Consider the following 72,089-nt stretch of genomic DNA (forward strand, 5'->3'; position numbering starts at 1 on the left):
TAAGTGAACCAACATATAATCTTTACCCAACACTACCACAAGAACTAAGTAGAATACGAAACCTTAGTCAAAACCAAAACACAGCAGAAATAAATAGACAAATTATACATCCTCGACGAAATAGAAATTTTCAAACTCCCCGAGTACATTTTGATATACCTCAATCCCCAACACAAACCACTCCAGAAAACACCACTGGTATCACACCAGAAACTCCTACACCTTTTTCACAACGAAGCACTTCAAGTCTACCTTCAGACTACTTAGGTTCAACACCAACATCTGAACAGATACGTGAAAATCCCTTTAACCCCCCAAACCTAACATCACGACTGCCATATTGGACTACAAATTCATTCACACAAGGTGAACCAAATTTAGTCAATGACCCCATAGATATTTCTACGGATACAACAACATCCTCATCACTACCAGAAACATTATCACTACCATCAACACCATCAATAAGTCAATTTTCACCACTACCCTTTAACTTAAATTTTCCAAATAATCTCGACGCCAGATATCGAGAACAATCATCAATAAATATTCCTTTAAGATTAGATTGGAACACATTCACAGCACCTCCACCACTATTTGGACAACATCAAGAAAGTAACCGCCTTCATAACTGGGCACTTAATAGATTACAATATCGCCAAGATATTCACAACGATATCCGTGATCACAATATTCAAATACTCCAACAAAACAGTTTACAATTAAAGTTTGAAATCACAGTTAAGTTAAATAACATTACCCAACATCCCTACCCATTAAATCCACCTAACATAACAGCTCAATCACTACCACCACCGTTTATAACTACTGAAGTAATATATAAATACGACAGATACACCAAAAACACAATTGGTTACATTACATTTTATAATCCATACTCAGGATTATCATACACATGTATATTCTAAAATTATTAATTTTTCTCCAAACCCTTTTTCTAATAACCTCAAATCAAAACATAAACCCTTCCCCTCGTACAGGACCACAAGATTTATTAGTAACACATTACGATTGCGAAGAAAATGAACAAAAAACACTACATAAATATGCAATCAATCAAGTCTCACAATGTGAAACAGAACCACAAGCTATAGAAACCACAGATATAATAGCAACACTCTATTCAAAAGCCCGAGCAACAACAGTTACAGGTTATAAATTCACAGCAACATTTTCCGAAAAGAAAGTACATTGTTCACAAGTCTCGAACGGAAACAAAAACCGACTTGACCATGAATCATTCTATCAAAGTAATATAGAACGTCTTTTACATCTCAATCCCGACGATTGTAAAAATGAATTACTTAGACTAAACATCACAAAAAATAAAAATTCCCAAAGAAAATTAGTTAATTTTCAAGTTTTTTCCGACTCTGTACACCAATCACAACTTGAAAGACACCAAGGACATATAAAACTAGACGAAAAATACCCGTATAACGGCGCACACGGACGATTAACCTATGACCTACATGATAAACATTGGATACCACACATTGGTATAAATAACCCATCAAACTGCAAAGCAGACACGAAAAATAAAGGATACCAAGAAATAATGTTTTTCGATTGGAAAATACAACTCGAAAAAATACAACTCACACGAGATTTATCTGATAATACAATGATCTATCAAGGAATCCGACTACCTTGTAAAAATGATCAAGGATATTGCGACCCTACAACAAGAACACAAGCAACAATTGTTTGGTTCCCCGAAGATACATGTACAACATTTCAAGTAGCAAAAATACACGCTCGTATGATAAAATTTCACGAAAAATATTTCATACAATCAATTCCTTATGAACAAGTCCATCCATCACGAAAACTAAGTTCTAATTTTAGAAACATTGACAATATAGAAAATAAATTGACACGTTTTCAAATATATCAAGAAACAGAACTTGCATGTAAATACAGGAATCCACTTCACAGAACACAATACTCTGAAATATTAGTTGAATACGAAAAAGGATTCGACATGACCACTGGAAAAGTAAAAATCGACCCATATGCCACAGGTCATCCTCCAAACGAAGGAACATCCTATATACCAGTTAATTTTCAAAAAAGCAACGGACAACCTGGTGGACATCTCAAACCTTATGACACCAGAAGTACACGCTTACAAGAATTATCACTAATGAATACTACATATTTCGGTAATATCCACTATGATATTCATTTGGATATGAAACTAGACTATACAATTAGCCGCATTTTTCAAGAAATGTCACTCTCCGAATTAGAAACACTACATCAACTATGCGAATTAGAACGAACACAAATATTACAATCACTTGCACTAGCAGTATTAAAAATACCCTACGCAGGATACTTATTATCAGGAAATAGATCAAATTTTTTAGACTACGAAGGAAACATTTTATGGTTTTATACTTGTACTAAAAAAGTATCACCACTATACGTTTTTGAAGATAAACGATGTTATAAAAGAATCCCTATCTTTTATAAGAATAAAGTACATTTCGTGGATACACTTTCACGAAGAACATATTTCTGGGATACCGCAGTCCCATGTGGATCAGAAAATAGCCACAATGTAGTACAACTAAACCCTGATGAAAACAAATATTATCTTCTCACTCCATATCCCACATTAATGCAATCACTCAAAAAATTTTCACCAGAAAGCATTCGCGCTATTGCTCGAAACCCAAATATAGACTTACAATCAATAGGAATCTATTCAAAATCAGATATTCAACATCACATTAGAACACAACAATTCCAAGAATTATTAACACAAATGGACACTATACAAAGACAATCAATAGACCAAAACTTACGCAAACTTGCAGAAACCGCAGGATTTGCCGATATCTACACGCAAGACTATAGCGGATATTTTAAAGACATTAAAGATTATATATATCTAAACGGCGAAAAATACCGTCCCCAAGATATATCACCAATTAACATTTTTAGCTTTGTTACACTCAAAAATGAGATCCTAGATTTTCTAGGATGGCCCTACTACATCTTAGAAAAATTGACTATTTTATACGCAATGTTTAACTTTATTGGATTTCTTTTCTCACTCTTAAAAGGAATCTACAATACATGTGCTATACACACACAAGTAAACAGACAAGCAAGCGTAGCACGCATACTCTTTGCAGGATTTTTTGGAATTTTTTCCACATCTATAAACAAAATTCTTCTAGACGCACAAATAAAAGAATATAACACAAAAATAACAACACGACAAAATACATACGACGAAGAACATAACAATGTCGACACACAGCCAACGGCACCACAATTACCACCCCTACCAAATAACCATCCACTATCCCTAGTCCCACGAAATTTTAGAAATTTAGCAATCACACATAATCCAAATTTTAGACTCACCACATCACAAAGTCCCGTCCAACATATAATGACACATCAATCACATGATGATAATACTTATGAACAAATTATTGAACAACCCCATACCACCGCTTTTCAATCTCAAAATAATAATTTTTTTAGCCCACGATGAGCCGCCAACTTGGATCACTCCATCGATCAAATTCCCATCCAACCAACCTTACCTCTTCAATCCCAATAATACCACTTTTTGCTTTTCCGCCACCCGATTTTCCATCTAGCAATGTAACATCAGGCATGAATTCCGACACTAACTCACACATTTCAGTTTTATACTCCATTTCACAGCTAAATAACCCGAATATTGAAACCCCCGATGAATTTGCCGACTCAGAACCATCTCCATCCAATAATTTTCATAACCCTTCTCATTTTTCTCAACCTCCTTTTCAACCCATATTGTCAAATAACCCTGACCCCATCACTCCTACACCCTCTTATGCTTCCCAAGTTACCCCAACCTACTCCTCATACCATTCTGACCAATCATCTCCAGACACCCCCCGAATCTCCCCAGAGCTAGACAATTTTATTACCCTCCAACAACAACCCTACCACCTTAACACCCCGACCATAAACCAAATCTCCTCCACTACAAATTCATCCAATCCCCCTATACCCTCTTCAAATTATACTGAATCATTAGCACCATCATCCACATCAACTGAATCCTCACTCAACACTAATAGAGCTTACCGCACTTTTAAAAGAAAGTTCCCCAACCATCCTTTCCCAGCAAAACCAGGAACAGCCCGTGAATACATCAACCACCCCCAGCATACTAACACTAGAGAATTTTTAGCTATCACTTTACCCTCATTTCCACAATACACCTTAAACACCCCTCATGACGCTAACGAAACACGCAACTTTGTAGACGAATACGTTTTAATGCCCACTCTCTCTTGGACCTCATACTATCATTTCACTAACCCTCTTTGCTTACCTTTAACCAACACTTCCATCGATATAGACCGAAACAAAGACATGCTATATCGACTAACTACACCACTCACCGCTAGACAATTTACTTACGTAGGATATAAAAAATCACTAAAAATACACACTGCACCTAGAGCTAATGAATATACACTAGAATACTACGATCACAACATCATCAGAGCTAACCAAGATCAATTCTTAGACGACGATCGCTTCGCTAACCCACAAATCACCGAGAAATTTTTCATCAAGACACCATATGTATTTACACTAAACATCTTTGACCGAAAGTTTGATCACATTATTTCAGAAGCACTAACAAGCACACAAGCATACGAAAGTTTTAAAGAACGCTTTCAAATCTTTTCACTAACCTTTCATTTCCTTGCACCACACGAAAGAGATTTACACTGCTCACACGATATTATGTTGCGAACTAAACAAACACATACATACAGTTACTATCGTTTCATCCAAAATCACTTTGACCTCCACACACCCTCTAGACAACCACACCATCGCTTTCAATTCATCAATTCAAAATACACGTCACCGTATTTCCTAAATTTCACATATTGTATTAAAGATACTAACCTCCATGGTATTCTCCGTAATTATGACCCCATAACCCAAATGTACATTTTCTGCCCCATCACCAAGACCTTCAACGCCGAAGAATCCCGACCCTTCCTTATCCCGCACGAGTTCCTACAACCTATAGAAATCCCAATTTTAGAATTCATCCACAATACTAAATTTAACCACAAATTATATAACTTAATCCAAAACACACCTTATGAGTTTGCAGTAGGCACTGAAGAACTAACCACTATTAAGGCACTTCAATTGCTTTGGCCACTGCTTCAAACTAAAAATATCATCCGCATCTTAGCTAAACTACTAACAACTTCAGAACTAATTCACGATATCTTCCCCCACGGTTTTTTCCCCGACGACTAACAGGTAAGTATGAATTAAATGAATATTACTAACTAATTAAAATATTAAAAAACTCACCATTCTTTATTCATGTTTTCTTTAGATTTTTAGCCTTCATCTTCGATCATCTGAAAAATTCACAAAAGAAAAATAAAAAATAGCAAACTTCTTCAAAACTGTTTAAGACCCTTTTAACTTTTGCACCAACAATTAAATAAATATAATACCAATGTAGTAAACTAATTTATAAAATTTTCCCCCAAAGCAGTAAATCTACATATGATGAAAATTTGTATCTTAAAATCCCCCCATTACTAGCAGTAAATTTCCAAATTCTATGCAGTAAATTAATAAAATGCAATTGCAGTACTAACCTTTTGATATTTTCATTCATTCGCACAGAAATTCTATCCACACTCGCACAGCTCGCCCACGAAGAATTGTTTAAAATAATGAATTTCAGTTTCAAGTTTTCACACTCAACAACTCTAACATATAATAACAAGTTTCAAACTTTCCTTTAACCCGGTTGGAAAGGAATCATATACTAAACAAAACTAACCAACGCAGCTTACTAAATACCACAAATCATAGAATAACAGCATGACTAAGAAAAGGAAACCAACGGTACCCAAACCGGATTAACCCAGTTTAAAACTGGATAATTTATTCTTTTGAAGACTATTACAAAGTCTTAGAAAGAAATAATAAAACACAAAAAAGTCGAAAGACAAACCCATACCACAAACAATTTGCTTTTTGGAAAAAGTACATAACCAACAAGACATAAGTAAAACCACAACAAACCCAACATAAAACGTTGTCACATAACAGGACCCCTCACAAAAACCGCATGAAATCATACTCCCACACCTGGCCTAACCCACCAGGAAAGGACGTCCTGAGCATGCTCTATAGCCGGCCTAACCCACCGCGCTACATCCACGCTTTGTGACCACACCTTTATTTTTAATAAGAGCTACTCAAGGGTGAGTAACTCTTCAAAATAACCGAACTAAAACAAAAAGCTTTTGTGAAAACAACTAACTAAAATCATTATTAAAAAATACTAAATTAATAAAAGATTTATAAAATGTAAAATTACATGATGCAATATATAGATCAGAATACAACACCAAGGACGAACATCAAAAGACAAGACGACCTCACTACACTCGAGAGAGAATGACCAACTACAATCGATATGCCGCTCACAATCACAACTCAAAGGATTTAGAGTACGACTTGACTTCGCAGAAAAGGACTTCATTGAACTAGACCAATGACCACCTCGATGTTCAAGTATACGTACAGATCCGAGTAACCAGGCATCCCCTCCACGCACAATCTCCACGCCATTCCCAAGCTAGATCAGACACAAAAGAAGTTCTCCACGAAGAACAGAAAAACCTGACATAGCCAACCATTCTGAAATCAGATTTGAGTTTGTTGCGAAGACTTAGTCGTTGTCACAAGAAGAACACAACGTCTTATGTCTCTAACTCCAGCTTCCTGGAACTTCCTTAACAAAAAGGAAACAAAAGAAATATGATGTTCGCCAAACACTAACGTCCATCATCCATCCTTCGAATTGCAGAAGAACTATTATAAAAAAAACTCTGTAAAACCCGGATGGGTGGAACCTGATCTAAACTACATTTTATGATTGGATAAATTAAATGTTTTACCAATGTAAAGTATTTAATATTAACCAATCATGATCCATCTAACTAACAACCCACTTATTTGTAAGTGCTGAAGTTACTTGTAATTTCAGCACCAGAGAGATTTGAATTTAACTTAGAAATTAGTTGGACTCTCCCGAGCACTTCAGCAGCCGCAATAAACCAGTATACCCTAGATCTATTGAGCCTAGCAGAGACTAGTTAAACAACCTGAGACTAGATAGTATAAGAGTAAGATTAGGATCGGTATTAGACTAAGAAGTTGCACGAATCTATCCGGCCGAAAATAAGATAGCGTGACGAGCAGACGGTGTACCCTATCCGAAATTACTCTATGAGTTATACACCCCAGTCATAACTCAAAATTCCTGGTTACAAGAGTACTCTGGTAAGGGTAAAAACCGAAGTCTCCTTTTGATCCTATAAGTCGAGTGCCATTTTTCCATCACCAGCCATCACCATATTCACATTGAAGAGCAATTTTGCTTGAACTCAGTGGTCATTGTTGCGTCACAAAAACTCAGCACACACATAAAATAGAAGCCAAATTCTTCAAAATCATTTATGAGTTTTTCTTGAAAAAAAAACAAGATCTAAATAATTCACTTCGTTCATAAACTTTTTAAAAACTAGATAGTTCAAAACAAAACAGATTCAATCATTGAATTCTAACGGCTAACGTATAAAAAGAACAGATGTATCATCGCTTCAAAAATCAATGACCAAATATTTCATTTGAGTATTATATATGTAAAATTTACAGACTAAATATGTAAATCTCAATAAGATCAAGACGAATATACAAAAACTGTATTAGATTATGCATTAAATTATCTAGTTGTCAGAACTTCAACTCCGACATCTATGTCATTACGAAACAATACGCAGCATATGCAGTTAAAACGCTACTGCTCTGGATTAAACCGTAATGCGTGACAAAATTTGAAACTATTTCGCGAGTGATCATCAAAAAATAAGAATGAGACATGGAAAAAGTTTCGCACACAAGCAAAATCAACTTTCTTTTATCAACCGTTGCATATTTGCGATGAAAACTAATAAGTTTATATTCTCCATTATGAAAACATTTTTATTTCGACTTCCATATAGAAATGGTCAAAGGTCTCAACGCAATTTGAACCACTCGAGGTTTCTCATTTCCATTTTGATTTTAAAATGATTAGAGGTTTTATTTAATAGCTTGTACACGAACTTGTTGCCATAGCCCCGAGAAAAAGAAATCAAGTTCAATTCAATCGAGCATTCATATTAATTTCAGTTCGAATTGTAGATAATAGACAGAACATACGAGGAGTACAATTGTGAGCTAAGGCACTAGTTTTGGTGGCGCCGGAAGTAATAATGAAGTTTGAGCTGATGTTCTATTATGGTTCTGTTGCAGGGAAATTGTCGAGTGGTTCCCATTAATTTCAGAGAGTCTAACTGGAACGACTTGTGACGCCAGAGAAAACGAGGCTGCAGACAGAAGACTGGTTCCATTTAGGTTCGTGATTGGGTTATTCTCACTGGACCCGCCTCCGGTTGACTTCCGTGGACGAGTGACTTTCCTCGACCGCACATTCTCCTCTCCGTTTAAATTCAGTTCTGTGTGGTTTTTGTGGTTGGAGCTTCGCTCGTGCTGTTGTAAATGACACATTTGGACGAACTTCTTGTCACAATACTAAAATGAAAATGATTTTAATTCATTTCACGGGACAAACAAAACTAAATATGGATTTTTTGGCATAGCGTTCTCTTTAAACCTGACTTTAAAGCACGATGTCGTTAGTTATTGCTGTACTTCCTGATTTGAATACTCGCTTTTGATAGAAAAATAATAGGTTCATCGGTAATTCCGACTCCGAAGCATATATGACGACGCCAACTTACCCTGCATTGGTAGGGTCTCTCGCCAGTGTGCTTAGCTCTCATGTGCTGCTTCAAATGACACAGTTGCTTGAAACGACTATCGCACTCATTACACGGGTACGGCTTCTCCCCTGTGTGAACCCTCATATGCTGGTCCAGCTGTGAGTTCTGAGGGAACCCCTTGCCACAATGTGAACAAGCATACTTGCCACTCAACCTGGGCGCGCGTGGAATTTTATTCGAGGGTCTTCCCGGTTTGCGAGGCAGCAGATCACTCTCGGCTATTGTGCTACTTATAGTCGATACTGCTAGGGCATCCTCGCTCTTTATTACAGCGCCTGATGCCATATTTGAAATGGAAGACACGTTCATGCTGTTATTGGTACTGTTGTTGTTCGTATTGCTTAGCTTTTGGATCTGTGTCGGAACCAAAGATTGCGAATTGTTTACCTGGTTAATATGAATTGCATTGTTTTCATTACTGTCTGGCATCACTCCGGTTCCATTGTTAAAAGTGTTTATATTCGGCAGTCTGAGCGAATGAGGCAGCGGCGATGGGGAGGCTGTGGAATCGGCTCTCGGAGATGGCGCATTTACATCGAGCCTTCCGCCGTCCACTCTTAGGAAGCTGAGGTGACCAGGGGGAGGCTGCTGCACCCCGGCCGCCAGTTGATTATAATAGGATACTATCGAATACGTGAGCGCCACTTTGTCCTCTAGCGTCCTGATAACAATCATTATAAGATTTATAAATTGTTAACAACCCCACATCTCCAGATGAGTAGGCAATTCGGGGTTCGTCATAGGTAGTGGACATTAGATACTAGTTATCATAGAGGTTGCCCTTTTCGCTAGATCCCAGGGTTCCAGTGCTCTAAGAAGTTCTTTACACAATTGCACAACTTCCTCCATTTTTAACACAGCCAACTAACAGTTGGAAAATAGTACTGAACGTAGTAAGTAGACAGAAAAAGCACTGACTTTGTTGAAAAAATTTCGAACTCCAAAGAAAAAAATAGATACCCTTTAAGCTACTTGAATTTCTGGAAAAATTCGTGACTGGCGTTTTTCTGATAACATTAACCCAACTTGAGAAAACTGTATCAATAGGTAAAGTTTTTATTCCACTGTAAGTCTAAAAATTTACTTCCATTGCTGAAACTACAAATCGTTCAGGTTTTCTTCTCACCATTTCCACGTTCGTATTTGGAGAGTACTATTTACGTAAGTTTCAGCAGATGAATTTCAATTGAACTCAAAGTTGCATATATATCTAAGTGCATTGATAAATACAATAACATGTATGAATGCACATCTGTAGTTATTAGAGCATTTTAGACTTTTTCCTGAAAAAAAAAATCACCAAGACCTATATAAGAGTCTTCACTACGTTCATTACTCTTAATAAAACATCAGAATATAATTTTTCAAATAAAACTTAGGTCAAAATTAATGTCAAGCCGAATATTACTAGATAAAAAAAATCAACAAAGTTCAAGACTTATGTCCTTATGACAAGTTTTGCAGAAAAACTAGAAATGTTTGATGTCACGATTGCCTTAGTTCTTCTAAAACTACTGCTAAATTATGTTCGGATATCCGGCTCCGGTCTGTTCAAACATATGGTTAGAATTTATAATTCTTTTTTTTAACGAAAAAACATGTTAATTGGTGAAGAGATGGATGCTTACTTGTCAACTAGGGAGTCAATATTTTTAGGCGGCAGATAGAATTTGAGAAATCTGTCAAAGTTCACTTCCTCCCCACTCTGAAGCATCAGGCACATTTCCCGAGTGGGTCCACTCTTTAACACTATAGTTCCACTAGAAGATGCAGGAGGTACTCTTGTTGGCTGTTCTTCTTTGTTACAGCCCACAGCTGCGTTCGCTGAAATATTCACCCTTGTTAATCGGGCTTAAAACTTCTTACTTAACTTGGGAGCTGACATATTTTTGGGTTTAAATATTAATTTCGGATGCTTTAGTACAATAGCCGTATCAGTAGCGGGTTGGAATGGGATGTCTCCCTTATGTAATGTTGTTCCTGTTATTTTTTGTTGTGGATCCCGTCACAGTTTGGGAGGGCATACATAAATGCCCAGTGCGGCGAACATAGTCCAGGATTTAGGTCGGCTTTTCCTGTAGGACATTGTATGTACCTTATGTAATATTTTAGGACATCAATTTTTTGTCGTTTTTGTTCGACCATTCTAAAAACGTTTCTTGGCAAAAAATGGTCTTCATTTTGTTTTAGGAAGCATTTTGTTTTAGTGAAGCATAGCCAACAGACAGTTGGAAAAGAGTCAAGGAACGCAAGCAAGCAGAAAAAAGAACTGACTTGTTAAAAATATCAATTTTAAAATTTCAAAGAACAAACTAGATGTCTTTAAAGCTCTTTGCATTTTTGTAACAATTTATGATTTTGTTTCAGCTGGGGAATTGGAATAACAAAACCCACTTCCAAAACTACTTCGGTATTGATTAGATACCAGTCAACACATTGCATGATTTGACCATCGGTCGATCATTAGTAGTTGGTGTTAAATTTATAACAAACGTTTTAATTCAGACTTCAGTTTTATAATTTCTTCTTACACTGTACATAACTAACTAGTATATTATGGCGCAGTCAAATGAATCGAATGTGCGTGAAACCCCCTCATTCTGGCTAATCATACCTTGGAGCCACCACATTCTTGGACCCAGTGGAGCGAGCAAATTCAATTGGCGATAATTGCTACAGAGAATCTGGATATCGATAGTCTTAACGGAACAGGAAGTGAGTTGGACACAGATAGAGTAGAGAAGCGAGGAACAAAAACGCTATGAACCTATACGAAGACGCCGATAAAAAGCGGATCAAAGAAAAGAAAAAGTTCAATGGTATGAGACTAGCAGAGGCCGACAACAAGCTACGCTCAAATTTATTGCAAGCACTCGGCAGCGAGTTTAAAAGTGTCATCGCCCAAAAACCCTCGGGTGAAAATTTTAGCCATATCATCTACTGAATTTTGGAATCTGCTAGACGTTGCCTTTAATAAACCTCCTAATACAACTTTCGAGAAGTACAAATTGCTAAACCGCAAACAAAAAGGTTGGGAGTCATTTGAACAATTTTGGGGCACACTGACAGACCTAGCTAGTACATGTAACATCGAGGAGACCAACGAAGCGGAATGGATTAGGGACGTCTACATTTGCAACATGAAGAATACCGAAACCCAACGGAAATTCCTCTCAGCTACAATCAGCCCCTCAGAAGCTCTAAATCAGGCTCTAATCGACTAAAAAGGCTATTTTAACCATCAGAAATTGACGAATATGGCAAGATCTTCGACCAATGGACCGACTACTAAATATTTTTATTTATAGAATCAGAAAAAGGAAGAACCGAGCCTTAATATAGAAAAGAGAAACGCATTTATGAAGAACACTTGAATGTATGTCCAGCGAAGGACATCACGTGTAAAAAGTGTAACAGAGGAAATTTCAGCAAACTTTGTAAATCCCACAAAAAACGACCATCTGCAAATGTTGAAAGCGAGAATCATGTAAATACCGAGAATTGTACATACTTTCCACCGGAGAAATCATGGAGCGACAATCAAGAAATGTGTGGAGTGATAAACGCTTCGAATGAGAACGGACAGATTGACGATGACAATTTTTCGGTGCTGAGCGTTAGAAAGATATACGATGAAAACGGACTCGAAACCAAGAAACTCATGAACATCGTATTGGGATGGGAGATGATTATGAATGTGAATATTCCTGTAGATTCGGCTAGCCATGTTAGTTTTATAAAACAAAAGGTCCTTCACGAACTTAAATAAAAAAAATGAAAATTTGGTTAATTTTTCCAACCTGAAAAATTACCCAGTGGAGAAGAGGATCAGGAATCTATACTGGTTTCATAGACGACACGATCAAAATCCTGGGGAAAATTATCATTAGGAGCCAATCCAATGGGTGAATTTGCGAAGAAACGCCGTTTTTCATCACAGGAGGAGATGAACGCAGTAAACTGGGGAGCGACAACCTACCGAAATTAGGGATCGGAGTTAAACAGAAGAAGTGCTACCCGCCAACAATATGTTCAGTCAGCCAACCATCAAGGGAGAAGGAAGTTGAACTAACTTTCTTTTTCATCCGAACAAATTTTTAACAACTTTAAAGAATTATTCATGAGAATTGAGAAAATTCCGAATGACCGCAAGGTAACACATTTTCATTCTCCATTTGAACCAGTTCAGGCAAAAAGAAAAGTGTTTCCGGGCGTAAACGAAGAGCTAAGAAGAATGCAGACCGAAGAAAAATGCGATGAGGACTGTTTTATTAGGCAAATTGTTATAACAAGAAAGAAAGATGACTCGATTAAGTTGGCACTAGACTCTAAATTACTGAGCAATCAGATTTTTAAAAATAAATATCAGATGCCGAACATTCATGAATTAAAAGACAATGTTGCTATCCTACTTTCGGAAACTCCCACTGAGCAGGTCTGATTTAGTAACTTAGACTTGAAAAACGCATACATTCAACTCAAACTGTGTGAAAGTACAAGCAAGCAGTGTAACTTCAGCATTGTGGGCGGTGAAACAACGATCGATTTTTAACCTGCTTCTACGGTTCGATCGACATGCCTAATGAATTTCAACGAGTCATGGACTCAATTTAAAAGATTATACCGTGTACAAATTGCTACACAGACACACTGGTTGCTTCGAAAGGATCTTTAGATGAACATAGAGTAATTGCAAACAGAATTGTGAATCTTAGAAGAGAATAATATGGCGGTGAAACGGTGAAACTGTGCATTCTTTCACAAAGAAAAAAAACGTTAGATTTTAAAATCTCTGGAGATGGAGTGCGACTAATGGTCGGCAAAGCCGACGCTATCAAAAACCTTCCAATCCCCAAAAATATCTCGGAATATTAGCATATTATAGCGCTTAAACTCAAACACGTCCAATTCTCATACGATCATGCAAACCTTTTGAAGAGATACAAATCGGATCTTATATTACTCCACTCCCCTATAATTCCTACAGATCATGACGAAAGACGAGAAGATCATCTGGGAAAACTCCTACAGATCATGACGAAAGACGACAAGATCATCTGGGAATATTTACTTGGAACGGATCATACGACAAAGCTTCCACGCTATCGTTTGCGAACGAGGAAATAAACTTGGACTTCGCAAGACTGTTGCACGTTTTTTGGGGAACGAAAAAATACATCTTCTGCATCGATCGTTTCACAAAATTTCCTTCTGCGAATGTAATCAACAACACCACCTCACTGCTTTATTTCCTTTTTAAACAATTACTGCCATCTTCATGGATTTTCAAGAAAGATTAGAGTCGACCATGGGTCCTGTTTTTTTATCTTACGATGTTAAATCCTTCTGTGAAAATTCAACATCGAAATCATCTATTGTACAGTCGGAGATCATAGATCTAACGAACTTGTAGAAAGACTTGTATATACAGTAAAATCTAAATTATTGGCCATGTCATTCGAATTACCAAAACCTTCCTTCAACTCTTCGATCGAAAAAATCATTTGGAACCTCTGAATTACAAAACAAGCTTCGATAAATTGCACTCCCTTCGAGAAAAAACTTAAGAACTGCAAGCATCAGATGGAAAAACCTGATTTCCTTTGACATATGTTTACATAAAGGAAAGTCTATCTTATCGGACCAACGGTCAAGGAATTGGGAATTACACGAAGACGGCTACATGGACGTTGACATGGAAACCCAGACCGACTCAGAGGACAATCTACCCTTTAACCCTAACCCACTCGGCGATTCCTCGACTGACCTGTCAAGACCCGGTCAAATCGGCAGATCCACGAAGAAATTTGGCTCTGGAAGTAATAAGTAATAATTATAGAAAGTCGGCTAACAGAAAAAACGGGGATCCCGATTTTAACCTTGTGAAGGATAACATCGTCGAATACTCAGACCTACAATTTTGCTTCATAATGGTCACATCTTGCGTCAATTCGATTTACCGTTCAAAGGAAAATTGCTCCCCAGTCCTAAGAAAATCGTATGGAAACCTTCACCCATTGTGCATAATCCAACACTTCCTTCGCGTGTGGCAGGAAAAAGGAAACTCACCACCCATAAAGACCATTGGGAGAGAACACAGCTCAGGCAGTGTACTTCAAAAGCGGACACCGACACGAACCCACGATCCGACTACTGAACTGGTAGTGATACATGAGTCTGCGCATAACACCTCAGGTTCTTCTTCCTATCTAAATCTAAACTCATGGGATGGGATAATCGAGGACTATTTCGATGACGTATCAAATAACCACATGCCTTTTCGTCAGGAAGCCCGGTCAGGACCTAACCATGAAATAAGTATTACAGGTGGCGAATCTACACACCGGATGCCCTCACACTCAGTTAGACCCGCGGAACATCCTCTAGGCGGGGACCTTCTAGAAACTTCGCTCAGAGCTGGCTCGGAAAATAATCCGATCCAACTGGACAGTACTCCGAAGATCCCTCCCGGGTGGAATACCAACCAAGACCGTTTACACCTCATAGAAATGTGGGCCCATCGACAACGTTCTGGAAAAGGAGGACGCAGTCACGGAAGTGATATCGTTAGACGACAAACCACATAACCCTCCGATAGTAAATTTCATAGACAACCTGCAGATTTTTTAACGCCGCTAGTGGACCTCCCTGCGAGACATACTCTGGTTGCTGAAACCACCCTATCTTGGTCTTAGCAAAAATCTACCCCATCAGGACGAGCTAGTCAGACTCCGATTCATACTATCCACGCAAGTTCACCTAGCGGATCCACACCTACACCCCAAGTTCCGCCGGACCTCCCAATTAAAGATATTGAGGATATTAGCGAAATCTCTTCAACGATTGACTCTGAACTCAAAAAACGTTTAGATGAAATTGGGCTTTTCCTGTAGGACATTGTATGTACCTTATGTAATATTTTAGGACATCAATTTTTTGTCGTTTTTGTTCGACCATTCTAAAAACGTTTCTTGGCAAAAAATGGTCTTCATTTTGTTTTAGGAAGCATTTTGTTTTAGTGAAGCATAGCCAACAGACAGTTGGAAAAGAGTCAAGGAACGCAAGCAAGCAGAAAAAAGAACTGACTTGTTAAAAATATCAATTTTAAAATTTCAAAGAACAAACTAGATGTCTTTAAAGCTCTTTGCATTTTTGTAACAATTTATGATTTTGTTTCAGCTGGGGAATTGGAATAACAAAACCCACTTCCAAAACTACTTCGGTATTGATTAGATACCAGTCAACACATTGCATGATTTGACCATCGGTCGATCATTAGTAGTTGGTGTTAAATTTATAACAAACGTTTTAATTCAGACTTCAGTTTTATAATTTCTTCTTACACTGTACATAACTAACTAGTATATTATGGCGCAGTCAAATGAATCGAATGTGCGTGAAACCCCCTCATTCTGGCTAATCATACCTTGGAGCCACCACATTCTTGGACCCAGTGGAGCGAGCAAATTCAATTGGCGATAATTGCTACAGAGAATCTGGATATCGATAGTCTTAACGGAACAGGAAGTGAGTTGGACACAGATAGAGTAGAGAAGCGAGGAACAAAAACGCTATGAACCTATACGAAGACGCCGATAAAAAGCGGATCAAAGAAAAGAAAAAGTTCAATGGTATGAGACTAGCAGAGGCCGACAACAAGCTACGCTCAAATTTATTGCAAGCACTCGGCAGCGAGTTTAAAAGTGTCATCGCCCAAAAACCCTCGGGTGAAAATTTTAGCCATATCATCTACTGAATTTTGGAATCTGCTAGACGTTGCCTTTAATAAACCTCCTAATACAACTTTCGAGAAGTACAAATTGCTAAACCGCAAACAAAAAGGTTGGGAGTCATTTGAACAATTTTGGGGCACACTGACAGACCTAGCTAGTACATGTAACATCGAGGAGACCAACGAAGCGGAATGGATTAGGGACGTCTACATTTGCAACATGAAGAATACCGAAACCCAACGGAAATTCCTCTCAGCTACAATCAGCCCCTCAGAAGCTCTAAATCAGGCTCTAATCGACTAAAAAGGCTATTTTAACCATCAGAAATTGACGAATATGGCAAGATCTTCGACCAATGGACCGACTACTAAATATTTTTATTTATAGAATCAGAAAAAGGAAGAACCGAGCCTTAATATAGAAAAGAGAAACGCATTTATGAAGAACACTTGAATGTATGTCCAGCGAAGGACATCACGTGTAAAAAGTGTAACAGAGGAAATTTCAGCAAACTTTGTAAATCCCACAAAAAACGACCATCTGCAAATGTTGAAAGCGAGAATCATGTAAATACCGAGAATTGTACATACTTTCCACCGGAGAAATCATGGAGCGACAATCAAGAAATGTGTGGAGTGATAAACGCTTCGAATGAGAACGGACAGATTGACGATGACAATTTTTCGGTGCTGAGCGTTAGAAAGATATACGATGAAAACGGACTCGAAACCAAGAAACTCATGAACATCGTATTGGGATGGGAGATGATTATGAATGTGAATATTCCTGTAGATTCGGCGAGCCATGTTAGTTTTATAAAACAAAAGGTCCTTCACGAACTTAAATAAAAAAAATGAAAATTTGGTTAATTTTTCCAACCTGAAAAATTACCCAGTGGAGAAGAGGATCAGGAATCTATACTGGTTTCATAGACGACACGATCAAAATCCTGGGGAAAATTATCATTAGGAGCCAATCCAATGGGTGAATTTGCGAAGAAACGCCGTTTTTCATCACAGGAGGAGATGAACGCAGTAAACTGGGGAGCGACAACCTACCGAAATTAGGGATCGGAGTTAAACAGAAGAAGTGCTACCCGCCAACAATATGTTCAGTCAGCCAACCATCAAGGGAGAAGGAAGTTGAACTAACTTTCTTTTTCATCCGAACAAATTTTTAACAACTTTAAAGAATTATTCATGAGAATTGAGAAAATTCCGAATGACCGCAAGGTAACACATTTTCATTCTCCATTTGAACCAGTTCAGGCAAAAAGAAAAGTGTTTCCGGGCGTAAACGAAGAGCTAAGAAGAATGCAGACCGAAGAAAAATGCGATGAGGACTGTTTTATTAGGCAAATTGTTATAACAAGAAAGAAAGATGACTCGATTAAGTTGGCACTAGACTCTAAATTACTGAGCAATCAGATTTTTAAAAATAAATATCAGATGCCGAACATTCATGAATTAAAAGACAATGTTGCTATCCTACTTTCGGAAACTCCCACTGAGCAGGTCTGATTTAGTAACTTAGACTTGAAAAACGCATACATTCAACTCAAACTGTGTGAAAGTACAAGCAAGCAGTGTAACTTCAGCATTGTGGGCGGTGAAACAACGATCGATTTTTAACCTGCTTCTACGGTTCGATCGACATGCCTAATGAATTTCAACGAGTCATGGACTCAATTTAAAAGATTATACCGTGTACAAATTGCTACACAGACACACTGGTTGCTTCGAAAGGATCTTTAGATGAACATAGAGTAATTGCAAACAGAATTGTGAATCTTAGAAGAGAATAATATGGCGGTGAAACGGTGAAACTGTGCATTCTTTCACAAAGAAAAAAAAACGTTAGATTTTAAAATCTCTGGAGATGGAGTGCGACCAATGGTCGGCAAAGCCGACGCTATCAAAAACCTTCCAATCCCCAAAAATATCTCGGAATATTAGCATATTATAGCGCTTAAACTCAAACACGTCCAATTCTCATACGATCATGCAAACCTTTTGAAGAGATACAAATCGGATCTTATATTACTCCACTCCCCTATAATTCCTACAGATCATGACGAAAGACGAGAAGATCATCTGGGAAAACTCCTACAGATCATGACGAAAGACGACAAGATCATCTGGGAATATTTACTTGGAACGGATCATACGACAAAGCTTCCACGCTATCGTTTGCGAACGAGGAAATAAACTTGGACTTCGCAAGACTGTTGCACGTTTTTTGGGGAACGAAAAAATACATCTTCTGCATCGATCGTTTCACAAAATTTCCTTCTGCGAATGTAATCAACAACACCACCTCACTGCTTTATTTCCTTTTTAAACAATTACTGCCATCTTCATGGATTTTTAAGAAAGATTAGAGTCGACCATGGGTCCTGTTTTTTTATCTTACGATGTTAAATCCTTCTGTGAAAATTCAACATCGAAATCATCTATTGTACAGTCGGAGATCATAGATCTAACGAACTTGTAGAAAGACTTGTATATACAGTAAAATCTAAATTATTGGCCATGTCATTCGAATTACCAAAACCTTCCTTCAACTCTTCGATCGAAAAAATCATTTGGAACCTCTGAATTACAAAACAAGCTTCGATAAATTGCACTCCCTTCGAGAAAAAACTTAAGAACTGCAAGCATCAGATGGAAAAACCTGATTTCCTTTGACATATGTTTACATAAAGGAAAGTCTATCTTATCGGACCAACGGTCAAGGAATTGGGAATTACACGAAGATGGCTACATGGACGTTGACATGGAAACCCAGACCGACTCAGAGGACAATCTACCCTTTAACCCTAACCCACTCGGCGATTCCTCGACTGACCTGTCAAGACCCGGTCAAATCGGCAGATCCACGAAGAAATTTGGCTCTGGAAGTAATAAGTAATAATTATAGAAAGTCGGCTAACAGAAAAAACGGGGATCCCGATTTTAACCTTGTGAAGGATAACATCGTCGAATACTCAGACCTACAATTTTGCTTCATAATGGTCACATCTTGCGTCAATTCGATTTACCGTTCAAAGGAAAATTGCTCCCCAGTCCTAAGAAAATCGTATGGAAACCTTCACCCATTGTGCATAATCCAACACTTCCTTCGCGTGTGGCAGGAAAAAGGAAACTCACCACCCATAAAGACCATTGGGAGAGAACACAGCTCAGGCAGTGTACTTCAAAAGCGGACACCGACACGAACCCACGATCCGACTACTGAACTGGTAGTGATACATGAGTCTGCGCATAACACCTCAGGTTCTTCTTCCTATCTAAATCTAAACTCATGGGATGGGATAATCGAGGACTATTTCGATGACGTATCAAATAATCACATGCCTTTTCGTCAGGAAGCCCGGTCAGGACCTAACCATGAAATAAGTATTACAGGTGGCGAATCTACACACCGGATGCCCTCACACTCAGTTAGACCCGCGGAACATCCTCTAGGCGGGGACCTTCCAGAAACTTCGCTCAGAGCTGGCTCGGAAAATAATCCGATCCAACTGGACAGTACTCCGAAGATCCCTCCCGGGTGGAATACCAACCAAGACCGTTTACACCTCATAGAAATGTGGGCCCATCGACAACGTTCTGGAAAAGGAGGACGCAGTCACGGAAGTGATATCGTTAGACGACAAACCACATAACCCTCCGATAGTAAATTTCATAGACAACCTGCAGATTTTTTAACGCCGCTAGTGGACCTCCCTGCGAGACATACTCTGGTTGCTGAAACCACCCTATCTTGGTCTTAGCAAAAATCTACCCCATCAGGACGAGCTAGTCAGACTCCGATTCATACTATCCACGCAAGTTCACCTAGCGGATCCACACCTACACCCCAAGTTCCGCCGGACCTCCCAATTAAAGATATTGAGGATATTAGCGAAATCTCTTCAACGATTGACTCTGAACTCAAAAAACGTTTAGATGAAATTGATTTGAATTTTATTTGAAAACTTTCAGTAGTTTATCTATAAAATATTCATTTTACAGTACTTATTATTGATCCATTTTCATTATTGTGTATATATTTTCTTTGTAAATGTTAGATGTACAGCCGTAGAATTGATTTTTTATTTTTTTAAAAAGACTTCATCTGTGTAAAATCTGTTAATTCACCCATTTTGTACATTTGTACCTTCCAAAATTTCAATTGTTGATTTCATCATTTCTTTCTGTCATGTTATTTGTTTCAGGCGCAGTTTTTCAATTTTGTTCCTACTTTGAAGGGGGAGATGGGTATATAAAGAATTAGTCTTGGTAATTGTAAAGCTTAAAAATTTTTCCGGTGGGAAAGGTTGTGATTTGTTTTTACAGTTTGTCAATATGACCATCGGTATTGATTAGATACCACTGAACACCTTGCATGATTCGACATCAAAACTTTTGAGACGAACCTCCATTCATTACTTTTCTGCGAGAGAACAAAGAGACGAAATAAATCCTTCAAAAACCGTCAAAACATTTGTTCACCAGAAAGTTTCAGCAAAATATTTTGGAACACAATTACTTGCACCATTACATGAACACAACATCAAACGAATTTCCATTTCAGCGAAATTTTTTTTTGCTGTGTTAACTTAGCCATGAAATTACAAACGATAGTGCGACAACTTTTATCAGGTGGAAATATTTTCAATTAGAAAACAAACGATCATAGCCGGATTCGAAGCCTCGGCCTTTGACGTTCAAGGCAGGTAAATTACCTGTATGCCTTAGATGCATCCTAATAGTGTGGATTTAAAATGTTTATAAACCAAGCTACAAACTGATTTCGTGATTCTGCTAAACAAGTTAAATTGAAAAAAGCATGTTCCGACTTGATAAAGCCTGCTGGAAAAATGTCCATGAACAAGGAAATCGAACAAAATCAATGGCTTTTTAAAAACGTTTTGCAATTTTGGAGGAAAATCTATCAACTACGTTAGAAATTTATATCAGTTGATTAGATATTTCAAGTATAAAATAAGAAAGAATTGACTGGAAAATCAGTCTTTTTCGGTCTGCTTAGACGTTGTTTGGATTAAAATTTTGGCGCATTCAGTCCTTCTGTCACGATAATGGACCGTTTAGACCGTTCAACCCTAAGCTTGCGTAGCGAACCAAGAATTGATTCTGAAACTTGAATTTGCTTGGACATAGGGTTATATATAGGAAAGTAGACTTACAATGAGCACCAAGCTTGGACGAGAGGGTAGGCGGCGAGGCGGGATTATGTGGGTGGTTGAGCGCATTTGTGCGCATGAATTTGGCCAAGTTGATGTGGTCTGATATCACACTCATGAGACACTTCTTTCGCGGTAGTCTGCACTAAAAGGGACTAGTATGACGAATTGGTGAGTATCAGTCATTAAAGGTCAGTGTCTGACGCATGTGGCTGAGGGTCGACTTCAGTCAGTTGAACATGTCTAAAACTTTCATGCTCCATCTAAAAAGCACCAATTCGTGAATAGTGTCTGCCAGTGCTAGGCAAATATGACGCCAGCGCTTTAAGAAGACATGGCATTGAGACGACAAATGAGTAAAACAGTTCAAATGAAATGTTCGAATTTAAACGGTTTATAATTCTTAATCAAAAACGGTTGTTGTCTTAACAGCTGTCGTCTTATTTGCCGGACCGTGTCTGCCATATATAGTGTCTTTCAGGTAGCTACATGTAGCGTTATCAGCAAAGCGAGCAGCTTTCATCATCGGTAGTTTTTATTTGGTAGCTTGTTTTCTAGAGGATTATTTTATAATAAAGACAAGTATTTCACTCATTAATAGAATGCACTAGTTCAGAAAAGTGCCTGGTTGAAGCGTTCGTACCTACCATTCTCGATAAAGTGGAAGGGAATTATGACCTTCGGTTTCCTTCCACCTGATTCCAGATATATCAGCTTATAAGACTCGAACAGCTTATAAGACTCGCAACTCGTGAAAACAATACACTTGTTTGATAAACAATAATTTCTTTACGTTATATGAACTGCTTAAAAATTTTACACTGACTTGTCGTATTTTATATTGATTCCATTATTTCTATTAAAAAGGCAGCTTTTGGGTTCCGACTAAGTTCCAGGGGTGAGAAAGAACTATGGCGAATGCACTCTGTGACTTTTGGGCAGAAAAAAAAGCTCGTAGCTCATCGAGTGTGCTTTCTTACTAATTCATTGAGTGATGTTTCGGATTTCAATGTATATACGAATGAAAGGTTTTTTTTCAGGTTCCAAAAATACTGATCTTAATTTTCTGATAATAAAACACATCGTTACCGAAGAGCGGATAAAATTGACCCTTAATTTCGACAGAAACTATATTCAGTTCGACAGAAACTAACAATAAATGAAAGGTTAATTGCTGTTCAAGAACGTAACTTAAAGAATTATCATTTTAATTTGAAAAACAAAAGAAAGAAGATATATTTCTCATGTGATTTATTTGTGTGTAACAAATAACTCTGAGAGGAGAGCAAACGAACCCATTTGGGTTCTACACGGTTTCCGTTTACACAAAATTGACATGAACAAAATTAACACTCAAATTAACAATCAGTATCAAAAACTTATAACAAAAGGACAAGAGTGCAGGGAACAATCGTTGCCCTTCTTTCGATTTTATGTTTTTAAATGACAAGCTGGATAAGAAGTTCATCGGGTATCATGTCCCTATTGCACAGCGAACGAAAACTCGTGTTCTTCCGACCATTTCTGATCGGACCACTAAAATGAAGTGAAGGAATTATGGCAATAGGGTGTTTTTTTCCTACCAATTTTGATTAACTCAGAAAAAAAATTCGTAAGGTGGCAACTGTGGTATCATACTCAAGTCCCATTCGTTGGTATTGAGATTTAAAAAATCAAAATTTTCAGGAAAAAAAACAATACTTGTGTTATTTTAGCTATTATCGCAACTTTTTGCTTGTTTTCACCTAATTAAATAGTGCTTATTTAGGATCTTTTGCTAAGATCAGTGTGCTCGGAGTGCTTCTTGTGCGCAACATCTGTATTGAAATACGGCATTGAATGATATCAACGTACACAAGCGTAGCTCTGTGATACATAAAGCTGCTTTTTCTGTTGAATTGAAAAGCTAGTCTTCAGTTTCTGGCAGAGACCGAAAAATAGTTCCGGTTTTTGATGTTCTTTAGCTCCTCTGTGCAAAACAAAGTTCAGTTAACATTTGGACTCAGACAAAATGAAACAAAGATGAATTGAAAAATACATTAGCAGTTTTGAGCCCCCCGACACGCAATTCGACTGTGTGTGCGTGTCGTACCTCAGCAGCGATCAGGGGGGTCTATCGACAGCGGCGAATTTGAGTGTATTTTAGGGTTCGATGTGCGCTGTTGTTGGGCTTGGTTTCGATTCGAAACACTCGTACTTCTGCCGCCCATTTCGGATACTCTGTTAGCCCGTGTAAGGTGTCTTCTTCGTAAACCTAAGTTGCAATGCCGGCAAAATGGAGAGTCTGATTTACTGTTTCTGAAATTGGTGTATTGTAAGAAAGGGGCGCGGTTTAGTCTTCACCTGAATCAACTGATTTCCTCTCCTTAACTGATCTATTCATTGGGGCTCAATGGGTAGCCGTTTGTTATGAGCCTGTGTTGGTGATTGACTTCGACTTTTTCCACATACTGATTTCTGATTCTTGTGTCTGTTCACGTTAACGTCTTGTTATATGTTAACCGAGGCATTTTATTCCAGTATATGGAGCCCTGCAGCCCTCCAGTCTGTTCTAAAGCACTGTTTCCCTTTTGCCTTCAGTCTATGAAGGCCTTTCGTTTGAGCCAGGATGCGGAGAGGGTGATTGGCACTAAATCATCGACATTTTTCCAAGAGATTTCGTGATCTGTCGTCTCCTGCTTGTTTCAAGTTGTCTCCCGTCCATGCCGTTGTAGGCTATGTCTTTAAGGAGGCCGGTTTTCCAAGCTCTGTCAAAATCAGGTTTTGTCCTCCGTTTCTACGCTTATCCGTTTCATAGTTTTGAATATACGAGGAATTCTTATATGTAATGTTTTTTCGATATATACTATCATACCTACAGGTTCCCTTTGTGAACTGCGATGTACTATTGTGCAAAAGAAATTATGTTAACCAGGTTACCAATTACCACAAGATAATCCAGTTGATATTTTGTAGCAAAATTACGATAGATGGAAACTTTGAGAAACATTAGAGCAGTACTTGTATTAAACTTGATAACTATAATTCACGATTTATTCATTTCATTTTCAGTCAATTGTACATGGTACTCAGATAGTTTTTGTAGATACAATATTCTGCCAGAAAAAAGACGTTTTTCAAAAATACAAATTATAAGCTCATCCTGCTATATACTTTGCTTTAAAATAAACTATAAATACTGTTCGGAGTATAGCAGAGCGATTCAGCTATCTAAATTGAAACTGCCACCTTTTTTAATATATCACCGATGTTTTACTTTGAAAGGACCGAGGCAAGGAAAAAACTATCCTTCGAGAAAAACGTTGATCCGACCACAAAGTGTTTGTTTTTACTTTTTTTCCAAGTAAAATAAGGAACCAAAAAAAACGTCAGCTTGGCTTGAGTGATATGTCATGAAATCTTTTAACATCTAAAAAAATAATATTTTTTTTTGCAGTGTCGAGAAAAACAGTAAATAAATTTTAAACCAATCTATAGCAGATGAAGCTAGCGAGTAGAGCAAACTGACGTAAAATAGGCTATGAAAAACAAAAGTTCTGGTCGTGACAATTTTAGTTTGTATTTTTAATTTATTTCACATATATATTGTCTGTTACAGCTGTTACTTATGCTTCTAAGCTTGCTTAACATTTTCTCTTCACACCACGCACACATACGAAACTTAACCAAGAAGTGAAGCGCATCTTTAAACATCATGCGATACCACACAGACAGAGCATTGTAAGCTAGGGAACAGAAAATAAAAAGGAAGCCATAATGTCGATTAAAAAACTTGAATAAAAAATGTTGAAAAAAACATCTACAAAAATCATGTCACGAGACATTTCCCATTTGAGGAGCACAGATAGGCCGAAAAACGCAATCTTCAGCGCTAAAAAAGCGACAACTGAGCCAATAATACTGTGGTAGACGCCAGTTCAGTCGAAAACAAATTTGTTGTCATTCAAAATTTCGAGCCTTAAAATTTGAAAGCAGATTTTTTTAAGACCTCAAGTAGCCCCCTTAATCTTGGGCGCTAGCATTAAATAAAGATTCAGAAAATTCTACCGACCGGAAACTAATCTGAGAATACAAAACCAAGCCGAAATTGAAAATTGTGGGCATGAAAAACTTTGAGCTAAAGTTTTGAAAATCGAAGTTTATACACCCCCAACTCTCGGAAAATACAAAAACGTGAATCTCTATTCCTTCAAAAAAAAACTAAGTTCTAAACTATTGAGCCGATATAATAGATGCCGAAACCATTTGAGCCGAAAGAAGCTTTCAAACTAACAAACAAAAGGGAATGAGGGAAATTATATAAAATCAGGGATGAATAATTTACAAATTACAAGGAATAATGCAAAAGGACTTTTAATTATACTAAAAATAGTTGAAACCGCCAGCAATATTATGCTGTCGCAACTAAGCCGGCAAAAAGTAATCAAGAAAAACAAAAGTCTGATATTTTGCCTTGCAAACAGACAGGGCTAGGCTGGATTCGAACTCAGGACCTTTGTCGTCCCAGGCACACACTTTGGTCAGGCCGCGTAAGCCAGAGAAAGAGGACTTGAGTTTATAAGGGAACCAAGCCAATATATTTAAAGCCGAACACTTAAACAGCCGAAAATTACTTAAAAACTGAACTGAAAGTCCAAAAAACCTCAAACTGTTCCAGAAACCATGAAGCCAAAAATCATCATTAAATAAATTTTCTACACAGAGTAAAGATTGGCAATTCTACAGAGAGGCAAAGCTTGGCATCTTTGCGATGAAAAAGAGACAAAGCATGACAAAAAAACGACAAAAATTAGAAAAAGCCATTAGTCGAAAAAAATTTAAAAAAAGCATCATAACTTTGATATCTTTGTCTTGATTTTGTCTTGACTAAAGTTGATTGTAAAAGATATGACAAAGAAGCATGTTATTGTCAGATCAGAATCAAAATAAAACTTACAAAGCCGTCCATTCTTCAGCATATACTCGTTGCTCCAGAAAAAAAAATAAAAAACTTCCAAATCGCTCCTGGAATCATCTAGATGAGACTTGTTTCGCTCATCAAACGACACAAAATGAAGTCAATAAGCCGACTTAGTACAAGCCAAAACCTTTTAAGCCAAACAAAGAGAAAACTGATAGCGATAAAAAAAAACTGGCACACTGAAATCATATTTAGAACACTTACAACCAACATTATGGTGCTTCGAATTTATGACAACTCATGAAAAACGGCATTTAATGGAAAAAAAATTGCATCCTTTGAGTGTACTCTGACAGAACCCAAGGACTACACAGGGTTGGTAAATTCAAATTTTGTATGGTTAGTCAAGTTTTTTTTAAATTTACTCCAGTACTCTGACAATCCCCAACTTCAGGTTTGGGAATTCCACAAATTTTGAAAATTTAGGTTTTCTAAAAAGAATATTTTGAACAAAATCATAAAAACGTCATATCTCAGAAACTAAAAGGATTTGAGAGTTGCGATTTGGAGGCAAGATTCGCAACCCCTGAGAGTACCCTGACAGCACCCAACTACAGGGTTGAGAATTTCATATTTTGTAAAATTTTTTGAACTTATGTTTTCTAGAAATTTTTGAAAAATCTCGAAAATTGCCGTAACTCGTAAGCAAAAAAGATTTGGTTACTCATATATGGAGGCCAAAATTGCAACACCTGGGGAAGCCCTGAAAGCATCCTAATATTGGGTTGTTAATTTCAAGCTTGGTAAAATAGATGCTGAATTCAAACCGGAAAATCGATTAAAAAAATCTTAACCATTGCAATATACGATATAGCTTGAACGTGAAAAATTCTTTTGTTAAACATGCAAAAATAATACGTTGAAAAACTTAAACATGGCGAGATAGTGAAGCCCGCATTTAAATATATAATAGATTCAATTTAAGTTTTCTGTAAACGTCATATCTCGAAAATTACAAGGATTTGTGCCGTCATATTTGGAGGCAAAACTTGCAATTCCAGGAAGTACAATGAAATGGCCTCAAAAAGAGATGTAAACTTCAAATTCATAAAAAAAATTATAACTAAAATCTTTGAACAATTTTAAGACGAGACATATCAAAAAACACATCTCGGAAACTAAGAGCATTTGAGCAATCGCATTTGGACGCAAGATTTGCAACTTGCAGCACGTGAGAGCATCTTTGCAGTACAAAACTACGAGATTTGAAAGTTTTCTGCAAAATTAAAAGGAAATAATAAAACACGTCTTATCTCGAAAACTACAAGGATTTGAGCAGTCAAATTTGGAGGCAAGATTCGCGACCCTTGAGACCCTAAGAGTGCTATGACGGCTCTCACTACTTCATATCTCGAAAACTACAAGGACTTGAGCAGTCATATTTAGGGGCAAAACTTGCAACTCCCGGGAGTACCCTGACAGAGCCTCACTATAGAGATGGAAACTTCAAAATTTTGTGAAAATTTTTATATCTAACTACTATGAAAAACTTTGAAAATAATCTAAAGAACGTCATATCTCGAAAACTACAAGGATTTGAGCAGTGATATTCAGAAGGAAGATTCGCAACCCCTGAGATTACTCTCACACTTTCCAACTACAGGATGGAGATTTTCAAATTTTTTTGAGTTTTTCCAAATGAAAGTTTTTTGAAAATTTTTGAAAAAAAATCATAAAAAACGTCATATCTCGAAAAAGGATTTGAAAGGTGATAACTGGAGACAAGATTCGCAATCCCTGAGAGTACCCTGACAGCATCCAACTACTGGGATGAGAAAATCAAAATTTTGAGAAATTTTTCAAATTCAAGTCTTCTAGAAACTTTTGAAAAATCTCGAAAATATCGTTAACTAAAAGGTTTTGGTTTTTCATATATGGCGACCAAATTCGCAAACCCCTGGGGAATCTTTATAGCATCCCACCATTGAGTTGCTAATTTCAAAATTGATGAAATAATCCTTGACATCAAACTGAAAAAAAATCTTGACCATTGCAATGTACGATATAGCTTAAACGTGAAAAAATTCTTTGGTTGAAGATGCAACATAATACGTTGAAAAAGCTTAAAGATGGCGAGACAGTGAAGCCCGCATTTAAATATATAATTAGCGTGTACCGCACCACCGGTGCTTCGAATTTTCAACAACTCAAAAACTATTTTTTGAGTGTACTCTAACAGCACCCATTTACAGGGTTCGTAATAAAAAATTTTGCAATGTTTTTGATTCAAGTTTTTTATACAAATTTTGAAGAACCATAAAACTTTGTGAAGTTTTATAAAAGTTCTTCGAAAAATTTAAAATGAACTAAGAAACGTCACATCTGGGAAACTGAAAGCAATTGAGCAGTCGCATTTGGACGCAAGATTTGCAACTCCTGAGAGTACCCTTACAGTACCCAACTACAACGTTTCGAAGAAAAATGGCACATTTCGAAAACTACTAAAGTTTGAGCAACCTTTTTTGATGGCAAAATTCGCAATCTTTGAAAGTACACAACTTTTCACTATAACGAATTATTTTGTAATTTGAGTTTTCTGAAAATGTCCAAAAATGTCACAAAAATCGTCTTATCTCTTAAACAAAAAAACAAAAATGATTTGGGCATTCTTAATTGGAGGCCGAATTTGCATCCCCTGAGATTACTCTGACAGCCCCCCCCAATTACAGGTTAGGAATTTCAAACTTTGAAAAAAAATTAATTCAATTTTCATGAAATTTTTTTGAAAAAATCACAAAAAAATTCATATCTGGAAAACTGCAAGATTTTGCGCATGCCTTTTCAGAGGAAAAATTCGCAACCCCCTGAGAGTATCCTCACAGATTCCACCAACAGGATTGATATCTTCAAAGTTTTGGAACTTTTTAATATTTAATTTTTTTGAAAATTTCGGATCATAAAAACGTCATATCTCGAAAACTACAAGGATTAAAGTAGTCATATTGGGACGCAAAATTCGCAACTACTGAGAGTACCCTGACAGAGCCTCACTACAAAGATGGTAATTTCGAGTTTTGTTAAATTTGTAATATCTAAGTTTTCTGAAAAATTTTGAAAAAAATCCAAAAAAAGTCGTATCTCGAAAACTACACGGATTTGAGCAGCCATATTCAAAGGCAAGATTAGCAACCCCTGAGAATACCCTCACAATATCCAACAGCAGGATTGAGATCTTCAACGTTTTGGAATTTTTTAAAATCTATGTTTTTGAAAATTTTTTGAAAAAATCATAAAAAAACGTCATATCTCGAAAACTACAAGGATTTGAGAAGTGAGAATTGGAAGCAAGATTCGCAACCCCCGAGAGTACCCTGACAGTGCCCAACTACAGGGCGAGAATTTCAAAAATTGATAAATTTTTTAAAATTGAGTTTTCTATAAATTTTTTGAAAAACCTCAAAATTGCCTATCTCGTAAACTGAAAGGATTTGGTTATTCATATATAGGGGCCAGAACCGCAAAACCTGGGAAAACTCTGACAATATCCTACTATTGGGTTGCTAATTTCGAACTTGATGGAATACACACTGAATTTAAACTGGAAAATCGAAAAAAAACTTAACCATTGCAATATACGATATAACTTAAACGTGAAAAAAATTCATTTAATAAACATGCAAAAAAAAATACGTTGAAAAAGCTTAAACATGGCGAGATAGTGAAGCCCCCATTTAAATATATAATAGATAGATAATAGATGAAAGTTAAAAAATTAGGCGACGGGTAGACAGACATTCAAATTAATTAAAAAGGCAGGTATACAGACAGACAGACTTAATTTGGCCTCGAAAAAAAATACTGAAAAATTATTGACCTTGCGAAAAACTTAATGAAAAATTTTCTTAAGCATTGCAATATATGATATAGCTTAAATATGAAAAAATTCTTACGTTAAACATGCAAAATTATTATGCTTAAACATGGGAGATAGCTGTCACTCGAATTTAAATATAGTATAGATAGATATATAGATATATAAGTGCTCAAAATATGTCTGATTAATAACGTAAGAACACATTTATAGATGACCACTAATTTATGTAGGATAATTATGTAACACAAAAAGATTAGAATCCTAGTTATCACATTTATCAGTGGTTACTTTTTTATTAGTCAGTGTTTAATTTTGAAATTTTAAGGAAATGAGCATGTCACAGCACAAATGATGCAGCATGAATAGCTCATTGATTTTGTAAAACAAACCTGGAAGTCTATATTTTGATTTGATAACGCTTGCTTTTCGCAGGGGTAAAAAATCTTTTCGATTTTTTCAAATATTTTTTTAAATGTATGACCTAAAAACCGAGCAAATCATTGTAAACTAGCGAGTAACGCACTCCGGTGCTTCAAATATTTGATAACTCAAAAAAAACCGCATATATTGGAAACAAGATCAGCATCCTTTGAGAGTACTCTGACAGCACCCAATTGCAGGGTTGGTAATTTCAATATTTTTATATTCAAGGCATTCTTTATTCAAACTTCGAAAACCCATAAAATTTTGTGAAGTTATTTATATCTAAGTTCTTTGAAACATTTTAAAAATACATAAAAAAATGTCACGTCTCGGAAACTAAAAGCAATTGAGCAGTCGCATTCGGACACAAGATTTGCAGCGTCTGACAGTAATCTCTCAGTACCCAACTACAGCGTTGGAAATTTCAAATTTTGAGAACCTTGAAATTTAAGTTTCTAATTTTTTTGGAAACAATAAAAAGCGTCTTATCTTGAAAACTACTAGGAACTGAGAATTACAACCAGGAAGTACAATTCGCAACCCCTGAGTGTACTAAAGGATAGGAATTTTAAATTTCGAACAAAAAATTCAAATTTAAATGGTCTGAAAAACTTTTGAAAAAAATTACCAAAATTATCATAAAAAATTACCGTCATGTCTGAAAACTACACAGATTTGAGCAGTCATAATTGTAGGCAAGATTCATACCCCGTGAGAAAACTCTGACATCCCTCAACTACAGGGTTGGGAATTTTACAATTTTGCAAAATAATTTTAAATTTAAGTTTTCTTGAAAAACTTTGAAAAAATCATAGAAAAATTATCTCGGAAACTTAAAAGATCTGAGCATTCATAATTTCAGGCAAGATTTATGAACCTTGAAAGTACCCTAACAGCATTTCGCACTATAGAATTGAGAATTTTAACTTTTGGCAAGTTTTTATACCTAAGGTCATTGAAAATTCCTAAAAAACGTCATATCTCGGTTTTGAGCAGTCATATTTAGGGGCAAAACTTGCAACTCCCGGGAGTACCCTGACAGAGCCTCACTATAGAGATGGAAACTTCAAAATTTTGTGAAAATTTTTATATCTAACTTCTATGAAAAACTTTGAAAATAATCTAAAGAACGTCATATCTCGAAAACTACAAGGATTTGAGCAGTGATATTCAGAAGGAAGATTCGCAACCCCTGAGATTACTCTCACACTTTCCAACTACAGGATGGAGATTTTCAAATTTTTTTGAGTTTTTCCAAATGAAAGTTTTTTGAAAATTTTTGAAAAAAAATCATAAAAAACGTCATATCTCGAAAAAGGATTTGAAAGGTGATAACTGGAGACAAGATTCGCAATCCCTGAGAGTACCCTGACAGCATCCAACTACTGGGATGAGAAAATCAAAATTTTGAGAAATTTTTCAAATTCAAGTCTTCTAGAAACTTTTGAAAAATCTCGAAAATATCGTTAACTAAAAGGTTTTGGTTTTTCATATATGGCGACCAAATTCGCAAACCCCTGGGGAATCTTTATAGCATCCCACCATTGAGTTGCTAATTTCAAAATTGATGAAATAATCCTTGACATCAAACTGAAAAAAAATCTTGACCATTGCAATGTACGATATAGCTTAAACGTGAAAAAATTCTTTGGTTGAAGATGCAACATAATACGTTGAAAAAGCTTAAAGATGGCGAGACAGTGAAGCCCGCATTTAAATATATAATTAGCGTGTACCGCACCACCGGTGCTTCGAATTTTCAACAACTCAAAAACTATTTTTTGAGTGTACTCTAACAGCACCCATTTACAGGGTTCGTAATAAAAAATTTTGCAATGTTTTTGATTCAAGTTTTTTATACAAATTTTGAAGAACCATAAAACTTTGTGAAGTTTTATAAAAGTTCTTCGAAAAATTTAAAATGAACTAAGAAACGTCACATCTGGGAAACTGAAAGCAATTGAGCAGTCGCATTTGGACGCAAGATTTGCAACTCCTGAGAGTACCCTTACAGTACCCAACTACAACGTTTCGAAGAAAAATGGCACATTTCGAAAACTACTAAAGTTTGAGCAACCTTTTTTGATGGCAAAATTCGCAATCTTTGAAAGTACACAACTTTTCACTATAACGAATTATTTTGTAATTTGAGTTTTCTGAAAATGTCCAAAAATGTCACAAAAATCGTCTTATCTCTTAAACAAAAAAACAAAAATGATTTGGGCATTCTTAATTGGAGGCCGAATTTGCATCCCCTGAGATTACTCTGACAGCCCCCCCAATTACAGGTTAGGAATTTCAAACTTTGAAAAAAAATTAATTCAATTTTCATGAAATTTTTTTGTAAAAATCACAAAAAAATTCATATCTGGAAAACTGCAAGATTTTGCGCATGCCTTTTCAGAGGAAAAATTCGCAACCCCCTGAGAGTATCCTCACAGATTCCACCAACAGGATTGATATCTTCAAAGTTTTGGAACTTTTTAATATTTAATTTTTTTGAAAATTTCGGATCATAAAAACGTCATATCTCGAAAACTACAAGGATTAAAGTAGTCATATTGGGACGCAAAATTCGCAACTACTGAGAGTACCCTGACAGAGCCTCACTACAAAGATGGTAATTTCGAGTTTTGTTAAATTTGTAATATCTAAGTTTTCTGAAAAATTTTGAAAAAAATCCAAAAAAAGTCGTATCTCGAAAACTACACGGATTTGAGCAGCCATATTCAAAGGCAAGATTAGCAACCCCTGAGAATACCCTCACAATATCCAACAGCAGGATTGAGATCTTCAACGTTTTGGATTTTTTTAAAATCTATGTTTTTGAAAATTTTTTGAAAAAATCATAAAAAAACGTCATATCTCGAAAACTACAAGGATTTGAGAAGTGAGAATTGGAAGCAAGATTCGCAACCCCCGAGAGTACCCTGACAGTGCCCAACTACAGGGCGAGAATTTCAAAAATTGATAAATTTTTTAAAATTGAGTTTTCTATAAATTTTTTGAAAAACCTCAAAATTGCCTATCTCGTAAACTGAAAGGATTTGGTTATTCATATATAGGGGCCAGAACCGCAAAACCTGGGAAAACTCTGACAATATCCTACTATTGGGTTGCTAATTTCGAACTTGATGGAATACACACTGAATTTAAACTGGAAAATCGAAAAAAAAACTTAACCATTGCAATATACGATATAACTTAAACGTGAAAAAAATTCATTTAATAAACATGCAAAAAAAATACGTTGAAAAAGCTTAAACATGGCGAGATAGTGAAGCCCCCATTTAAATATATAATAGATAGATAATAGATGAAAGTTAAAAAATTAGGCGACGGGTAGACAGACATTCAAATTAATTAAAAAGGCAGGTATACAGACAGACAGACTTAATTTGGCCTCGAAAAAAAATACTGAAAAATTATTGACCTTGCGAAAAACTTAATGAAAAATTTTCTTAAGCATTGCAATATATGATATAGCTTAAATATGAAAAAATTCTTACGTTAAACATGCAAAATTATTATGCTTAAACATGGGAGATAGCTGTCACTCGAATTTAAATATAGTATAGATAGATATATAGATATATAAGTGCTCAAAATATGTCTGATTAATAACGTAAGAACACATTTATAGATGACCACTAATTTATGTAGGATAATTATGTAACACAAAAAGATTAGAATCCTAGTTATCACATTTATCAGTGGTTACTTTTTTATTAGTCAGTGTTTAATTTTGAAATTTTAAGGAAATGAGCATGTCACAGCACAAATGATGCAGCATGAATAGCTCATTGATTTTGTAAAACAAACCTGGAAGTCTATATTTTGATTTGATAACGCTTGCTTTTCGCAGGGGTAAAAAATCTTTTCGATTTTTTCAAATATTTTTTTAAATGTATGACCTAAAAACCGAGCAAATCATTGTAAACTAGCGAGTAACGCACTCCGGTGCTTCAAATATTTGATAACTCAAAAAAAACCGCATATATTGGAAACAAGATCAGCATCCTTTGAGAGTACTCTGACAGCACCCAATTGCAGGGTTGGTAATTTCAATATTTTTATATTCAAGGCATTCTTTATTCAAACTTCGAAAACCCATAAAATTTTGTGAAGTTATTTATATCTAAGTTCTTTGAAACATTTTAAAAATACATAAAAAAATGTCACGTCTCGGAAACTAAAAGCAATTGAGCAGTCGCATTCGGACACAAGATTTGCAGCGTCTGACAGTAATCTCTCAGTACCCAACTACAGCGTTGGAAATTTCAAATTTTGAGAACCTTGAAATTTAAGTTTCTAATTTTTTTGGAAACAATAAAAAGCGTCTTATCTTGAAAACTACTAGGAACTGAGAATTACAACCAGGAAGTACAATTCGCAACCCCTGAGTGTACTAAAGGATAGGAATTTTAAATTTCGAACAAAAAATTCAAATTTAAATGGTCTGAAAAACTTTTGAAAAAAATTACCAAAATTATCATAAAAAATTACCGTCATGTCTGAAAACTACACAGATTTGAGCAGTCATAATTGTAGGCAAGATTCATACCCCGTGAGAAAACTCTGACATCCCTCAACTACAGGGTTGGGAATTTTACAATTTTGCAAAATAATTTTAAATTTAAGTTTTCTTGAAAAACTTTGAAAAAATCATAGAAAAATTATCTCGGAAACTTAAAAGATCTGAGCATTCATAATTTCAGGCAAGATTTATGAACCTTGAAAGTACCCTAACAGCATTTCGCACTATAGAATTGAGAATTTTAACTTTTGGCAAGTTTTTATACCTAAGGTCATTGAAAATTCCTAAAAAACGTCATATCTCGGTTTTGAGCATTCATATTTTGAGGCAAGAGTTGCAACCCCTGAAAATATCCTGACAGCACCCAACTAGAGGGTTAAGAATTTCAATGTTAGTGAATGTATTTTACTTTTACTAAAAGGATTTGGGTGTTTAAAATTGCAGGCCAAATTCGCAACCCCTGGAGAAACCTGACAGCAATCAACAATTGGGCTGCTCATTTCTGGAAAATCGACATAAAAAATTCTAAACCATTGCAATAGACGATATAGCTTCGACTTAAACATACGAAAGTAATAGGTTGAAAAAGCTTAAGCATGGCGAGATAGAGAAGCCCGCATTCAAATATATAATAGATAGATAGATATATTAGCAGACAGAAAATGAGACGGAAGGAAGACATTCAAAACACTGCAAAAATTTTATAAGTTTTGAGAAAAATATTATCGTCATTTTGAGAAAAAAATACCCAGGAACACCAACAAGCCGCCATTTTTTGAAAGACGCAATGTTAGCTGAAAACAAAGACAGTAAGACAATAAAAATAAGTCGAAAAACGATAGTCGGACAAATCAAATTTTAAAAAAGACGCACCGCATCGAAAAAGACTGGGACTCGAACATAAGACCTTATTTTTCGAAGGCGCGTGCTTTGCGTCTGAACAAGTTAGAGGAGCCTGAATGATGATGTTAAACGTCCATAATAAAGCAGGGTCAATTTCTTATAGATCTTTAAAAAACTGTTCTGCCAAGGACCGAACACCAGTCCTTAACTTCTGAAGTCGCCTGCTTTACCTCTAGACCGAGCGGAATGGGCCCTAACAGGTAACCAGGATCTACAATAAAGCAAGGTAAACACATTCATACATAGTTACACGGTGGAAAAACACAGGGTCCGACAGGGACTCACACGGGAAACCTGTCGACTGTAAGAAGTTTATCTGGTGAAAAAATCTATTTCTCGAACACAAGTCACTTGCTCTCGCAAGTTGAATAATTACAGAACGAGTTTTTGTTATACATAAAATTGCTTATAGCAGAAAACATGATGCCGTGACAAAGAAAAACAATTTCATGCTTCGGAAAATAAGCGGAAAAAAAATAAGGAGACACGATAATCCGGCAACTCAAAGTTTTGCCCAAAAACCTCAACTCAAAATCAAATAAAAACAAGGAACAGCCGGGCTCAATAACATGAGCCATAAAAAATATGAGCTGCTGAAACTAGTAATGTGCTCCGTGAATTGGGAAAAAAGTATTGTACTTGGTCGCAATATCCTTCCTATTCGCAAGGGTAAAAATACTAAAAGTGTCCGAATAAAGTTCTTCTCATGTTCCGATCAAAAATCTGACAAGAAAGGTTTATCGGATTTTGTTTCGATTTTTCCCTAAGAATTCGGAACATTTTGTAATATTTGCAGAGCAACCCGATACTCTTTGAAGCCTAGATTAGATTAAAAGGTCATTACGCAAAAGTTTTTAAATTGAAAACAGATGAAAAAATCATTAATAATAACCAGCAACAATCAACTCAACGATCAACTTATAAATCACATCAAGCAAAGCCGCTTGAAAAACTAAACGAAACAACTTGTTTTTTTTGCTAACCATGGTCTTAGACTAAGTAAAAACCACTTACTTTTAAAACTACAATGAACAGCTTAATAAACTTATGCTGCGCAAATATCTACAAAAACCACAATTGTGTTTGTAAACAGAATCAAGAGTCTAACAAGGAAATTTTAGATTCCTTGTTTGGACCATTCTTGGAGGATTTTTTGAGCAATGAATGCGTTCAAAATTCAATTGCATCCAGTTGGATAACATGCAAGAACTTAGACGATGGCGGCATCATTTCACACAGTTGCTTGTCAGTTCCTTCAACTCCATTTAATGAAACGGAAAAACCTTCGAAGCCTATTCCCACCAGAAAGCCAAATTTTGACCGATTGCAGAAAAGAAATAGTGTATTCACTTCGCCAGTTTCCGATCCGATTTTCACATTCAGCCATCTCTTATGTCCAAATAGTTATATCAGACAATACAGAAACCAGAAAATGGCACAGAAACTACCAACCAGAAATTCCGATGAAGATTCCGTGCCAACTTCGTATCAAAAACACAAGCTTTCTAAAATTTTTTCTGGAGAGCAAATATCTTCGAGAAATAAAAAAGAAAGTATTTCACACGGAAATGTTGCTGCGCCGAGCAAAACATTTTTCGAGCAATCAGTTAAAATTGGAGAACATGAGAATTTTGAAAAAGGTAAGTTATTTCTTGTTGAATTTCTAAGAATGACTCAAATAAAATGGCTGCTTCTTTTCAAACGCTGATACTCGAAAAATTGTTTCCTACAAAACTCCGCAATCTTGTTTACTATACACAAGCCCCCCCCCCCTCAAGTTACAAAATTCACATATTCTTAACCGTTGAAATTGTTCTTCATAGGAGAAACAAATTTCTATTAGGTTCAATAGGGGGGATAGTTACACATGTTCAACAGTTGGAAAAGATAAAATGAACGCAAGTGAACAAAAAATATTGACTTTGACTTGTTTTTAGAAAAAAATATCTACTTTGGAGTTTCACAGAAATATAGATGGCCCTAAAAAATTTAAAATTTCTTGAACAATTTATGATTGACCTATTTTTTTTTAAATTAACCCGAATTTGCCGGTAAATTTGATATTTAAATTGCTCTTCGAAATAGAAGTCGTTCACGTTCATCGGAATTTTTACCTTCCTTTTAACAAGAAAACGAACTGAACTTAAAAAAGAAATCATGGTCAATTTGCGAGAAAGTAGATTTTATCCTTAGCAAAACAAAACCGAAATCAACAAGACCTATATAAGAGTCACTTACTTGGAACTACATTCATCGACTCTTAACAAGATCCCAAGTCCGTATAACTTCCTAAATAATATTTCCTGTCTTATTGTGTTCTACAGCTAAGCTTAATCTTGTTCCTAAAAAGTTCCAAAATAATGCTTTTACCCCAAACTAAACTCAGTCGTTTGACTCGACAAACTAAATCGATTACATATTCGTTTTAATCAACAATTTACAAACACCATATTTTAAAAAAAAAAATTTTCATTAACCCCTGGCCCAGCTCCGGCCTTTCAACCTTGGACCTTTTATTCCGTGGTGGAGATGTCATCACTTTGCCGCAACATATCACTTGCTGAAGATACCGCGCGTAAAAAAAAGAGAAGGTTTCCTTGTTGAGTTCAAAATTAGTTGAACTTCTTTTTATATCAACCAAATTGATTTTCCAAGCTCTTCCAAATCACTGTAAAGACCTTATCTCATCTTGACCAAATTTTCATGCACTTCCCTCTCAAAAATAGTAGCCCAAGGCGATTTTAGAAAAATTTTACGGTTGGTCAGCCAAAATGAATGTCTTTGAAGAGTACCAAAGCACCCCCCCCCCTAAATCTGCTTCTGTTGGAGCGCCATTTTCCTTCAATTTAATCTGTTGTTGAAGAAAACTTAGAAAAAAATAAATTGAAATCTTGTTGTTTAAAACAGGGCCCAAAGCTTTAAACTGTAACAATTAACATAAAAACAACCACCCAAAATATTAGATCGAAAATAGCAGACATAGCAGCCGTAAAGGTGATTGCTAGAAGTAGGAAAATGAATCAGCAAATCAAATTTCATTTTATAGATTTTGGACTAAATGTATAAACTGATTTTTAACAACAGCCAACAGAAAGTTGGAAAATAGTCATCAACGCAAGGAAAGACAAAATACTGATTTAGTTTTTGGATAAAACTTCAATTTTCTATTCTCAATGTAACAAATATATGCTCTTAACGCTTTTTGAATTTCTAGAACATTTTGTAACTGACCTTTTTCGATAAACTCAGCCCAATTTGAGAAAACAGGATCAATAGGTAATTATTTTATTCCGCAGGAAATCTGAAAAATAAATTCCACTTACGAAACCAGAAGTCAATCACTTTTTTCGTTAAATTTACACTTGCTGTGGGATAGTGGAGTTTACCTTCCTTTCAACAGCGGAAATGATGTGCGCTTAAAAATAAATCAAAACTCGTTCCACAAATTTAAAGACTTTTTCCTAAAAAAATAACAATGACTAAAAAAAGTATTAGCTACGATCCTGACTCTTAAAAACTGACTAAACTTTTATAAAAGTTAGCGTTCGATTCGACTTGGATCGCGAAATAATAAGCAAAAACGCAACAAAAAACAGCTGTTGAAAATTGAATGAAAATCTTATCGCAAAACATTTAAGTTACTTGACAAATTGAACAATGTGGGAACGTTATCTCCACCTGGCAAAAAATGTGTATTCGCATGATCTATTCATGCCAAAAAAACAATAAGATCTACTAAAATGAATAAGCTAGTTTCAACAAAAACCATGCCAAGACAAACGAATGTGAAATTAGCATCGAAAAAATTAAGACCCGGTGAAAAAGCCAAAAATACCAGACCAGAAGCCCAAGTAAAAAAAATCAGGGGGAACTAAAAGATGAGTGGACAATGAACAATTACCGAGCAGTTGTATAACATTATGAACAATAGAAAAATCTCGCCGGAAAAAACTTGAAACGTTTCTAGAAACAACAAGCAATTGAAAATGAAAAACTTCAACACAGAGGCGAAGTTGCACTTCGCATACACAAGCAAAAATATGACCGATAATGCTACTGGGAAAAACTGAGTGAGTAAAACTTTGAGTCTACAAAATTTCTTACGTGACGCACGCCAATTATGAGACATTAGCAGTACCATTCAATATATAAAAAAAAGAAGTTTACCAACTAAGATTCCTCAATTTATAGAGCAATCTATCGAGCAGTAATAACATGACAAAATAAGATGGAATAAAAGTAAAAAATGATTTTTTTTAAATTTGAGATTTTTTGTGAAAATCATTCCCCAACAGGCCATATAACTAAAGTGACAAATTTCGCTCCTTGTAACCATTCAATTATGGCAAATAAGCTTCCTCCAACCAACTTCGAACGATTTTTTTGAAGGATTAAATTTCCGCTTTCGCGATTATAGCGCGAAAAATATGGCGCGTTAATTGTCCCAAATTGGCACTTTTTCAACCCCCATAACTTTACAATCACATGTGAAATATCTTATCTTTCCAAATTTAAGCTCAGGACAACAATACTTATTGTATGATACAACAAAAAACGTCAAAAATGGCTAGTCTTTTGGAAGTGTTCATTTTGATCAATAACCATTTGTTAAGTATAGCAAAGCTAAAGATTTTAACACTTTCCGACTTTTATTATTTTTCCGACTTTCGTAACGGAATATTTGTGCTCGGGGTGGTTTTTTTTTCTTCACACAAAGTTCGACTTTTTAAATTTTTGTGTGAAGAAAAAAATCACCCCGAGCACAAATATTCCGTTACTTTCGTTACGGAAGTCGTAAAAATAATAGTCTGTGTTAAAATCCTTTGTTGTACTTAAAAAATCATTTACTGTGCTTAACAAATGGTTATTGATCAAAATGAACACATTTTATCGCAAAAACATTTGCGTCGCAACAATATTTGGGTTGGCGACGTAGGTTGGAACAAAGATAGTTCATACTATAACACACGCATTGCTTGTGTAGAAACAATTACAAAACAATTGAAAATATAATGATTATTCTTGCTTGAAGAAAAAATGCATAAAAACTCGAATAAAACAAAAAAGTAGAAATAAGAAAGAGACGCTGCTAGGAACAAACAAATAAATTTGAAAGTCTGAAGCAGAAAACAAACACCGGTTTAATTCCGAAAAAAGAAACGTCAGTAACAAAAAAGTCACTTTTTTAAGAATGTAGAAGGTTGATTTAAACTTTTCCAATTTTTCATATTAAAATCAATCACCCCCACATAAAACCAAACAGACTCATAATCTCTAGGTCGCAGATCGAATCCTAGACGTAACCATATTTTTACTAATTTAAGGCTTATTTGGACTTTTAAACTTTAAAATTTATAGAGTTGGTTTTGGTCGTATTCTCCCTTAAGTTTGCGAAGCAAGCTTGGCCTCTGCATTTATTATTACTGCGCAGAAGTTGCAATCAGTTTAAATTTGTTTTGTGGTATATAGCCCATAAGAAGAAAATATTTAGAGACTCATAATCTCTAGGTCGCAGATCGAATCCTAGACGTAACCATATTTTTACTAATTTGAGGCTTATTTGGACTTCTAAATTTTAAAATTTATAGAGTTGGTTTTGATCGTATTGTTGTTGTTGTTGTGGCTTTCCAGAAGAATACTGGTGGGAATTTCTTCCACAGAGTTTATAATATTGTCCAGTTATTTTTGCACGTTGTGCAGTCGCAGCATATCTGCCAAACGCAGAGGTTGAGGGTACTGTATTTTTCACTGTTGAATTTCCACATAAGAGTAGAATTTCCACATTCTCCCTAAAGTTTGCGAAGCGAAACTTGGCCTCTGTGTTTATTAATACTGCGCAGAAGTTGCAATCAGTTTAAATTTGTTTTGTAGTATATAGCCCATAAGAAGAAAGTATTTAGCAATCTTCTTTTACTTCTAAAAACTTAAGCAATATACATTTTTGGGAATATTGTTGACTAGGATATAATCGGAGGGATATCGACCCGTTGATACCAATAATTAACTTCTAGTTTGATAGAAATACAGCAGATCGATGACTTTTGGAAAAACCAATGAATGATAAATGGTGCCATATATTAGAAACAGAACTTCACCTCGCTGTAATGAATATTCTAAATCAATTGTTTCATTTAGGTTCAGATGTCAAATATTCACGAGAACTATTCAGGCCGAAAACAAATCAGTATCAGAAAACAGCTTTAACTGGTAACACTAACGAACTAAACAGTAATTTGCAGAACCCTTTTACTTCCTATAATGCTTTCGCCCCATACTCGATAAAGCGTGGAAAAAGTGCAAATGATCCTCAAGTACAAACAAAACCGAGTATTTCATATTGTAGTGTTTCGCCTTTTCAAGCACCAGCCATTTTACGACAGCAAGAACAAACGCCGGTCAAATGCCAAACAGACATGAACCAGAGCCTAAATATGTATCAAAATGAATGCGTTCCAATTATTCAAAGAAGAACTAATTATCAACGTGCAGTAAAACATTATATAGTAAGGCCACAAACTGCTTCTAGGTTTTTATGACGAAATTTTGGGGAAAACTAACTTTATTAAAACTATTGCATAAAAATAAAACGATGGACAAAATACCTGTTTTCAAATATGCAAGAAAAAAGCATACATCATCACAAACAGAGGTTCACTTTATTCCGACGAGACTTTTCCATTACATACTGGGCGACACTGAATACGACAATGAAAACGCAATTAAATTCAAAACTTTGAGCCATTCGGCGAAAATAGCGATGCAGCAAGAGTCAGAAAGTAAAGGGCAGAAGAAAAAAGGCTTCCGGATTCCCTGATTTAGCTTTTAAACTACTAAGGACCAAAAATTCCAAATCGTGAGGTGTTGGCGGATTGGTTGTCCTGTCGTTCCTTATTTTAGAAAGGACGCGCCTATGTTTGAGCCCATGGGAACAAAACATGTTGCAGCAGGAAAGTAACATTTAAATCAAAGGGGGTTGAATGCGAGTTGCCGAAACTGGTATCACCTAAAATGCGGAAAAATATCCGTTGATGCATACGCATCAATAACCGAGATAATCTGTAATTGTGAAAGCTGCTGCCGCGCTGAAAACAAGAATGCCGCGCTCCACAAGTAAAATTGTTCATCAGGTATGTGGATGAAATTGTTAGAGCAGTTATACCTAGCAGTTATAGTTAGCCTAACTGTTGTAATAAACTTATTAAATAGATTTCAGTTAAAATATGAATACAAGGGGCAGCCGTGGTGGCCCCAATAGTCAATGTTGAGTTGTTGAAAAGTTTGATCACGACGATATTTTCTGGATTACTTATCACTGGACGCTGGGTGGAACTACACTCTGGACGGCTCCCGACTTGCTATATTCACCATCCCAATTCCCAATCAGCTGAGTTCATTCCAATTTTATTTATTTATTTTTCTTAGTCTCTATACCTTATGATCAAAATAGTAGGTGCAAGTTCTCTTTACCATTCCATCAATAAACTTGAACAATCGGAACAAGATAAGCTTGCTGATCCTGTTCACTCTTTCCCTGGACTGAATCTTGACCCTAGCACGTCAAATTACTGCCTCGATTATCTTACATCAACCCCTCTCAGGAACTGCAAAGTTGTTCTCTGGCACGATTTATTAAACAACACAACAACATCGCACCCGAAAAAAGGCAACATACCACAAACAATTGAAGAACTGATTGCGACCCTTAAGACTATTCCAAACCTCTTTTGCGTCGTTACCTGTCAACGCAAAGGTGCTCCCTACATATTCGACTATCTTCTAAATTCATTAGACTGTTACGTCATCGACGTGACCAAGCATATTATCAGTGCTTCCGAAAGAATTGACGAATCGTTAATTGCCGAATACCGAAAACTGCACCAGGCTGCTGACATAGAGTCGAGGACTCTAGCTACTGTGCTGCACTATTTTCTCGACTTCAATAGAATCTTCAAAACACGTGGCACGAAGCGTCGAACGGCTGCCGAGAAGCGCGAAGCTAAACGGCGAAAATTCTAAACAGGTACGCAAATCTGAGTCCTAAGCCTTAAAATCCCAACAGGCGTGCTCATCGAGTCTCTGGCTCTGAGCCCCTTTTAAGTTTTTAAGATGTCTAAACATAACACCCGAAATCGGGTCAAGTCAGTCTCTGATTCTTGTAGTGCGTGCTGCGAGAAAATCCTTAAAAATGAAAGCTCTTTCGACTGCTTCTGCTGTGGCTGTCGAATGCACCTGAATGAAGACTGCACTGGTCTAAGTGAAGCCGCTGTCAATGGAGTACCAGCCTTAGGAAAAAATGCTCTATTGATATGCAACAAATGCGTTGAAGAAAAACGATAAGATAATTTGACCCAAGCTGCCCATGAAACTACAACCTCAAAAGAACTTCGAGAAACTCAAATGAAAACCCTGGAAAACGAACTGACTGACCTCAAAAAAACAGTGACCGAAATAAAAACGCTGCTAAGCACAAAACAACCTGATTCAGATTATCCAACCCAACCTAGCTCAATTGCCAGTCGCCAAAAACCGCCACCGAAACCCGCCGAGGAACTCGATGGCATTCGCATACGAGGAATCCCTGAATCAACGGAGAAGGAAGCAAGATTGCGCCAAGAACACGATCTCGCCGAAGTTCAAAAAGTATTGACCCATATGGATGTCAATGCCTCAATTGGCGATGTCATATGCCTGGGTCGATATGACGAGAACAAGATAAGTACAATCCTATTAAAAGTGCCCAATGCATACCAACGACGAATGATATTGCTATCTGCGAGGAAACTGAAAAAATCCCCTCAACCAATTTTCCTCAGCCGACAACTGACGAAGGAAGAAGCTGATCAAGAAAACCTTGCCCTCGTCAGAAGAAGGCAACTTATCAGCGACAAATCTGTAGACAGAAAGGACATAAGAGTCCACGATGCAACTCTGTACATTCGAAAAGGTGGAAAGTGGATAAAAGAGAAGCTTCCAGATCCCGAAGCACCCAATTGACTAGCAGCGACGATGAATATCCTTGTTACAATGTCAGAAGTATTCTTGAGTATCAACGGCGGACAACCTTCTCTAACGCTGTCCAAGTGAAAAACGCCTATCAAGTCATCTGCCTAACTGAAACCTGGTTGACAGAAAGCATCGTCGACGCTGCACTTTTTCTGACAAACTACGTTATCCACCGAAATGACAGACCGAGTGACAAAGGCTTGACAAAACATGGTGGCGTACTCATAGCAGTAAACCGTAACATTCCAAGTAGCCAAATCAATTCCGCGTTTCAAGATTGTGTTATCATCCACATATCACTGAACATGCCAATTTTAATATGCTGCATCTACAGCGCTTCTTCAAACAGTACCTACACATGGGGAATCTCAGATCTAATCGAACTCCTAAAGTTCCTGAGGCGTAAGCAATTTGAACAAAGTGCAATTTGTTCGTATATAGTTGGAGATATAAATTTTAACTGTACTCACTGGCCGTCAATGACTTCAACTTCTCTAGATGAGCAGACAATCCTTGACGAACTCTGTGAGTCAAACTTCCAACAACTAATATAAACCCCTGATGGAAAATCACTAGACATTCTCCTTAGTAACAAACCGCAATTTGTCACCAGCGTAAAACTTGACAACCGTCTGAGTAGTCTATTCAGTTCCGACCATTTGCCACTCCATGCCAAAGTCTCATTTGACTACCGACTTGTTCATAAAAAGACACCAGCCATCAAACAAAAACTAGATTTTGGCATTTTCCCGTACAAAAAAGCAAACTGGGAAGAAGTGAATGAATTCATTCGTCAACACCCCTTCCAACCATTTTGCTTGAGCAACGTTGAACTGATGCTCGATCATTGGTACGAGTGGTTATACGAAATACTACAGGACCTGCTACCTATCACTAGAAAACACAGGTCTGAACTAGCTCCTTGGGTGAGAAGCGATTCCTCCAACCTTATCAAGAAATTAAATACACTCCAACTTAAAAATCAGCGAAAACCCACCCAATCGAACGAAGGCAAAATTGAAAATCTGCAAATTGAACTAACACTGTCCCTTCAACATGACCAGCATCTCCACGAAATAATGCTTTTTGAGAATGGGAAATTTAGCGAAATACAACGATATCTGAAATTGATCACCAAGTCTCGCATGATCCCTTCAGAGATCTTCCTAGATCAAAAAATAGCCAATACAGACGCTCAAAAAGCTGAATTGTTTAACATATATTTTCAATCAGTTTTCACACGAAACGCCAACGTTGGGAAAGCAGAACGACAGGATAACGTTCTTCTGAACAGTATCAATTTCACAATCGACGAAATAGAAGATGCCCTGAACGAGCTGCACGTAAATAAGGCAAATGGACCAGACATGATCGGTAATACTCTTCTGAAAAACCTCTCAAAGTCACTACCAAAATCACTTCACTTACTGTTCAACTTGATTGCAAATAAAGCAATATTTCCAACAAAATGGAAGATCAGCGAAATCGCACCAGTTTTCAAAGACGGGGATAAACAAGACGTATCAAATTACAGACCAATCAGCCTGCTCTCAGCAGTGTCATAACTGCTTGAGAAACTAATATTTGATAAACTGGCCCGAATTGTCTACCCAACCCTAACACCAGACCAACACGGTTTAGACCTAAACGATCGACGATAACAAACCTAATTGAGTATCTACACGAGATATTTAGCTGCCTAGATTCGCCAAACTGCAACTACCTGAACACCTTCTACTTGGTTTTTCAAAAGGCTTTTGACAAAGTCTCGCACGGAATCCTCATGGAGAAATTATCGACTTCTGGAATTGGAGGAAATTGTTTATCTCTGATACACAGCTACCTCTCGAACCGGAAGCAAACAGTGAGGCTGAATGACACAATTTCCGGAGAGCTGGAAGTCTTCAGCGGCGTTCCCCAGGGCTCTATACTCGGACCGCTTCTCTTCCTAGTCTTCATAAATGATCTACCGTCCTGTTTCATGTCCGCAACATTTGGTTATGCAGACGACTACAAAATCGTTGGAGACAACCCTTTAACTCTCAACATAGATGTTAGGAGACTTTGGAGGTGGTGCGAGGAAAACTGCATGTCAATGAACCTGACGAAAAGTAAAGTCCTCTGCATCAAAGGATCAGCTACGATTGCACTCCCCAGTTACAGCTTCAAATCTACTGAAGTAATGAAAGATCTGGGCATCCTGATAACCGACACGCCCTCTTGGACGCAACACGCAAAAAAGAGGGCTGCAAAAGCCTTAAACGCTCTCTTCGTACTCAGAAGGAATCTCTCAAAGGCAAATTTCGCGATCAGAAAAAACGCATATATCTGTTACGTTGTGCCAATTCTGTGCTACAGTTCAGCTATCTGGAAACCATCAAAAGGTGACTTAGGAATCATAAAAAGTGTGCAGCGGAAAGCGATCTCGTGGATTTTCATGACAAGCAATAGCCATATCTCCTATAAAGACAAACTCGTGAAACTTAACATCCTTCCTTTGTCTCTATACCAAGAGCTTCATGTGGGACTGCTGTTTGCAGAAATACTAGCTGGAAAAGTTGACATCGACTGGAGAAGCCATGTAAGCATCACTGACCTTGGAAACCGAAGAGCTCAAATGACACGAAATTTCGTCTGCAAACAAATGCGTCTGAAGAAGTGCGAGTCGGATTTCTGGTTTCGGGCATGTCGTCTTGCTAACCTGTACAACGAATACTTCAAATGTGACATATATTTTGACTCAGAATGCAAAAACAGACTTCTAGGAAAGTACACAAAGTTTTTCAAAACTCTCTACAACGAATCAGACACATGCACTTGGCGCATTTTATGCGAATGCAACAACTGTAGAGACCTGAAGAAACTTACACTTATAACTGAAAACTAAACTTTGAACAATGCAATGACTGGGTTTTATGCAAACCCTTGGATTATATTCCTAAATCCTTTGTTATTATTATTATTATTATCATTATTATAGGTGAGAACTCATGTTAGAACTCATTATCACTTCCGTATCTAAAAACTCCAAGGATTTTGACTGGAATATGCGATGAAAGGACTCCTGACTGTAACTTTGGTTACTATGATTTTTGAACTTCTGATTAAGTTAAAGGTGAGCCGATTTGTGTTCTCGATGCCGCCGATTCTCTTCCTCCAAATCTGCGGATCATTCTAGAGGAAACTACTTCAGAGGGGAAATTGCCGTTCGTGGGGTTGAACAAAAGTTATGCAATTGGTATCAAAAACCAACAGATACTGGGACTATACTGAACTATAGGAGCTGCACCACAAATCAGTACAAGCGCAGTGTTATCCAAGGAACTGTACATAGAGTTTTCAGAAGCAAATCCAACTGGGAGCAGTTTGATGAGGCTGCACCCTGAAAAATGTGCCATTCCCTCGGATTGGCACAGTTCGAACTAGCGGCAGCACTAGAAAAACAGTGATAGAGGCCTTAACGACTATTTATTAGTAAAAAAGAGGGTCAGCATATTCTAGAATTTTTAATTTTCAAGATTGCGATTCTGAGCGGTCTATTTCTGAGAAATGTAGAAAAGGCCAATTTTGACGAAAAAGACGAAAAAACACACAACTGGAGATACTGAACGAAAAACGGTGGATATAAACGTCTTATCTTGGTAGCAGAACACGATAAGACTCTAAGCAGGAAGATATCTCACGAAAGGAGACTTCAGGGGAAGATCCGGAGGAGATCAGTAACCTCCCGTGCCACGAAATTGAGTAAACAAGGACGTTATTTCCAGTGGAGCACGGAATTGGAGACTATGTTACCGAAGACCAATATATGTTGAAAGACTGTAAAAAACTGACTTTGTAGCTATTTTAATGCCCTGAACAATTAAATTAATTCCAGTATTATTTGATATTTCAGAATGTGAGTAGCTAGAAAGAGCAAAGGGTCAACCCATCTCCAATAGATTTAGTATATAACTGTCGCTAAAAACATAAAATAGGAGATTCAAGCCGTGTTTTTAATAGCAATCACAAAGTCTGGGGATCTGAGACCCAGCTATGTGGTTGTCTTCGCATGCAAACTGAAGCTGATCAATAGTAGTTTGACTGATGGCCTACAAATGGTAACTTTTACTTAGCCCTAGACAGACCAGAAAATCAACTGACTAGGTCTAGACGGTGAAAAACGAGTAGGATTTAGGTAACTGATGCCGGCCAGTCGTCAATAGGTGCTTTTTCTACGCTCTGTCACTATGTAGTATATGACATTGGACCAGAATAGTCAAAATGCAATTTCGCATTCGAATTTTTATTGGAACATTTAACCGAGAAAATTGATGTTTTTTTTATGAATTAGTGACGTTAGTTGGACGATCAGACAAAACAGGAAGGCTTAGTTTTGACTGACATGCTACTTTAGTTTTTCGATTTGGACGTGAAAGACACGTAACCTTTTTTATTCGCAAACACTGAAACTGTAGAATCAGAACAACAGTAGTTGCAGTGACAACAACCACAAAAAACGGCAGAAGATTGAGATTGTGGCTGGAAATTGTCACAAACCACTCCGAGTTGTAACGATTGTGCCTCTACAATCGTTACAGAGCAGTTCACAGGAACCAGGAAGGGTGTTGTGACGACGTGTCTAGCCTTCCGAGAAGAAATAAGAGCGTTATTTCTCCGGATTCCAGAATCCGGAATGGTCTCGGGATTGGAACTTGAACTGCTTTATACAAACTTTTAGCTTTCCGGAATGCCTTGAGTTGAAATTAATTAATACCAAATTCGTTTTCAGATCATGAGAAGCTAGGAGTTGGGGGAAAGGGTTGATCCATCTTCGATGGAGATGATGATTTTTATGTACTGAACAAAAACAATAGTAATATAGTAAGCATGTAGTGGCCCTGTTTTTTTTATGAGTGACCTCGTGGTCTGGGGATACTGAGACGCAGCCACGAGCTCACTATTCTTGCATACAATTAAGTTAATTAGAGCGTTCTGATCGAAGCCGGAAACAGTAACGTTTTTTTTGTCGACCCGATGTTTGAAAGATCACCAACAGAACTGGCTTTGGCAGAGACGGTGAAAAGCATGTAGAGCTGTGTTTAGACACTGGCCAGTCGTTTTAGAACCTAGCTTTATTCTCGAAAATACACGAACCAGGAAGGATAGAGGGTTTCGAGGTCCCGTCATTCCCTGAGTGGTACGTGACCAAATACACTTAAAAAGATATACAGGAAACCAAAGAAAAGGTAGTATAGTACCTAAGAAAAAACAAAAAACAAAAATAACCGAAAAAGCCAAAAACAGTAAAAAAAAAAAGTATTAAATCAGTAGAAATCATCCCCCAGACGAGATGTGATCCGACCCTCCCGTTTGTTGTTGATAAATATATTGTTGATACAGGCATTTATATCAGTCGGGATTGATACGATCAATTTGGTGGCCCCTTTGTGGTGCTTGTACTGTACGGTTATTTGAGTATTTAAGCACATTAATGCTAATTTGTGCTCATGCCGGAAAGGTCTCGGGATTAGAGAAGAAGACTGACACGGCAAGCAGTGCAAGGAGCGACAAGAAGGGGCTCAAGGACAACAACAATCGACTGTTGGGTATCGTTAACAAGTTTTGTAACCCTTTTGGTACAAAAAGTAGGATATTAGTCAGTGGGACTCGACAGTGACTGCACTGTAGTGAATCTTCACCGAACTGCAAATTTCCGAGTTAAGCACCTTAATTCGGTTATTGAACAGACCCGGAGGGGTATAATATGAATAGAATTACTATTTATATAGCCTATTTTAAGACTCCTATACCGTTTTTCAGAAAAAAAACGCAGTAAACAGACCGGTTTTTATGGTCAAAATAGCGATATTTTGATTTTCCCACAAATCGCGAAATTTGAGATATCGATATTTTTGGAACAGAAAAAAGCGCAAAATTAGTGAGTTACATCGTAACTGGACTAGTTTAATAGGTAGAACCAGTTGAGTTTAGTTCAGAAGTGGTTGGAACTAATTGGGTATCAAAAACCAAATTTTCTTGATTTTTGAAAAAACGAAACACTACAAAACTGGAAACAACGTTAGCTAGTGAATCGACAGGTTTTAAAACCCGTTTGCCGATAGCCTACCGGGTTACAGTGAAATCGAACTTAACGTGTTTGATTTAGTGGATACATCAATCCGGAAGGTTTCAAATAGCACTGTTTTTGGCTAATTTTTTCAGCTGGAGCGTTTTAGATTGGGTTTTTTGCGTTAAACTAGAAGAGGATAAGCCTTCTGAGCTCGGATCAATTTTTAGGTCAAAAAGATCATAATTGCGAAAAAGTTAGGCGGAACCTATAAGAGAGAAAAGAGACGTTTTTGGAAAAGAGACGTTTTGGTTAATAACTTTGGAACAACTGGACAGATCTAGTTGATCTTGGTACCATTAGATCAGAAATTAGGTGAGCTTACTCATAAAATCTTCAGTTATTAGAAAAAGTAAGTGTGAAAAATTTTTAAGGTTGTTTTTAGCAAACTCACTAATTCGGGAAGGTAGACCCTTCACGTTCTATAAAAAAATTTTAGGAAAGCCCTTATACCCCTACTAAAGTGTAGTAACGGTTGAATAAGGCAAGCTTACGCTGTTCTAGGCAAAAACGGAAGGCTAAGGAAACCAGAAAGCCATAGTCAAGTCGAAATTAGGCTAGTTATAAGACCCTTCACAGTTTAGGTGAATTGTCAAATAAGAGGCTTAGCTTCAATCCGGAAGGGTCTTGGCACAGAAAATATACCCTTCCTAGTTAGTCCCCTCAGCATAATAGCATCGTAGTACGTATCCGAAAGGGTACAAACTTTGCCAATCGGGAGGGGTCCTAACTTTGACAATCCGGAGGGGTCCTGTTTTTGCCAATCCGAGGGTCCCAATTTTGCCGATCCGGAGGGGTCCCAATTTTGCCAATCCGGAGGGGTCCGGTTTTTGCAAATCCGGAGGGGTCATATTTTTGTCAATCCGGAAGGGTCCTTTTTTGTCAAAACTTAAGTGGACATAAGAAAGTAAAAAAAGAAATGGATTAGGTTATTAGGAGACAGGCTACGAACCAGTGACTGCACTGGTAACTTGCCTTTTATAAAAGACCAGACTAAAACAAAACAGGTCTAAGCCCGGATATTCGGGACACTTAATTTAAATTGAACAAAAGTTTGTCACTGGTTTGTGTGGATTGAAATCCAAATCGTTTTTTGGGAAAAGTGATTGCCCTGAGGATTTTAGTAGGTCTAGCTCGGGCAATCCGAAGGCAGCTAGGTAACACAGGACTCGGTGGGTGCAATAGACGCCCACTTGAGAAAATTACTGCCTTCAAATTTTGTCTGTTTGGTGCAGCACCGAACAGAGAAAGCTCTTTCTTTATAAACAAACTCGACTATTACATTGCGGTTGACTGAAGTACAAAACACATACGTTTTTCATTGAAAATAATTTTATTTTTCTTTATTTTTGGCTTTAAATCAAAAATATCTGTTCTTGTTTTGCTAGTGAGCACACTATCTTTCAAATATGTTGATATCAGCGGACTGTGCTAGCTTCATATCTTACAACTAATAATCGATTATTTTGAATAGATTGTATACACGCTGTACTGTGTTAACATACAAGGATTCGTGGTCACTGATTAAGTGAAACTTTTGGAAATTATTGTTTTGTGCTATTATTATCAGTAGTCAGACAACAAGGACACTAGCAATCGAATTGAGTGTATAGGCAGTAAGAAGTGATAAATTAAAAATGAGTCTAGACAAGTCAAGGATACCCAAACTAAGTAATAGTTCTAGGAAATTCACGCCAGAGAAATAAAGAAAAGCAATGAACGACCCCTCTGTGGAAAGGATCGCGTTAACCCAGACCGACAAAGAGAAGAAAGTTTCAGGCAGAATGGTTGAAACCAGGAGTCAAAAGTCCTCAGAAGGACAAAAGGCAATGTTGGAAGTAGAGGTCCATCCGGAACCTGCCATGGATGAGAACCGGGACGGACATGGACCTGAAGGGAGAGGAAACAGAAGATTGGCGAGCGAATCTACTCCGGTAGAACAAGGCCAAGATTTCACCAACTCCACCGGGACTCTAGACCGAGAAGAGATGTCGGAACTGTCCGACATCTCTACTGAAAATGTGGCGACTACAAGATCACCCACAGACAACACCATGATGCATGGCGTGACGGAGAAACCGGCAACATCCTCATCGTTTTCAGAAAAGTGAAGAACACTTTCGGAAACTTCGTTCCGTTTACCATGGGAACGGGTACAGGCGATGAAGCAGAAACCCAAGAAGAAGAGGAGGCTGATGACGAACAAGATGACTTCGGATCTCAAGTCAGCCTCAATAGTTCGACTCAGGTGAATGACGCATACGCCGATAGAGAGACTGGCCCCATAGACCAATTTGGTATAGTGAGGACAATAAGAAAGAACACAAACGGATCAGGCCAGTCAAGCGACCCTGAGACCATGACGAGTTCGGAGATGCGAACTGGGAAGAACAGAAACAAAGGGCTAGGTAACCCACCTGCTCATCCAATAGTGGATCATGAAGAGACGTCGAGACAGATAATCAAGACCCGAGTCTCCACCAGAACCAAGCTACCTGGAACCGACAGGGTGACGCCGCCACTTGTGACGCCATTAGTGGATAAAGGAGCATCAATCGAAGAGCCCTTGACATACATAGTGGGCAGCATAGGAGAACAGAATGAACAAATGTCCTTAAGAATGAGTGAACTTGAAAGGACAATCCACGTCGAGAGAGAAAGCTGCGGGAGGAGATCAACCGCAACAGACAACAAGTTAGCAGAAGCGAAAAACGGTTGAAGGAGAGAACGGATGAACACTCGGCTAAGAACTTGTCGCGAATGATGAGGGAAGCTGAGCAGAGAGAGTTACGATTGAGAGATGACATGGAGAAGTTGAGAACTCAACAAGAGCAGACTCTTGGGTCTTTTGACACGAAGAGAGACGCGATGATGGAGAAGCGAACTCAGGCTATCTTGGATAAATTGGACGGGCTACAAGGCAGCAGGAGTGGGTCAAAAAAGGGGAATCGAACTCGGAAGAACCCAGCAGGGAGCCGAGAGTGAACGTCAATAGATAACCGAATAGCAGAAGGGCATATGGATCCCTTAGAGGAAGGGGTAGTTCATCAAGCTATGCCAAAGGGGACAATAGGCCACGGGGCCCAAACATCAGAGGAAGTTCAACTGACAACAGACCTACCTCAGACGAACGACCGACGCAACATACACATGCGACTGGGAGATGTGATTCCAGGAACTAGAGTCAAGCGAATAAAAGAAGAAGTCATCCCAGCGATCCGGACAGGAGGGAAAATCCAGAGCCTCTATCAAGTGACAATGATGCTCAAGCGACGCATTCAAGGGGCGCTACATCAATGGCTATAGCCTTTGAACCTCTGAACAGGTCCCTGGAAACATTCCTAACGAGGTTATCTAGAAACAATGAACGCAGCGAAAAGTCCAGACGGGTTTTTAAGAAACCAAGATGCTATAACGACGAGTCTGATGGCTGTACTGATACCAGGATAGAGGTAATGAAACTGCATTTTGAAGAGGAGGACTTGTCAGAAAGACAAGAATGCAGTGCGCTCACCAGTAACCTGGAAGGGACAGCTCCAAATTGTGTAATGGCCAAAATGCACTACCAGCGGGACACTGCTGAGAAAATCTTTGAAACCTTGTTAAATCGTTTTGGCTCATGGTTGCAAGGACACCAAGCAATGATGCGCTTCGAGAAATGGAGGCAGCTTGAATACGAGACGATAGACAAGCTTCTAGATTATTTAGAGATGCTGAGAAGGCGTAGCCAACCAGATGAGTCGAACAGAAGGATGAACCTAGCAGTAGCCTCAAAATTCACCGATGGTGTGAAGAATGATGAGCTTCGAGCCATGTTAGCGACGCATTTCACACCGCTTTCTACCAATGCGCAACACCAGAGAGTTGAGACTCAAGTCAAAAGAAAATCTTTCACTGAAGCCTGCATCGAGATCTGGATATTACAAACACAATTATGGCAATTTAAACAAAACTAACAAACCAAGGTAGCAACTGGTACAAACCAAGGGACGATATGGACAAGAGACGCTCTTGTGCAAATTGCAGTTCGACTGACCATCTTGTGTCAGCAAGCCCAACCTATAAACAGGGCATGAAAGCAATAGGCTTTAGCCTCGAGGATGAAGATGCGTCAGAGGTCGATCATGAAGATTTCATGAGAGGAGTAATTGCGAAATTCGACCCAAAGTGTGTCTTCTGCAATTTGGAAGGTCATTTTAAATCGGATTGTCCCCAATTTTGGGATGCTGTAGCAGACATCAAGCATCCAAGGCATGAGGAAGCTTTATCGGGTGTGAAAGCCAGCAAAGAACGCCTGTTGAGTGAAGCGGAGGCAGGTAGAAGGGAAAAACCACACTAGCTGGCAACAAAGAAGATGCAAGCGTTAACTGAAGAAATACGTGAACCGGAACCGGTGACTGCGGCGGATGACTTCAAGATCGATTACAGGGCAGCCGCGAGGGAAGCTCTAAATAGAGTCCAGCAGGAGTTGGTGACGAAGGAGATCGAACAAAAGGTGAAGTTTGTACAAGAGAATGAGAAAATTCAGGAAAAGCTGAACGCCTTCGAGGCATCAGAAGTCGAAGAAACGAAAGCACCAAGTAGTTTGAGCATGAAATTAAATGTGCAGATGTTCGGAATGGGCAGATGTTTGGAATGGTGCCACAAGGAAGCAGAATACAATCAATAATTTCAGTTGCGGGACATCAGGTGATCAGGAACCTAAGTGAACCCTCAGAGTTCACTATGATGCATTTAGACACATATGCGGATTATCTGAGGCAGGTAGAGCCACGGACTGAGTCGAGGACTGTACAAGCGTTGTTGACAACATGTGGCCCTCGAGCGAAGAAACTCCACGGGCGCTACGTGGAAGTCCATGGACCTTATCAAATGATTTTGAGCGATGACGTGATAAGTATCTACACTAGGACGTACGTCACAACAGATAGCGACCAAATGGGGCAGATCTATTTGGGACAGAAAGAACTTAAGGTCCGCAGAATTGGCCATGATGCCATGATGGAGCAAGATGCAGTACACATAGGGTACGAGGCAGATGTGACTGCACATCTGCTAGATATCAATGGGAAGAAAATTGGAGTAACAGGACTACTGGATAGAGGAGCAGTGGTAAGCGCGATGCCAAAAAACATGAGTAAGAATGGGCTTCCCGAGGAAAGCTCTAATTCCAACGAACCTCAGATTGGCGGCCGCCAACCGCGGAGCAACCTACGCGGCCGGAAGGACACCAATAACGGTCCTTCGCATGGGTGGACGTGATCTTTGGATGAGCTTCTTAGTGGTTGAGAATTTAGACGAATCAGACCAATTCATCCTGGGCCGTGATTTTTTCCGGAACTTCGATGTGATGATTGACTTGAACAACGGCCTAATAAAGATTAATGATTAGAAACCCGGACCGGAATTATGTAAAGAAACGAAATGGTAGAATAATAACAGATGAAAACAAAGTACCAATCTTTTTAGATAAAAAGGTAAAACTACAGCCGGGACAAGCTGTAATAGCAATTTTTAGAAAGAGAAACTTAAATTCGTTGAGTGATAAGAAAACAGGTTTGTTTGGTACCCAACCCAAATAGTCAAAGCTCGGTGATTTTAGGCCGGAGCTTTTCCGTAACACGAAACGGGCTGTGTGCCAGTGTGTTGTTGAACACACTGGACACCACGGTTACGATCCAGCGTGGAAAGAAAATCGTTAAGCTTTGCCGATGAAAACCGACTATGAGAAGACAAAAAACTTGAAGAGATATAATGTGAAAGACTGCCCGAATGATGCTGATAAGGATAAAATTTTAAAGAGAATTGACGAATTTAAATCTATTAATAAACTGTGTTCAATGAAATCCGAAACGGATGACGGCTTGTCGAGCTGCTTGATTTTTCCGGAACGCCCCTCGTCATATGAACTAGAATCCGACAAACCGGTTTTGCCGGAGATAGAACACTTGAGAGGGAAAATAGGTGAGGGAGATTTTGAATCAATAAGGGCGGTTTTAAATCGGAATGCGGACGTATTTTCAAAACATAAAGCGGACATCGATTGCTGCAACTTCGTCGAACACGAAATAGAATTAGAGGAAGGCACCATTCCTCATAGGGAAGGCGCAAGGATAATGACGCCTCATAAATCGGAAGCGTGGCGAGCAGAAATAGAAATGTTGCTCGAATAGAACATGATAGAGCCCTCGAATTCGCCTTGGGCTTGCGGGGTAGTCATGGCCAAGAAAAAAGGGGGCAGCTTAGGTTCTGTCGCAACTTTCGTTACCGTACCCAATAGATGCGTACCCAATACCGCGAATAGACGAGAGCCTCTCGAAACTTGGTGACGCCATGTTCTTCACCACACTGGACTTGGTTTCTGCCTTCTGGCAGGTCCCTCTGCGGAAGAAGGACAGAAAAAAAACCGGATTCGCATGTGAATTGGGGTTGTACCAGTGGAAGAGGATGCCCTTTGGCTTGTGCAACGCCACGGCCATTTTTCAAAGACTGATGGCTCAGGCTTTGACCAGAGTGACGAAGAAGTACGGGAACCTTGTAATGTGTTACGTGGATGACGTGGTCATAGCAACACCCAACTTTGAAGACCACATTGATTGGCTCGATGAGGTCTATGGCTGCATGAAAAGAGCAGGCTTGAAATGCAACTTATCGAAATATGAAGTCCTCAGGGATTCAATCAAGTATCTAGGAAGAATGGTGGACAGGCATGGCGTGAGGCCGGACCCGGAAGCAGTAGAGGCTGTGTTGACATGGAAGGCTCCCAGAACGGACACACAACTCATGAGCTTCCTAGGGTTTGTCAATTATTACCGTGAGTTCATAAAAGGATATGTAGACAAGGTGTATCCCATGCAGAAGCTGATGCGCAACAAAGGAAAGAAGTTCGAATGGAACGAAGAAGCTCAAGCTGCCTTCGAGAACAAAAAGCAGGAACTTTGCGTAGCGCCAGTGCTCGGCGTGCCTACCGAGAAGGGCATGTATTTTCTTGATACAGATGCATCAGTAGTGGCCATCTCAGGAATACTGCATCAGGAGCAGGAATGGAATGGGAGAACAGTTCTCCGTCCCATTGTATATGGCAGTTAAGTGCTGAATGACACTGAAATGAAGTATGGTGCACCAAAGGCAGAAATGTTTGCAGTGTTCACATTCGTGGAGAAGTACCATGCATACTTAGGGAGCGCTCCCTTTAAGTTACGCTCGGACAATAAGCATTAACCTGGTTGAAGTCGTACTAGACGGACCAGAGCTATATTGGTCGGCGGATAGTCAGATTAGACGGCTACCACATGATAATCGAGCACAGGGTGCGTGACCAACACCAAATTGCTGACGGTCCCAGCAGGAACATTGAGTTTTATGAAAGACTTGAACAGAAGCAAGCCAATCACGCGGAAATCAAGGAAGGGTTCTCGTTTCTGAATAAAGAAACGTATGAGGCGCTACCCTTGACGAGATGGTTAGACAAATCTGGACATCCAATTCCGGGACACCCCGAGTTACCGGTGGAAAAGGCAGCGGAAATAAATATCTTATCAAAGAAGAACCCGGTGCCTTTGGATCTGTTGCTACGTTCAAACCTGGTCCAACAGGAACTCTCTCGTATGAACATAAACAGCCTCTCATTGCTGGACAAAACAGTTCAGGTCACTCCGCAAGTGATGCGGATGCTGGATGAATTGTTGGAGAGAGAAGTAACAAGAGATGACCCCGAGTGGACAGCAGCCATGGCATCGCTGAGAGTCAGTGAAAAAATAAAAGTTATGACATCAAGACCTCAACACAAAGAAAATGAGAGGGATTGTAGGACAATAGTTCAGCAACTAGTGTCCTCAATACCTCAAAAAGTCATGACAAGTACATCATACAAACGAAAAGAACAGGTGAAAAGGACACAAAGGAAAACTGTCATCTTCGAGATCAGGATCATAAAGGCGAAGAGGTTGAACAAAACCTGGGGCAAGAAAGTTTGTCCGGGGAGAAGGTCGTTGATGGGAAAAGGCAAGTTTATCAACAAGACCCGGGACAAGAAAGTTTATCCGGGGAGTCAGGTGTAGAAGAAAATGTTCAAGGTGAGGAACAAGACCTGGAGGATAAAATTTTGTCCGGGGAGTTTTGTCCATGGATGAGCAGAGCGCATAAATCTGATACCGAAGAAGAAACATGCTCAGCTACAGATTCTTCCGTTGATGACAACTCGAAGAATTCAGGAATTGACACTTACTCAGACAGAAACACGAGCACAGGATAGGAATTGTCAGAGCTAGCGATCCACACGTTGCTGGTGGAGACTCGAGCAAGAGACCTGGACAAAGAGTTACATCAAGACGCTGACAGTGATCATTACTTGCTACGTAGCGAAACAGTCTTTTACAACGCAGCGCATGATCTAGAAAATATAGCGATATCGAAACGATCGATGAGTTTGTTGCCGCAGAAAGAAGTGGTCAGGACTGATCTTCAACCTATCAGACAAGAGGCAGAGCCATTGGTGAAAATTTGGTGCGTAAAGATGGAAGATGACACGCATCAGCCAGATGAAACGAATAGTCAATTGAGGGTCATGAAGACGTACTTGATGGCAAGATATAGATTCTCAGACCTACTAAGAGCACAGAGAAATGACCGCATGACTAGCAACTTGAAACGGTGGATCGAAAACGGAACACCAGACAAAGGTGACCTGGAGGAAGACAGTTACCGTATTCTGAGACAGTACTTTATGCAGAAAGGGGGTTATATCTGAACAAGGACGGGATCTTGGCTTGCAAGAGAAGAGAAGAAGACAAAATCCTGTACAAATATAACGCGATATGCCGCAACTCTATCAGACAGAACTTTTATTCAGGTCGCATGATCAGATGGGCTATCAGGGAAATGACAAAATATACCAGAGGATCCTGAAGCGCTTTGAGTGGCCTGGAATGAAAAAGGCATGCGAGAAGTGGGTAACTGCATGTCTGTCATGCCAACAAGTCAAGGATCCAAGAAAATTGCGATTTCCCTTGCAGTCGATCGAGTCATCTGAATTCAACGAGTTGGTACAGGTTGACCACCAGAAAATATGTACGACAGACAGTGGCTATAATCAGGTCTTGGTCATGATAGACCACTTCACGAAGTATGCAGAGGCCATGCCCTGCATAACTGCCTCAGCAGAAGAGACGTGCGATCATCTAATCAATACGTGGATAGCGAGACATGGTTGTCCGACGACGTTTCAATCGGATAACGGAACAGCTTTTGTGAGAGAACTTACGAAAGAGCTCATGAGGCGTTCACAGGTGGCTCAAGCTCACTGCATGACATACCATCCCCAGACGAATGGCTTAGTGGAAAGGCAATATCGGACGTTGGTGTCGATGCTGAGGGTATTTTGTTACAGGTACATGACCGATTGGGACAGATACCTTCTATTGGTGATGGGAGCTTACAACAGCACGCAACACTCCACCACTGGAGTTAGTCCACATATGATGTTAACCGGACACGAGAAGTCTTTGCCCTTGCCTTTCTTTTATCCAGAGTATGATGGGAAGAAAGCATCACCACAAGTCTATGTAGGGGATGTGATAAGACGTCAGCAAGAACTAAACGACTTGTGTAGACGGAACACTCAGCAGGCACAGGTAAGCCAGAGGAAGAGGCTTGATAAAAAAGCAGCTGGTGCAAAAGCTTACTCGGCAGGAGACTAAGTATGGTTATTTCAAAACTTTATAGCACCGAAAGGAACGAAAAAGCTCCTAAAGAAGTGGAGGGGACCCTTCATGATTACGGAAATGCACCAGGAGGGACGTTTTTATAGACTGAGTACCAGCCGAGCCGCTCACTACAAAAACATTAAGCCACATAACCCATCGACAGAAGATTGGTGTATACCTGCAGACATGGAAGAGGGGAACCCTAACATAATGATCCTGATAGGGACGAACAATGTGTTAAGAGGCTCAGATGAAGAAGAAGCGCAAGGGGAGTCGATGAATGTGTGCCTATTCACTACTCTCTGGCAGAAATTCAAGTGAGGTACTGACCGTCTGCACCGTACCCATGAGCACGAAAACGTTGACATCGAGAGGAAGAAGACATAATGAAGGAGTCATCAGGTGAAACAGCATACTGAGAAATCTGGCAAGTCGGAATGCTAGACGGATGATCCTTATGGACATTGAACACGAGCTGAGAGCTATGGATCAGGCCAGACTAACCACCGATGGGATCCACTGTGATAGTATCGAAGGACAAGCCTGGTTGAACCGAGTCTTCCAGGAGCGACTGGATGAAATGGAAGTCGAGCTCTTTGACACGGGAGTGCTGAAGAAACAAGAAACAACGAACGAGCCGGCAATTTCAACCTTTCTGCCCTAAATTAGAAACACGTTTGGGAACGGTCCCAGCTGTGACCTAGAAGCCGCAAAGCTCTAGCGAGCCATAGGTACGTACAGGACCGATTGGGAGAAGCGCCAGTAAGAAGAACCATTCATTCAAGGCGAAGATTAGGACCTGTCAATCCGACCGCGGAGACGACAAGCACCTCGAGATCAGAGACAAGATCAGAGACAACGAGTACCAGCCGAGAGGAGCGACGACCAGACAGGAGCTTTTTGATGTGGTCGAGGCCCATACATTCTCCCTGGCATATCTACAAACAGAACCTGATGAAATTGAACCTTCAGACGGTGAGGTTTGCAGCAGATGCCACGAGGATGGTAAATGGAGCGAGATTATCCGTCAACGGACTGTATTCAATAGCAGGCGTGGACTGGTTGATAGCAGCTGGCATAAACTTCAGCTCCACGACCGCCTTGAGATTTGCCGACTTAGAGGGACTGCCCTCAAACAATACAATGGGTCCAGTAATGCAAGACCTTTGCAAGATGTGAAACTGAATCACGATGAAGGAAATTGAGAAGAAAGGCCCGAAAGATTCTTGACAACGAGGGCACCGATAGGACAACACGTGAAAATGTTCAGACAGATACTAGCATCTCCATGTCATTCAAAAAAAAGAGCGTACCCGAAACAAGTGGCTCAAGAAGGCAATGTTCAGAGATATGGTGGATTGAAGGCGATCAGGAAAAACGAGACCATCTTTGCAGCGTCTGACAAAGCAGAAATGAGGAAAGCAAAGATTATGATAGTCGCGAACTCAGACTTCGTATATACCTCCAAGTCTCTGTTTTGGCCTGACGTTATAATGTTGGCAGCGGTCGACCTGGACCTAATGCAGTCGGTGTCAATGGCAACCGGGGTACAACGACAGACGGAAATGAACCCAATCACAATCGTATTTGCTGGCATGAACGACCATCTACACAGTAGGGGTTTCCTGAGCAGACTCAGAGAGCCTACGACAGCCAAAGACGCTGTATGGCCAGCTATAAAGGATATCCTCGAATCAATGGGTGAAGTAGTGGACACCCTGAAAGAAGGTTCTTTCACCAAGATAACACCGAGAGCCGTGTTTGCACTGTCTCCGGGATATGCACATCTCCCGGATGGACTAATTTTTGTATACGCGATGGTGGCGTTGCTCTCGGAAGGGAAATATGAGGTGATCATATCTGCCCCAAATAACGGATTAGAGATGGAGAACCTAAGATCACTTAGGGCGGAATTACCTGCGGTGTGGTCTGACATCTCGAATGCGATGCGAGGATTTAAGAACCATTCACTACACATGTTGGTGTTGGACGAAGTGCTGGGGTTTGAACTGTCCAACTTCAGTCGACAACTCAAACTGAAGCCGGGAATTGATGTGACCATCAAGTAATCGCAGCGTTGTCAAACGATTTGTGGTTCCGAGGAATGGAAGTAAAGGAGGAAGGAGAAAGAAGGAAAAATTCCAAGGAGACGAGAGCTCACTTGGAAGCGATGGTCCTGAGAATAAAACCAGAGGCTAACAAGTGGCTGCATTGGACTTCTCGAATAGTTGCATTGGGCGCGGACGCTTTCGAGCGAGGCCCAGTGATGATCAGGAAAATCCATGCTTACCTGGTGAAAGAGGTAAACCTGACCGAAAACGCTGAAGATAAGTCAGCCGAGTTCGTAAACAGAGTGTGCCAAGTTACCCTGGAAAATTTCTGAACACAGAATGCGAAGGGAGAAGAGGGCTTTGACCTTTTTGATAGCATGCTGGAAGGGTTACGAGCCGGATGGATTGCGTCCTTCTTGGCAAAAGTTTACCCATCGCTTTCTTGATACCTGATAAAAGAATTCCTCCAAGCTGTCGTAGAAGTACCGATCGTCGAAATACTGGCATGTTCGTGACATTTGGAGCAGAGAACTTCCCGAGAGGACCAGCGATACTGCTCACCGAAGGAGTGCAGAATTTGCGAATAGATGGACTTCTAACGTTAATTGCTATAGCACACGGAAAATTGGGAGGATTGATGAATCTGACACGCTACCCGGAGCAGATGAGGGAGAACGTGAGGAGATTTGATGTGAAGCGACCCACGGATTCCTGGACTAAGATAAGAGATTTGCGACATACTCTTATCCAATACCTCCTGCAGCAGAATCGCTTTGGAACAGGAGAGGATGAAACGATTCAGAGGGAGGAAGACGTGCGACGTCATGCTGGGGGCATGCCCCTGCTAACTGACCTGAGCTTAGCAATGAGGAACGATCCCTTAGCATTGATCAGAGGAGCCACGGAGTTCGTGACAGTGATATACGGTCCGACAGTCACGTTTGCGTTCCCTGACGTTAAGGTGGAGACTTACAGGAGGTCGGTGTTGCACCTGAACCTCATATCAGCAGTGGACGATTGTGCACTTAACTGGTGTGAACAACACACACTACGAGAATTGATGAATGAGGTATTGTTATTCGCGAACATATCAGAGCCGGAGTTGATCGTCATAAACTTTGATGATCACTTCCGAAACAGGATGGGAGAAGTGGATAGAGGGCTCAGCAAACTAGCGACAGGCCCAGAGGGCCAGGACACTAACTGCGGCATCACCATTTGGAAGGCGGTTGAGAAGATTGGGCGTTGCACTTTAGTCTGGGTCCCCGCACACTGCGGACTCGAAGGGAACGAGTGCGCAGACGTAGCAGCCGGAGAGGCAACTCACCTCGCCTAGGATATACGCCCACTGACACTCAACACGGCCAAAGCCGTCATCAAGAAAGAGCGAAGACTAAAGGACAAGAGGTACCTCCAAAACTGGGCAACTACCATGAAAAACCGCCCGAAGAAGTTCCTCAACAGATGGGAAGAGGTCACGTGGAACCAACTACGAACGGACCACTCCTCACTATCCAGAGCTGACCTGGCCAGATTTGGGGCCATCGAAGACCCCGGCTGCCTGGACTGTGGAGAGCCAGACACCATAAGCCATATATTCAGCTGCCAACGAGGCGCCCACATACGACACGAATTGACCGGACGAGATGACGACATAGAAAGCCTATTCAACAACCCCGGATACCTGTTCACATACCTCAGAAGGATGGGACGTGCCCATATCAGTGCGAAGCACTGACCAGGGCCTCCTGAAGCAAGAAGAAGAAGAAGGGCACAACGAGGTATTCCCGAAGCTCAAGAATCTAAGGCCTTACGATAAGACGAATGGCGAAGTCACAAGAATTCCTCGAATGACTGCAGCATAACATAAATTGAGGGAAGAAACGAAAGGCTGGGGTGACTACAAAAATTGCCAGAAGAGATCCCCGAATTTCCTTTGATCAGAAGGATGTTGCTCGGAGCAGACTCTTTAGTACAAACCCCTAGGTTGAGAATCTTTGAAACTAATGAAAGGAGGGTAGCGAAATTCTCCGAGATGATGTACCCGTGTTTTGTGGGCGGAAACACCGCAGTGTTGCTGTATACGCAGTTTGCCTACACAGACGAAACAACGAGAAGACGAATGAGCAATACAGCGACTCCGAAGCTTCGACAATTTGACGAGGAATGGGTGAAATTGGATCTAGCGCCGATGGTCATGAGAGGCAAGGCTGACTTACCAGAAACCTCCTTCATCTTAACGAGCGTAAAACCAGGGTTAACGGTGGGCGGAACACTACAGACTAGAAACATGCTAGCACCATTCGGCTGTGAAGAAGTCAAGGTAGTTCAAAGGAGAGGAGGAAGATCAGTCAGCTGACAGGCTAGTTGTACCGAAATTGCCAGATGGAGCGAGGGCCCTCAAGTTCAGGAAAATATCCAAAACGAGACGATGGGCAGGAAGGAAGACGTCAATCGGAAAACCCTATGCAACAGGATCCCGATCAGGCTTAGAAGGAGGACAATAAGGCTTCAACAGGAGGGATGTCCAGCATGGACTTCAACTTCCTCAGCGACTTTGAAAACGGCACGAACACGTTGGAAGCAACGAATGAGCCGGCAGAGGAAGGAACTTCCACACTGGAACCCCCGTCGGCCTTTATGGAAATGAAACGGAACTTGCCAGAGAGCAGCTCTCCGAGAAAATTTAAAAACACCGAAAAGAAATTTTTGATGGAATCACCAAGGAAAAAAAGAATAGAAGGCACTGCCAGAGTAACCTTTCTTGGGAACGTTGCCCGAAGAAGAGTGGGAAGTTCATCGTAGAGACTACGAAAATAGAACGGGATGCAGTATGGGCCGAGTAGCCTTCATGGAAGAGAACTGGACAGTAGTTCGGAGCTACGGGACCCTGTCTATTTTGAAAATAGGTCTCAACAGACCACTAACGCGGGAAGTCCTTGACAAACTCGACGAGTGTGAAGGGAGATTGAGCGAGTTACTGATTGACTCGGCCACTGACGAAAGTGCGGCAAACTCTCCTATAAAGATGACACCGCAAGAAGACAAGGAAGAAGTAATATAGAACTTTCAAGAACCCGAAAGGGAACGATTCGATCAAAGATGGTGATTGACAGAATAAATGAAATGAAATTGGAATTTGGCAGCAAATTGACGTCGAGAAAAGCTGTCAAGTCAGCCAAAAGAAAACGCGTCGAAGAAGCCATGGACATGGGACAGGGTGATGATCGATTGCCTGGCACAGACAGGAGGTTGACTGACGTAGCGATGGTGCCATCCATTCTCATGGCAGGATTAAAATCAGCCAGTTACAAAACCAAGAGGAGTGACCGCACTCTGACTGGAGCAAAGTTAGAAATAGAGATACTCAGCCAATGTGGAGAGAGTACCCTTAACGATTTCAAACCGTCTCCCATGAATAACGGAAAGAGAAGCGTCGTAGGACAGCTGATCCTAGTGAAACAAAACCGACTGACGGTGTCGGAAACTGTATCGATTGATGAGCCCGCTGGTGGATACATGGAGATGTTGGAATACAGAAATTCGGCCAGAGGACACTTAATTGCTCTGGAAGACAAAAGTGCCATGGAAGGTTATTTGGAGACAATGATGCAAGGCACCAACCTGAAGCAGAAGGCAAACGGAACTCTGGTATTGTCTGAAATGCACTCGGAAACGATCGAGCAGTTGGTGAGCCTACCATGGAGAGCAGTAGTGTTACGATACTTCGAAGAAGAAATGAGAACCACGCCGAAGATACGCGCTCTGATAACAATACCCTATGTGAGAACAGAGTTACTGAGGTTCGCTTGGTGCATGACTGGACTGACACGCGGGGAATATGATTCGTAAGAAAGAAAAAGATGGAAGGGAGAAAAAGTGTTCTTAATGACGAGTATGAGAGATTTGATAACCCAAGAAGGAGCAACAGTAGCGTGCGCGAAGCGGAGAGCTCTCTGTTTCATTCGATTCATGATAGAACAGATTTCAGTGCCAGCCTTGAACACTTGTGTCAAGATGCTAAGAGAAGATGATGAACGAGCGGAAGCCTTGCTCTTATTAGCGCTTTTGTCATCCATCAGAGTAAGCCGATGCGAGTGAACATGAAGAAGCCTGTGGAGCTGGAACCGATGAAAAATATTGACGAAATAAGGAGATTCTCTAACAAAGAGATGAAGCTCACAAAAGAATCTATGGGAGCACTGCCGAAGTCCAGTGAATACTTTGGACCGATCAAGAAGAAGTCATACAGTTACGTATCCTAAATAATAGGAAAGGCGTACAACCCTTTCATAAATGAAGACATACGCGAGTGCTTCTTTGACTACGAGCAAGCAGTGTTGCTAAGATTCTGGACGTCAAGAATTGCAACGATAAGAAGCGCTGCTAATCAGCAGACGAAGCTGGGACTGCGCCTTCAGTGCCAAAATCTGACCACCGAGACGAGTTGCTGAGAACGAGTTTGATGGTGGTGTGGGAACTGATGAAACCATCATGGTTTCCGAGCCCTAACGCCAATTCGATATTGCGTGCGAAACAAGACGTGCAGAGGGAACTGAACTCAGACTGTAACTTGCGTGACCTAACATCATCTATAATTTGATGACGACAGCCTCTAAGAGCAACGGAGAAGACAAAGTAGAGTTGCCTGGCTGGGGACCAGAGGACTGAGTCAAACCTGGTAGCTGTCTAGCAGAAGTCTGTGGACTGGAAGGTCACATCTGTGGAGGACTGGATTGCGTAAATACCATGGAAAAACAACACAAGCAATTGACGTTATTGTTTGGGAACAATGTGATGATGGCAAAAAAGGAAATGGAATTGATTGCAGATTGCCATGGAGGAACCGAGGTGAATCTAGTGACTGCACTAGGATTCCATAGCATGTTTGGTTCTTTAGAGTCACAATTGAATCTAGAACAAAAGCATGAGATGGTTACGACCATCAGTGAAGAAATGTTTCCGGGAGTTTTGCAAACCGAGCAAAAGTATATTGGAAAGTGGAGAGAAGCGATCGAGGCGGAAATGAACATCCGGCATAGTGAAACCTATCGTAGACCGACGGGAGCGAGATATTTTGTGGGATCAACTCTAGCTCCAATGTGCAAGAGCAGATACCCAGTGCATTTTGTAGCGGTACCAGAACGATTGTGGATCAAGCCTTCTCAGTGCCAAAATGCGTAAGACTAGCGAGAATGTCAGAAAAATCTTACGAGTTACTGTGCAAACTGTTCTCAGCAGTTCCGGAGAGAACCAAAGAGGAATTAGAATCGATTCGGGAAAGACGGTCATGGGAAACGCCAGTGAAAACTTCAGTGACTTTGAAAGACAAAAGCAGAAAGGGTCAACAGTCACGGATTACAATGCAGTAGACGAGAATGATGAAGTCCACCGAATGATGATGGAAGTGGATCCACTATTGGAAGTTTCGGGAAAGCGTAATTGGAGGAGCATCATGTCGACACATGATGAGTTCCATGGCCATTGCTTGCTACAAACATGGTGGTACCCGGGCGTAGTAATCTGGTGTTGATTTGGGACTGTGGAGAGCTGCTCTCTATGGGTTTACCAGATTCGTCACAGCACATAACGATAGTGATATTAGGAGTTATGATGGCGATACGATGGCTGGAAACTCATGTAAGAGAGAGCAATAGACAAGAAACGCCGACGATAGAACTCTTGCAGGAACTGAATTGTCTAAAAGATTTAGATCTTTTTGAGACAATGTGCAAAATCTTGAACATTCCGATGGAAGTGAAAAAGATATGGGCCAGAAGACGACTGATGCCATGGTTCAGAGCCATCATGACTGCATGGTTGCGTGAGTATGCCAAGAAGCATATGTGGAAGCACAGCAGAGTGTACAGTGCCTATCAGCTAGAAATTGGAAGCAGCAGGAGCTTCCAAGCGACCTTTTATAACTCATCGGAATGCAGTAAGCACCGCAGTGAAGAGAATTTCTAGAGCTAGTGAATGTGACGGAAGGGAAAAAGAAGAGATGCTGAAGGAAGACTTGGAGAGAAACGTGACGTTGTGCCTCCACAACAGCTTCTGCCGAAACAGAGAAACTAACGTTGGTCATCTGCCTTGTTTTAAACAAAGAGTAGAAGAGCAGAAGTGTTGGAGGACTGCCTCCAACAGCATCAGAATAGCTACCGACGTGTTGCAAGACACAGAGACTGAAAGAGCGGAGTCAATGTCACAGGAGGAGGAGATGGAACATTGACAAATGGCCGAAAAACAAGATGCAAAAAGTAAGGAAATTAGAAGAATTTAGAAGTTTTAGAACTTCTAAACGACGAGAACAAAGAAAAAATCAAAGAAGAAACATAGTGAAGTTAATTGGACGATCAGGCAAATCGGGAAGGGTTAGTTTTGACTGACATGCTAACTTTTAATTTTTTGATTTGGTCGTGGAAGATACGTAACCCTATATTATTTCGCAAACACTGAAGCTGCGGAATCAGAACAACAGTAGTCGCAGTGACAACAACAACAAAAAAACTGGCAGAAGATTGAGTTTGTGGTTAGAAATTGTCAGAAACCAATCCGAGTTGTAACGATTGTGCCGCTACAATCGTTACAGAGCAGTTCACAAGAACCAGGAAGGAGCTACAATGTGCCGCTACAATGTCCAGCCTTCCGAGAAGAAATAAGAGCGTTATTTCTCCGGATTCCAGAATCCGGAAGGGTCTCGGAATTGGACATGAACTGTTTTATACAAACTTTCAGCTTCCCGGAATGTCTTGAGTTGAATTTAATTAAAACCAATTCGTTTTCAGATCATGAGAAGCTAGGAGTTGAGGAAAAGAGTTGATCCATCTTCGATGGAGATGATGACTTTTATCTTCTGAACAAAAACAATAGTAATATAATAAGCAAGTAGAAGCCCTGCTTTTAGGAGTGACCTTAAGTCTGGGGATACTGAGACCCAGCCATGAGCTCACTATTCATGCATACAATTAGGTTAATTAGAGCGTTCTGATCGAAGCAGTGACGTTTTTTGTCGACCCGATGTTAGAAAGATCGCCAAAAGAACTGACTTTGGCAGTGACGGTGAAAAGCATGTAGAGCTGTGTTTAGACTTTGGCCATTCGTTTTAGAACCTAGCTTTAGTTTCCGTCGATATGTATTTCCGGGCGAATGTTACATTATTTGGGCGATTGTTACATAGACGTTTTTATGGCGCTCCTGAGTGGGCCTGTCAAAGGCATAAGACTATCATGATCAGCAAACGTTTCAGCGACGAACCCTCCGCTCCGGGCTTATGCCCGATTTAGAGGCCTTATTGTCCTGTATTGTATTATGTGGAAGGTACCGACCCTCTACCTGGTACTAATTAGCTTTTTATTTTAGTTAAGACCAAAAATTCCGGGGGCCGGAGGGTTAGATGGGAAATCTAGAGCCCGCTTATCTCAAGGCCCTGGGACCAAAAACAATTGAAGAGAAGGCGTAAAACCGAGCAAAAATAGTGTATAACTAAGAAAAAACCAAAAACAACTTTAATTGAAAACAAAAAAGCAGTAAAAAATCCAAAAAAGATTAAAAACAGTAAAAAAGTGTAAAACGACAGTTCATATATTAATTCCAGGAGGGATGTGATCTGACCTTCCTATTGTTGTTGTTTCAGATTGATTTAAATCATTTTTGATCGAAAGATCGAGTGTTTTGGTGGCAAGTAAGGTACCATCCCTTAAGTGTTATTTGAGTATTTAGGCACATTAATGACAAATTTGCCGGTGACCGGAGAGTAGAGTGGCAAGCTGACAGACCTGTTCCAGACTCAACAGAGGGCACCAGGGACAACCTTGACAACGACTGTTGGTTATCGTTGATACATTTTTAGTATCGTTCGGGTACTATTTCATTAAGACTTAAGTGGTGATGGCACAATTGGATCGGTCCGAGTGCACTCTCCATCGAATGCGAATTCCCGAGTTAAGGGTTTTAATTCGGATATTTTGGTGCAAAGGAGGGTATATTAACATTGGTTATCAACTACTGATAAGTTATTATCCATATTATATATTACTTATCTGACATTTAGACCCGAGAAACAGCCCAATTTTGTAGAAAAATACCGATTCTCGACTAAACTGTCAACCCCAGAAGTTTTGTATATCCGAGCTTTTCCGAACAGCAAGAAGCTTCTGCGCAGTTTGAGTCCCTAACTAAAGAAACCGCGCGGAAAAAGACTCAGTAGAAGTTGGCGAAAATAAAATTTGTTTGATCAAAATTTTTGTAATTTACCGAATTTCGTCAATAAGTTTTGAGATTCGAGTTTTTGAGTTTTTAGAGTTTGAGTGATAAAATCTTTTAGGTAAGAACACTGCTAGCATAACGTGCTGGGTTGCTAGGGCAATTTTTGAGTGACTCTCCAAATAGCTCCGTGGATAAAGCTAGAGACTTAAAGATAGGAAAAGGAAGGAATCGGAGGGTCCAAATTTGATAATTTTTGGCCAAATTTTTGTTTCCAGACCTATTTTGGTCCGGTGTTTTGCATTATTACAGAGCCGTACAGGCCTACTAAGCTCGTTTCAAGCATTTTTAGGCACTTTCAGTAAGAATTGCGGAAAAAGGCTCTGAGAACCTATATAGGTGGTGAAAAAAGGATACTTTAACGAACGCGTTTCTGGTGATTTCTTAAAGACTAGCGAACCGATCTGAATAACTTTGGTATCATAAGTCGACGTTCACAATCACCTTCCTGGATCGCATCCGTTTATAGGTTGATAACTTC

The 72,089-nt window shown here is 39.1% G+C and overlaps 1 protein-coding gene across 1 annotated transcript; it reads right to left on the bottom strand.

The window, feature by feature from the left end:
• Positions 1-7,637: 7,637 nt before the first annotated feature.
• Positions 7,638-22,102, bottom strand: LOC134841544 (zinc finger protein 90 homolog). Its single transcript, XM_063857574.1, has 4 exons — positions 21,846-22,102; positions 10,550-10,745; positions 8,880-9,582; positions 7,638-8,670 (listed from the first exon to the last, which is right to left on the bottom strand). The coding sequence occupies exons 1-4, from the start codon at positions 21,958-21,960 to the stop codon at positions 8,317-8,319; spliced, it is 1,368 nt and encodes a 455-aa protein (XP_063713644.1). The 5' UTR covers positions 21,961-22,102; the 3' UTR covers positions 7,638-8,316.
• Positions 22,103-72,089: the final 49,987 nt, after the last annotated feature.

This window comes from Symsagittifera roscoffensis, chromosome 3 (assembly GCF_963678635.1).
Source record: "Symsagittifera roscoffensis chromosome 3, txSymRosc1.1, whole genome shotgun sequence".
NCBI classification, from domain to species: domain Eukaryota; kingdom Metazoa; phylum Xenacoelomorpha; order Acoela; family Convolutidae; genus Symsagittifera; species Symsagittifera roscoffensis.

Coding starts and splice junctions, on each gene's coding strand:
- LOC134841544 (XM_063857574.1), bottom strand. CDS start 21,960: ATGAGTGTGATATCAGACCACATCAACTTGGCCAAATTCATGCGCACA. Junction 10,746..21,845: donor GTCCAAGCTTGGTGCTCATT/GTAAGTCTACTT, acceptor TGAATATTTCAG/CGAACGCAGCTGTGGGCTGT. Junction 8,671..8,879: donor AGAGACCCTACCAATGCAGG/GTAAGTTGGCGT, acceptor TTTTCATTTTAG/TATTGTGACAAGAAGTTCGT.